The sequence below is a fragment of the Chaetodon auriga genome, chromosome 21 (genome assembly GCF_051107435.1).
Source record: "Chaetodon auriga isolate fChaAug3 chromosome 21, fChaAug3.hap1, whole genome shotgun sequence".
Lineage (NCBI taxonomy): Eukaryota > Metazoa > Chordata > Actinopteri > Chaetodontiformes > Chaetodontidae > Chaetodon > Chaetodon auriga.
This window is the reverse complement of record NC_135094.1, coordinates 8546075-8611278: the sequence shown is the minus strand read 5'-3', so window position 1 is coordinate 8611278 and position 65204 is coordinate 8546075. Positions and strand designations below refer to the sequence as shown.

The following is a 65204-nucleotide window of genomic DNA, read 5'->3' as shown; positions in this document are numbered from 1 at the left end:
TGTTGTTTTGACAAGCATCACCAGCTTTTCTAAAGAAGTCTGTTCATCTTGTACTTGGATGTTTTAAATCTATGAAACTTTTTTCCTCGTTGTTCTCAAATAAGTTGCATTCATAGACCTGTTTCATAACAGCAGACATTTTGACTTGTGATAGCAGGAAAAACACAGGTGGAACTAATAACATTAAGGATTTATACTTCCAGCAATCATTGCAATGAAACGCAGCAATCAATAATGTTGTTAGATACAACTGTGGCTGGTTGAACTTCACCTTTTAAGGCAGTCCCAGTGGTGGAGAAAGAATTCAGATCCTTTACTCAAGTAAAAGTCCAAAGCACCATGCTGTGAAAATATTCTGTTACAAGTAAAAGTCATGCATTGAAAATGTCGCATAAGTAAAAGTATGCAAGTACAATCAGAAAAATGTGCTTAAAGTATTAAAAATACTCGATGCTTAAAAAATGGCTGGGAACAGGCTGTGATTGTAATATTACTTGATATCATTAGATTATTTCTATGTACTGATTGAATTATTGAATTGAACTGAATTATTTCTCCATTAATCCATTGATTGGGTACCCAGAGCCCATAGTGACACCTTCACAATGTTTGTTTTGTAAAGCTAGCAGCCACGACTTCAAAAATATTCAAAATCAATTAAAATTATTAAAGTAATTACAAGGAAAAGCAGCAAAGTGCAACTGGAACCATGAAACGACCCATGAGCTTGACACTATTCCATAGAGCATAAGGACTTCAATATGATACAGAATTGAGTATTTATAGTGAAATGTGGTGGAGTAGAAGTAGAAAACACAACTTAAATTAGTACTTAAGTACAGTACTCTGTAAATTACTTAGTTATATTCCACTAATGGGGATTTATCTTCCAGAAAAACCCCCCCAAAAAACTCTGCGACATGAATGTGAAGATAATACATGAGAGGCACAACCTTGGGTTAAGTGAGCAATAACGCCTAATAAGTTGATACATGGATGGAAAATAATGCAGTGAAGTTAATTTAGCCTGACAACTGGCATTATTACGTCAGTCACTTTATTTTCTCCGACATACTTTGAACGCATCATTTTACGTTAAGGCGGCCTGTTCAAACTGGCGGCTGTTGCTGCGGCAACAACGTGAAAATGCTAACTGCCACAAACCTTTGGCGCTAGCTAGCCACCTGTTGCGCTTGCTGATGTAGCATTTCCTGAGCTAACTCAACGGCATCCTTCGTGTCACCGCTGTTTCAGGACGTCTTTTCTGTGGAAATATTCACCTGCAGCTTCAGGCCCATTAAGTAAATCCAGGCCTCATCGTTTCTCGGTCGGCCTCAACCCTGAACTTCAAACCGGAAGTGCAGATTTCTGTCCTCTGCTGTGAAGGTTTGGTGCTACTGCGACTCTTCAACAAAGTAAGAACCTGCTGCTTGTTCTTATTTAACGCTTGCATTGTGTTTTGGCTCGGCTGGTGTTTGTGTTTTTGGCTGACAGTCTGTTTGTGGTTTATGTTTTGGCTTTTTGCTGCTGCTGCCATGCTGTGCTTGCTTTGATGTTAAATGTGATTTTTTTTGTTGTTTTTCGTTGAATTTGGCTGTCCTTTTTGCTCGTGAATTTGTGTTGCTTTCCCCATGAATAGTCTTGTGAGAGTTATTTGTTGAATTGGTGTTGCATCATCCTTCCTTGTCAGTTTTTTTTCTGTTGTTTTTGCATGGTTTCCTGTCTCAGTGCTAGCTTGAGTGTCTGAGATGCTGCTGTGTATTGTACTGGGGATGTATTGTTGTCTTGCAAACAGCCTTTTCACACAGGTCTTCTGGTTTCATTGGGAACTAAACATGTTGATGTAAGAGCTAGAGAAATATTTCAAGTCTATCATGTGACAGCTTGCTTTATTCTTATCTTTTTGCTCAATTGGTCTACCCGCTGTTTTGTACTGCTGTGCTGCTTGTCTGCAAATCGGCTTTGAAACGCCTCCAAAAAATGGCCTGTATTGCTTCCATTGCTGCTCATGTACATGTTGCATTTCACACGCTCCACCTCCACCACAGCATCCACATGCAGAGCCTGTGAGTTCTCCTGTGAGGAGGAGAGTTTATTATCATTGCTCCCCAATTCCTGCTGTGTTGAACTTGGTGAATGCTTGCAGGGAGTGATGAGGTCGGAGGCCAGATGCCAAATATCAACTCTGCATTCACATAATAAATTCCTTTCATGTCAGTCGGCTGACTGAACCACCCATATCAGTCATTTTGCGGTGATTGTAGTATTATGATAAATAGAACATATGAGCCTTGTGTTTAAGACCGATGTTCATTGAGGGAAGCTTAGTGGTTCAATGGCAAATACTATACTGATTTACATCTGGTCTGGGATGTTAAAGGCTATAAAATCTCTCACAGAGGTGTTTTTCCATGTAGTGTAGATGATATGGCAGGAAGGCTGGACTCCAGTAAGCCACCAGAAAGTCTTGTAACATGTATTTTATCTAATGGACACTCAACGCTCTCAGGCTTTATATAGACATAACAAACATCCATCTGTACAGAACTAATTTCTGGGCTCCTGACAGTCCTAAACATCCAGGACTACATACATCACCCTCAGATGGCCCACAAGGGACCTGTCCAATGTGACTTTAACAAGGCTTTTATTTTCTTGGTGTGCTGCGTAGGTGTCAAGGACAGCTATAGCACCATCCCTCTGGTGCAGTCAAGGCTCAGAAAATATTTACTGCATCTCTCACACTGAATGGACCTGCCTTGTTAGCGCCGTCGCCCATGTGAGCCTGACTCAAAAAACTGTGTTTGTGTGGGAGGACGAGAGGGACGTGCACAAAGAGCAACAGAACAGACAGTGCTTTTTTCACAAACTATGTTTGTTTGTTTGTTTGTTTGTTTGTTTATTTGTTAGAAGTCAGGAATACGTGTACAACCTGTAAGCACACTGGTTTCAAATTGACCTTTGACCCCTGGCTTCGATTCCTGCTTAACGTCACGGAAATGACTGACCCAGAGGCTGACCCTGGAGATGTAAAATTATGTGGCCGCCACACTCCTCTTGATTGGAGCAAAGACCAGATATGTCAAAGACAACAAATCTTTTACACAAACAGGAAGCGTCCAAGAGATTGGGAGGAAAGTGGTGGGAAGGCTTGTAATGGGCCTCTAAGAGATCACATTGTTTAGGTCTGGGCTCCCCAAGGTTGCCTTTTTACATCTGCACACAGGGAGGGATGGGAAAATTTTGAGGGGGGATGCTGAGGGAGGCTTGCTTCTTCTCCTTTAGTCTAACCTCTCCCATGAATATTTTAAGCTCCTTATTAGATCTATGGCGGATTAAAAAAAAAAACGAAATATGTACTTCCTTCCAGTCTTGTGAGGTTTATCATTACAGGATGACATTTAACACAGAGAGCTGTCATACAGACCTGTGTTGCTTCCTTAAGGTACTATCTGCTCAGCCAAAGGAGCATTATAGACTAAAGTAATGGAGGAAGAGGTTATGTTGCCCTCAAGCAAGGAAGTGAGTATGTTGCTCTGATGGCTTGGTTCTGTTTATTAAAGAGATTTGTCATTTCATTCAGACATCTCAGACACAGGCTGCAAGAGTGTAAACAAATAAATTAGAATTTCATCCTAATAGTTTCTTTTCTAAAGTTTTTATGTGGTAGCAGGGTGCTGTCAGCGTGTGTGTGTTGAGCCAAATGCTCATTGCTGCTCTTAAACTGTCACTTAACTTTAAAGTAAATAAAGTTTCTTTGTGTGCGTCTGCACTCGTGTCCGCATGTGAACTTGTGAGCATAAGACAGAAAAGTTTCACGCACACACTGGCGTATGAAGGATCTGGAACCTGTTCTTATCCCCGGCCAGGCTTTCCTTACATAAACAGCATGTGAACGCCATTGAGTTTTCTTTCTCACCCATGACCCCCTCTCACAGAAGAGACCCATTACCAGGCAGGGAAACATTACCATGGAGTTTTGAAGTACTGTCAACCAAAATGAAATGCAAAAATAAAACAAATATTAATAATAAACATCCACTAAATCACATCTGGACACTGAGTTGTGCTTTTCAGATACCTCTTTGTGTGAGTTTCTACTCACAGAGGCTATGTACAGTATCTCAGCTTGCACCCATGTCCCTATTAAAAACCCCTCCAGCCATGTTGTTACTCTCTCGGGTTGCTGGGGAGTTTGGGCTCAGCTGAGTCAATAGCCCTGAGGCCCTCCATCCATAAACACCCCCGTCCTCCGGGAAGAGGGTGACTCGCGCCACATTGGCGATGTTTTGTCATGTCCTCATCTCTGTAGTAACAAACAGATTAGTCTTTGACAGATGTGTTTGGAGGGAAATGGTTCAGTCTTTGAAGGCCGTGTCATATCACAAATAAACAGGCTTTCTTTTGTTATAACATGATTTTTAATTGGAGCCGTATATAATGCATTTGAAACAAATCATGGTTAGCTAGAGTAGACCGTTTTACCATTTAGAATCCACTTCTCTGTTCTCCACCCTTATGCTCAATGTGGTCCAAACATATTTCCTCCAAAGTGTTGCGAAATGCATATCTTCTGTCTTCACTTTGAAATACGACTATTGTGCATGTTAAAGCGTCTTCTGCTGTTCCACTGGTCAGGAGGGATTCTTACTCTGTCAGACTCTGAATCCACCACGATAATAGATTCATAAAAGAAATCATGTAACAATATTTTGTTAAAAACTATCCTACACAATTTAAACTTAGTGTGGTTAGGACTTTGTGAGGAATCTTCCTTTTGAGAAATGTTCATCTTCATTGTCATGCAGCTGTAATTCAGTAATGAAGTCTAGATGTTTAATCCAAAACTTGGGTAACTCAAATTATTCTAGAAATTTAACAATCAGTTGAGGCATTAATAACATGTTCGGGCGTCATAATCAGAACACATGATTCTTCCAACAAAATGTCATAAAGCAGCCATGTGCAAGTTAAACATCTCCTGAATTCAGTTGATGTAATAACCAGTTGAAATACTTTGAAAATCTGGATGGAGAGATGATGGGAAGCTATGAAAATCATGCACAAGTGAGAAGCCATGTAATTATTGCCTTTGAGATTACAATTCCTCTGTGCTCTGCTTTAATCCTCTGTACCGTAATAAACTCCATAGAGGTGCTACTGATATATTTTCCTGTAACTCCTCTTTAGATCTTTGTCCTCTGTTTGTTATAGGCCATGACTCAGTAAATGGAGGCATTAACCTTTTATGAGGGCATGCTGTATTCCTCTAACATAATTCTTAGTTGAGCTTTCCTGGTGATGTTGAGTACAAACAACAGTTTGTAATCTGGAAACCAGACTCTAAATGGCCTTAACTTGCATGTTTCAGTCATCTCTCTCTTCGTCATCAGGTTCCTGCATGTTTGCTGCGTACTCTGGGACGCTGAGTTCACTTGACCTAAAGTAAGAAAAAGGTCAAGAACTTTGTTCCAGCCAGCTCGAGCAGTCTTCTGTCCATTCCCCCCGTCCTGTTTTGTACACTGAGATGCAGATAACAGGCACGTTAGAAAACCCAGTACTTGTTTTTAGTCATGTATCTACTAAGTGAATCTGAATTCCTTTGAGTCCCTGATGTGTCTGCCTATGTTTTCTACTGCAGTTTTGAACTATCTGTAAACTTTTCCTGCCCATTCCCAGCATTTCTGCTAAGGTGGCCTTGCTTAGGGAGTTTGCCTTGGCCTTGTTGTAGAGGAGTGCCAGTTAGTGGATGGCATACAGTTCTTGTAATCAGCACATAGTCCCTGGGAAGGAGGAGCTCATACTGGTTTCTAATTTTATTTTCTGTTTGTATTTGGATACTTTGAGACAGAGAAATGACAGTTGGAGTATCAATGTGATGTATTTCTAAGTGGAATATTTTGACATGGGATAATTTCAGGAGGAATGTATGTTTATCATTTAGGGATTTCATGATCTGGCTGGTTCTCCAGAGAACCTGAATCTTGGGAGAACCAGAGGGATTCAGGTGGATGCTAATCTTCCACCCACGCCTCTTTAATCTGCATTGTTGGAGGCAAAAATGGATAAAGTCCAGTCACTCAGACCACACTATGTTTGGCAATGCACTGTAAACAAGTTCTTTTTTCTATTTGACTTGACATCAACACATTATGGCTGAAAAAATCTCTCAGTAACTAACTAACTAGCTAGTTAACAAACTGACTGACTGGATCGACCAGCGACTGTCTGTATATTTGCACAGTTGTGTGTGTTTTTGTGTGCGGCACTCCCAAACCCGTGTAGTTTCACCTGAGAGATGTGTGCGGGTGGTGGGTGGTGAGTTTGGGATGTTTATTTATTAGTCTAATGAACAAACAAAACCAAAACCACTACATCTAAATAAAATGGCAAAAATTACTCCCCCAAAAAACAGCGGGCCAAGGACTCAGCCAATTCCTGTCAGCCAATAAACTGTATGCATCCAACTGCCCAACCCAACTGACGACCTTACTCGCTAACTAGCTAATAAAAATAAATAGACATGGGAAAAAAAGAATGAAAAATAAGTGAATAGTTGCGTTATTACAACATGATTAACCTACTGTTTTCCACTATTGTCATTTATGCTAACATATGCTCATATCCATCACATCTTGTGCAATATTACACATTTTTGTACTGTGATGTGTATTTTTTGTACAGTTCAATAGTACAAACACTGTATTTATTATCTTGTGTGCAATTCAATATGGCAGTGGAAGAATAAATGAATAGACATATTTCACACATACATGCATTGTTTGGAAAGGGTAAGTGAGGCCCCTTGGTTGCTGAGCATATTGGATTATAACTCCTCCATTAAATGAACAACTTGGTCAAAGATTTGGAAACTAAGCCAAAGAATTCCACAGCTGGAGCCAAAATGGCCCAGCATGTTTTCAGTGGGAAGGTCCATTTTGACAAATGTCTGATACATCTCGGCAACAGACTTAACAGAACTAATATAAGCACAGAGAAACATGGAAAGTATTTGTCATTTTTTAATGCATTTAATAGAGATTTGGCAGCAAATGGATTAATCATAGTTGTCCTTGTACATCCACGTGATCAGTGTTTCGATTTGTCGTAAATCATGAATGGTTTGTTGGCTGGATTTACTGAACATCAACTCATCAAACAATTGCACAATCCGTGTGAATCATTTGTCTCCAAGGTCGCTAATGCTAGCACAGCAGTTCAAAAAGAAACGTATTTGCGCCCATTTTTTCCAAGGCTCCTAAATTGCTCATAAGATGCATGTACTTTGTTAGTCCCCTGATAATCACTGAGGCATTCAGCTGCCCCATGGGTGCTCTTACTGTGTGTTTGTGAGGTCAGTTAACCCCTGCTGAGCGAGCTGGAGTGGATGGGAGGAGGAGTACAGCTAGAGGAAATAACACAGCAGCGGGGTATCTCATACCAATCAACATACAGCAAAGTGAGAAACAAATGCCAAAAGACTGATGTGTACCGATTTCCCAAGACTATGCGGGTTGATGTTTTTACCCTTGAGAGGAGAGAGTGGTTAATGTGCTCACGATGGCTTGAATCGTGTTGTCTCTGTGGGATTACGCTTTCCTTGGATTTTAATGCTGTAAATTCAGCCTTTCGTGGTCTGAGGCGGTTTGATTCCCATTATTGTACATGCTTTGTTTGACTGGTCTGTAATTTGTGGGGGTTAAATCTAGGTAAATGAGCATCTTATTTTCTGCCTGATGTCTGTATTGTCACCACTATTGTGGCATTTCACTTGGTTACCACATGACTTGACATTAAGGGTTAAGAGCACTCCCAGTCTGTGCCGGCATGAAGAGAGAGGAGGCGACTCACCACGAGTCAACTCCTAATGAATTCCCTTCCTGGGAGCTCTGTAAATATTTTCGTCCTCTCCCTCGGCCTGCTGATAGACTAATTTCACTCGTTTTCCTAATTAATGACTGAGGAGTGGAGTGAGGGAGGAACTGGATAAGTGGTCAAACGACTGTTGTTGGAAACTGTCCACATCAACACCCTGTATGAAACCCCATCCTGTCCTCTAATCATAAACACACCTAAACACATGTGCACAGGCAGGTAAAAATAGCCCTTCATATGTGTCCAACAATACTGGTGGCAAGCTTACATTTCAGCTGCCAAGTTTTCCTGCAGTTCAGTGCCATTCATTTCAGCTTCCAGCTTTGACAGTGTTACTGTTTAGCTTCAAGCTTTTCTAGTAATGTATTACAGCTCTTAGCTTTTATAGGTTAAAGCAGTTCAGCTTCTATTTCTGCCAGCTGTGCTGTCCAGCTTCAGCAGTGCATTGCAGTGCGTTTGGGCTTGAAGGGTTGATCAATCCATTAATCAGCAGAAAATTAATTGGCAATGATCGTGATAATGTTTTAGAATATTTAAGCCATTTTTCAAGCAAGATGTTACCTCACTCCAGCTTCCCAGCTGTGAGCATTTGCTGCTGTTCTTTGTCTTGTGTGAGTGAAAAAACATATTTTGGTTTTCTACTGTTGGACAGGACATAACTTGGGGGTTTTGATAGTTCTGTTGGGCATTTTGCAGTATTTCCTGACATTTCATAGAACAAATAATTCATCAAGAAATAACCAGTAGATAGACTGAAACGAAATCAACAGTGTTTAATTCTGTTTTCTGTCATATTGTGATCAGAGCTTTCCTAAAAAGAAAACCATTGCAATCTGTACCAGTTCCCTAAACTGATTAAATACAAAAGTAATGTGTTCATCATTTTTTATTGGATTACATCTTCAGTAATGTTGTAATTGAAAACACTTGGGATCAATATGGCTTAATCATCGGTTTGATTTTAAAATGCTGCTAATGGTCCAGAACTGAAATGTAGACCTGCACACACACACACACACAGACACACACGCATATATACACACACACACACACACACACACACACACACACACACACTTTATATATTACATACACTATATACTTTTCTATGTTGAATAACGAATGTGTGTTTTTGGTTAATCCAGGGGATTTAAAACTGAAAAGTCAATATCATTATCACATAAACAAAACAAAAAAACCCCTGTAAATCCAGGATTTTCAACAGCCCTGTTGATTGATTTACATAATTGACTGTGACTTCATTTAACTGTAGGTATAACTATTGATCATTGTTTAATGTATAATTATTCATAATCCTTGTCTATTTCACACCCAGTCACACTGTTACATGTCTTGTATTGACTGTTTATTAAAGACATGCTGCTTGGAGATTCAAAATCTTGTTTGGGTTTCTTTCCCAAACAGGCATTTAGATATTTAATTGTCTCAACAGCCACAATTATCACAGCAATAAGCTGCTGATAGCCTCACATAGGGGAAACAGTACTCCCCTTCATAAGACGGTGCTGTTGTCTTTAATAAAGATTAATCTGCAGCAGGGGATATGGTAGAATTAAGAAAAATATTACAAAACTGCACACTGGAACACAGTATTTGCCGATTTTTTTCATGGCAAAAGATGAATCATTGCATTCCTGACTGAAATAATACACCGACTTTGTTACGGATACTTGGACTCGTCTGTGCACAGCGCCTGAATACACACACTTGCACGCGTAATCCATCTTTGACAGGTGAGATGCACCAGCCGTGCTGAGGGAACCGCTGAATCCGTGTTCCTTCCAAACTTTTGAGAGCTTAAACCCCCTTCAGTCATCCTGTTAATTTGAAAATTATTACTTACTGATGCCAGTGAGACTGATTGATGAAGTCGAGTTTCCACATGGAGCCTCATGTCAGTTACTTGGAGCCAGACCACAGATGGATAGCATGTGGGTCTCCATCATACCTGATGCAAACCACTCATCTTATTTTTATAGTTTCCCATCTCTTTTATATTCTTTATATTGGTATCAAATGCACTGTCTGTCTGTTTCTCTTTATCTGAAATGGTATAGCTCATGAACAGTGTCTATTTAATATTTTAAGACTAAGTAAGTAAGCCATGGGAAGGTGGAATCGAGGGTCACACCTTCGCAGTGTAAAATGCCAAATTTGGCGGTAATAGGACACACTTGTAAAGACAAGCACATGCTAAACAGACGTCACAGTTAAGAGGTTCTCAGAAAACTGTCCATCATGTTTATTTAATCACTCTTGATGGGCTTTGGGTGATGCAGGCAGATATTGGTCTCAGAGCTAGCGCAGTGCAAATCAGGTTAGCTCTTACACTGAGCGTGGAGGAGGCCTGCAAACCTGGCCCCTGTTCCATTTCCCCTGGCTGCATTACCCACTTCTAACAAAGTTACAGCACACTTCTCATTTTTCATTGGATTAAAAGGGCCGTATAGATTTGAACATGAGACACTGTGGTACATCAATCCCCAAGTGCATCTGCCCTACTGTTCAGATTGTCGCACGCACGCACGCACACACACACACACACACACACACACACACACACACACACACACACACTTTCTCACTTTTTTCTCATATTGGGGCTCAGTTTGTCACTGACCTTCCACACAATGGACGATGGTCATTAGCCTTTAGTCTCTGTCGCCTGCTTAATTACATCACAGAAAGGACAACAGCGCTAACAATGATCATTTACAATGACTCACACCCATTAAAAGCTGTAAATAGGCAGACAAGGGAAGGTAATACCTCAGATAGCTGCATAAATAATTTTTTGTATCGTTTTCGTCTGGGGTTTGGCTCGGCTTTGTGCGTCGCCCTTTGACTGACGAAAGCGTCTTGATTTAACGTTGACTAAATAAAACAGAATGAACATGGAATGACTCACTGTTTTCCTGTATGATGTTTATAATGTCTGTAGTCCCAGCTCGAGGCACTTCTAGCCAACATTTTTTCTTTGGCGTGGATTTGCACGTTTCTTTGTGTAAACCAGTTCCAACAAGTTCGATTTTTTTACTCCCCGACCAGTGGGTTTCATAACAACATCTTCATCCAAAGCGTTTCAGTCACGTTTTCTAGAAATATATGTAGCCTGCAGCCATTTTTACACCATTATATAAGTCTTTCTTTGATGACTACTCCCTCATTGTCATTATTCATTATCTGCTTTGTTGAGAGGCAACCTGTTGGAGTTAATCAGTTAAAAAAATATGGGTGTTAACCATAGTTGGTGTTAAATAATGGGCTACGTATCAAACTCCATTAACGTCACGTTCACATTTTCCAGAACAGTAGAACTCAATAGATTCTCTGCGTTGAGACAAACTGTTATTCTTCCTCTCATGGGTCATTTCCTTTACTTTACATCTGTTTCATATTATGTGTAGCATAAGTTACACTCCCCAGGGAAAATTACTTTGAGGGAACCCTCAATAATTGTTTTCGAGTGACATTTGAGGGACATCTTCCCATATTCCTCTCAGCAACTGATGTTTAGGTTTTGTTGTCATGACCTCTGCTTTTAGTCGAGGCCATGTATTAAACAGTTTCCCTCCACGGTAGAGTTGGGCTCCCTGGCCATCGGTTTGTGAGGTTGAGTCTGTTTTGAAAGAGGCAGTTTCCCATGCCTGTTTCCCACCATACAGGTTGTGCAACACAGTTTGTGTAGAGGAAACGTGGACCTCTGGAGATGCATGTCTCATGCTTCCAACAGGTTGCATGAAATACTGTAATTCATATGTTTCAAGATGAAACATGAGTGGAGTGGAGTCCCACTCCATCCTGTAATTGCCTAAAGCACACGTATCAAGCAGTTTTAAGGCTGATGATCATGACTGCTTTACCTCATGGCTGGCTACTCTGCACTGGTCTGTGAACAATGAGGAGGGTCACCGTGGACAGTTGCACACATTATCTTGAAGTGTGTCAGAGTTGTCAGTTTTAAGACAATGTGAGTGTGCTATCTTCACAGAGACAAGAGATATTTGAAAAAACATATGTGTGATCCTGAATCTTGTGAGACAGTCAAGGATTGAGTCCTTTTATATGTCCAAGACTTGGACTAGATCTGGGAAAGATGGGGATTAAGGGAGGAAAGAAGGAAAAAAGGAAGCACGGCAGAAAGAAATTTAAGACAAGTGTAAAATAGTAAAGAAAATAATGTTGCCTTAAGAATTTTTTTGAGTTTGTTGGGGGTGACATGAAGGAATCGAGGAAGAAAATGAGGAAGGAATGAATTTAGAATGGGAAGGTGTAATGGAATGAAAAATGAAGGAATTAAGCAAGAAAGGAAGGAATTAAGAAAAGGAGGATTTGAGGAGTCAAGAGAGAAAGATATCTAGGAAAAAGGGAATTAAAGGAAGAAGGAATTAGGCGAGGAATTAAAGAAGGATTTAAAAAAATGGGTGCAACCCCCTCTTCCTTATTTATTCTTTATTTATTTGAAGGCCAAATCCCAATCAGCTGATATTATATTGTCATGGAAGGGTGTCACATGGTTATTAATGAAATGTTTCAGCACACTGAATTAGTCAAGGTTATTATTGTGCTATTTTGGAGTTATGTTGTCATAGCTTCGCTAAATATTTAAAAGGCAAAGTCAACAACTGTCAAACAATACCATACCTTAGCCATGATGTATACCATTATATAGCACCAGGGAGGCCATCTGCTCAGACCATGCACGCAACAATAAAGAGGACTCTGCTGTCGTCATCTGAGGGCCTTCAAAGCCCGGCACTTGAAAGGGTCTTACTGTACCGTTTTTCAGCTTTACATCCATTAAAGACACTCATCTGAAACGCAGAGAAACAAAGGCGTCACCAGACAGGTTGTTAACTGTGTGTAACCAGGCTGCACTGATGTCACTGCAGAGGATGTGTATTACAGCTCAGTGACGCAATAACACTGTTCCTAGAGAAATGAGGCTCTGTGCTGTGTGATAGATAGGCAGTGGGGCACTAGATCACTTCCAGTCACAGCTCGTAATCTGCTGGACTTGTTTCCACTGATGACATTTGTAATTTTCCATATACTCTCCGCTATGTGCCCAGTTTTACGCGTGCGTCTTTTGTGTTTTCAGCTACTACGAGCAACTTTTATGGCCTTTTCATGTGTGGAGTCTTTGAAACATAAAGCTTACACAGCTTACATACATTTTATTTAAACGATTTTTGGGGTGTTAAGTGATTTTGTTTTTGAGTGTTAAGTATTACTGTACTGACTTCTACTCTTGAAGTCTTTGCCGTGTCTCAACTCTGCCCCATGGTGGACGCATGAATTAACAGCTGAATGAGAGCCTCTCGTTGCTTAGTTGTCTGATTTTTGCAGTTCTTTCTCCTCACTAAGTGTAGCATCTAAGTTTGAAATGGTAATCCTCTATTTAAAGGCTTTTTTTTTGTTCATGTCCATAGAAAATGGATTAGAAGAACTCATTTGAAAACACCTGTTTCAGTGGTAAATTTTGCGTAGTCACTGAGGCATTATTTTTGATTAAATTATACAAAACAGAGTGTTAGTCACTTCAGGTTACTTAAAAAAGCATACTGGGACTTAGCATCAGTAATTGCAGCCATCTTTTTTTACTTTTTTTATTATTTTTTTTTTAGGTGGAGATCTGCCAGTCTGAAAATCAATGAAAAAACAAGAGGATCAATCTCTTTATCCAAAATGAAGACATCACTGCAGATTGTTATTCAGTGTGTGCAGCAAAGCAGATGTTGAACTTGAGATGTGAATTGGATGGCTGCCATCTTGTGGCTCGTCATCTCCATTACACAAAACACCGACAGTGGGTGAATGGAAGAAACAGTCTGTTTCACTTCAGTGGACATGTCGGTCTTTTGTCCCTAAATCCTGCGATAAAGCATGATCGCTCCCTGCTCACTGCTCAGTTAAAATGTTTGATATATTTGGTGTTCTGTTGTTGTGTATTAGAAAAGGTGGGAGACATGTAAGGTCCCACCCCAGAGGTCAACCCAGTGTTAAAGTTTGAACCACCATGACATCCTAAATGCTTTCCTGAAGGCTCTGGCATATTAACTAATTGCCATGAATAGTTCAGACAGTATCTGACCTTTACTTATATGAATTATTTCAGGTCTTTTACCTGCTATTGTTAAGAACTGTCATACAGTTTAACAGCAGTGACACACAAGCTGAGACAAGACTTGAGATTTTTTTCTCTCCCTCATGTTCTTCACATTGTGCCGAGCCCCCCCCCCCCCCCCCCACACACACACACATTAAACTCCTTCCTACTTTTCTGCTTCATGAAATTTCTCCACAACTGGGATTCTTGAAATTACAATGACACTTAAATGACCCCGTCCTTTATGCGTTCAGTTTTAAGGTGCTCAGCAATAAAATGGCATCTAAATCAGTGGAAGTGTACGCAGTGAGAACTATTACGTTTGACCACACCACTGGAGTTCAATTGATGCGTTGTAGCATGCAGTTAGCGGCTGAATGTTTGCAAGTCCCGTGGTGAGAAGTTAGGGATGCTAACTCTGAGCCTGCACACCAAGCACATCAACTAGCTAGCCTTGGGCAAAGGAAGCAAACATGCTGGAGTATTTGAGTCAGTTTGCATCCCTAATGTTAGAACAAAACGGTAGCCCCGGCGGTAACACTCAACGCTTTACTTGTTTATTTATTTCTGTATTTTTGCCCCCTTCTAATCTCCTGTTCCCGAATTAATTACTCAATTAGCATAGTAAATTAGCAAAACAATTATGATGCATGGAAAACTTCCAGCACACACCATCACAGCCAGTCTGGATACAGTTAGTGAAGTGAGGAGAAAAAAAAAATAAAAGGGGAACGAAAGCAGGCAGGGTGGCTCGGAAACTAAAGCCAGAGAATTAGAGAGTTTGTAGTGAAATAAAACATTTTAACAAACGGTCTTGCCAAATGAAATGTGATACCCTCTCCTCAGTATGAGATGTAATAAACATAGCAGTGCAAATTTATTAGCAACGTATAAAAGTAGCAATGAATTAATTCTTCATGCTTCTGAGAAGGTTGCATGGAGTGCACAAAGAATTAAATGCTTTCCTACTAATGCTCACACACACACACACACACACACACACACACACACACACACACACACACACACACAGAAATGCTGGAGGTGTCATTAGGATGAAGCTAACAGCAAAAGGCTGACTCCAGAGAGGTTTTCTCATAATTTTAATAATGCTGCCTTTTCTTTTCAGGTTTTTGAGTTGGCACACAATCACCTGCATCTACATGTACAGTAAACACGTTGTTTGTGAAATCAGTAATTTGTTCACCATGCAGCCGTCCTTATGTGTAAATTTCCCCATTTTAGCCTTCTTGGAATTCAAGAGCGGTGGGAAAATTGGCCCTTTGGCATCCATGTATCCCACAGCTGGATGACAGCGTAGCCACCCACTTTGTCTGTGCTCCACCAGCTGAGAGCAGGAAACCCGCCTAGACAAGGAAATGGCTGAATATTAAACACACTGTTGCTGGTAGCTCGGACTGTGACAGCTTGCAACAACATGGACCTGTGCGATATGTCCCTGTGCACTGTGACGTAAACAACAACGCCGCTTAAGCCAAAACGATTCATCTTCCAGATATTTTGACAGGTTAATCACGTAGCTCGGGGAGGGTCAAGGATTTGGCGGCAGAATAATCACCAGTCTTAGGTTTTTGGAGGAACCACAGTGGTTCTCGCATCCGGAATAATGGAGAGTCCATCAAAAAGTGATGCCTCCCCTGGTATAGAAGACTGCTTGAAATCAGTCATCGTCATGCTGCTTCATCATCCCAAGCACAGGACCCTCACTCTGCCTCTATGACCTATACCTCTGAGACAGCACTGGACCAGAACCAGCCTGCTGTGGAGGTGGCGGGAGGGACTGACCCTGTATGCGTGTGTCATCGCTTGGCTCCTCCTGAACGCAGGAAGTTGAAACCTCACACTATCTAGTATGGCAGTGGTGATGAAGCACAATGCTTGTCTGTCTATTACTCCTCTATCTAGACCCTCCTCTAAGTTTTACCAGGAGTGGCAGCATTGCTGAGGGTCTGATTTGCTTGTGTGCCCATTTGCTGTGCTTGAACAAGGAACTTTTTTGTCCAGGTTTAACAGTGTTGAGTCAACTCTCCAACAATGTGAGAGAATTATGGAATACTTTCTTGTGAAAATAATAACGTGGAAAAAATAATAAAATGGGCAGATTGCCTGACCTCTGGTATTGCTGCTTGCAGCTTTCATGTGAACCGCTCGTGCAAACAACTTCACACTCGACTCTGTCCAAAAAATAATCCCTCTGGCGTTTCTTTTGACCTCTGATCAGGACATCAACAATGCTTTATAGCCAACTGTGACTGTGACTTGGACACAGGAAGGGCAGGCCTATACACTTAGACTAAATTTAGATTAGATTAACAACAAAGCTGATTCTCTATTTTTTTATGTTCTGCTCACAGAAAGTTCAGTTACAGTAAATGTGTAAAGCAGCGACTAACAGCTTTGAATCAAGAGAAAGAAAGCATCGTCCCACAAGCAGAAGCTGCATTGTTCATTACACTCACATGCATATTATTGTATTGCTGCTCTAAGAGACTTTAAAACTGTTATTTTTATGTTGAGACATGAGAAATCTTTAAAGTTCGACATTTGAGGTCATAGGTTTTCTTGCAGAGAGTTAGATGAGGCTACGGCTGGGAGATAGTTAGCTTAGCCTGGCATCAGGCGGAAACAGCTAGCTGGGCCCTGTACAAGGTAAAAAAATCAACTTAACAGTTGCAATATAATATATGAATTACTGAGCTTTAGAGTTGCTGGTGTGCAGATTTTCTTCACCTTTGGACAGAGCCACGCTAGCTGTTTCCAGTCTTTATGCTAGGCTAAGCTAACATCTTATATTGAGCGTACGGTATGAGAGTGGTATCCATCTTCTCCTTTCTCTCAAAATGTCCCCAGTGGTTGAAGTTTTCCTTTAAAATCAAAAGGGTTGTAGATGAAGTGTTCATATGAATGAATTTATACACGGAAAATCCAGAAGGTTTTGGATTCGGAGTGATTCAGCCTCCAGCAGCCCAGATAGCCCAAATTAAACAAATTACTAACTCAAATAGTTCTGAAAAAGCATTATGTTTTCACTCTATGTGTGGTTTCAGGCAGGTGTTGAATGGTGGCATCACAAATTTCCACTGGCGTGCTCCCAGTGGCATAAGTTCCTTGTGAATATCACATACCTCATTACGCTCCACTCAGTTTAGGTTCAATGTGTAATTAGTTTAATGAGTGTTGTCCACTGAGGGTACTGTGGAGGGACCCATCTCCTAAGCTAATGTATTTGCATGACAGTATGAGAGGCGAGCAGATTGCACATCATAGTCGAACAGTAGGCTACTCTCCTATGTGTAATAAAGGATCAAAAAGTCACTGATGGTTGAAGTGAAAAGACTAACATCACGTACTCGACAGCTCTCTCTTTCCCTTTTAATTGCATTACGTTATTTGGCAAATATCTGCTTTAATTTGTCCAAGTTTGTTTTTTTTCCCCTCTTCTTTCATTTATCTTCTCCAAGGCCGACGCAATCTGTTCAGTCTTGTCATGTAAATAAAAGCTGCATCGTGAATAGAGGAAATTAAATTCAAAGCATCCCACTGGCTGCCTGGCAGCCACATCAAATGGCTGAAATAAGAACCTCTGTTATACTTTCTTTGTTTGTTGTGTTTTGCTTAAGAGCTTAAAGCCACTCCAGGGATTAAAGAGAGAAGAAGTCAGTGGCGGAAGTGAAGGAAGATGAAGCAAATGATGTTGATAAAGCAAGTTGATTAACGTACCAAGCGCGCTACATTCTGCACATTTTGGCACAAATGGCCAGTCAGATGAAATGTTTCAAATGCTTTAATGCACTAATATGATGTGACTGAGAGCAGGAAATACAGGATATATTATATAGGACTTACTACTTATGTCTCCTTGTACCTACCTGATCAACTGAGAATGCAAACCTTTATCTGTTCTCCAGTATTAAAGGTGGGCATTGTGCATTTCTGCATTGTATGTTAAATCTGCATGTTTCATATGCATCATATCAGCATTTCTACAATATCAGTGTCATCTCGTTCAGATTAGCAGTACATGTACATGAGCTGATTTTCTCATCAGGGATGGTGGTGGCATGGCAGTGAGGTGACTGCCAAGAGGCAGACCACTGTTTGAACCGTGTTTGTGAACCAAGTATTTTAAGCCAAACATGAACTTGTCCTAACCCTAACCAACTGGTTTTTGTGCCTTGGCCTAACCAGACCTTAATGCTGGCAGTATCACAACATGAAAGTGAAAACTGTGAATTAAAGAAATGTTAAATATGTAGTATATAGAAACACACAATGCCAACATTTATTCTGGCAATTGGGTTTCACACAGACAGCCGAAGTCCAAAACATTATGACAACTTGTGTATATTTAAGAACTAAAAAAAAAAAACTCAATTAAAAATCCCTACAAACAGCCTTCTAGCTGGAAAGAGACAAGCTGTTACACTTTAATTCAAAACCCATCTATCTCGCTAAACTGCTCGAGATTGCAAATTCAATGGTCTCCTCTCTCTCGCTCTCTCTCTTTTATTTTTCGGGAAGGAAAGTCAGCAGTCGGAACGTCACCAGTCTTCGCCTGTCAAGGCTGTCACAGCTGGACTCCGCTTGTGAGTTGATTAAAATAGGAGAGTCCATAGCTAATTAAAAAGCTCTTCCCTTTTAATGCGAGAGTGTTAAATAAAGGAGCGGGCGAGGGGATATAAACAGCCTCCTGACAGATCGTTCATTTGCAGAAACTCCGGGCTCCCTGTTGGCTTGAGCGGAGTGTGTGAGCAGAGTGTTGATTTGGAGTGGAAATGCAGTGTCAAAGGTCGCCTTTATGGAGACACCACGCCATCCTTTAATTGAGTGTCCGTCCTGGGTATCTCCAGTGCGTAAAAGTTTTATTTTGTGATTTTTATTTCAGGTTTTGACATTATAATATTCTTTTTATGTTATTGGTTCTCCTACCCACAGTGAAGATGGGGAAAAGAGGTAAAATGCAGCCTTCCTGTCTGCATTTCCTCTCGCGGCTCAAAGGGCAGGTAAAGTCTTCAGCCCGAATTTTGTGTTTATTTTACGAGCGACCCCTGCTGCTGCTGCTGCTGCTGCTGCTGGTTGGAGCTACCCCTGGAGGTGGAGATGATGGGGTGGGCAGGGAGTGTTTTCTAGTTTAGAGTTACAGTATTCTTGGACTCTGGTCTTAGTTTTCCTCCCTCCTGCACAGTCAGAGATATCGCGAAGTGACACCCTTACGACAACCAGATCCCCTTGAAAAAGTTATAAGATTTAGATAAAGGGCTTTTCTTTGTATAACACGTCTTCAACCACATTTTGTGATGCTGCAACTGCTGTGTAAAAATGAATAAAACAGAATGTGAGAACTTGCTAATCCTGTTTGACATATACTGAATTGAAAACATTACAGATATGATATATTTAATGTTTGACCTCATCAGGTTCATTCATGATTGGGTATGAAAGGGGCATCCTCAAAAGGCTCAGTTGTTCACAAGCAAGGATGGAGCAAGGTGAACATACAATTGAGTAAAGGATATTACTACATGGGCTCGGGAAGACTCGTCAGCAAACAGTTTGTTTTGAAACGATTGCATTCTGTTTTTATTTATGTTTTACATTCTCCACATGCACAACTCCTGCATGAGTGACACACAGGAATGCATGCTCATGCACAAATAGAAATATACTGCAGCGTGTTTCAATTTCCAAGCTCCCCTTTCCCTCGAAAAACTGAATGTGATATATGATTTAGTTGGTCGTGAACTTTGTCATTTTCAACACCTAAGTGCCACAAGTCACCCAAGAGGCTGAGCAGTAACTGATGGTGGGATCATTAGTCAGTACAGGGGTCATTTTTTCCATAGCTCACTTACAGTAGAGGTTGACCTTCGGTTTTACATTTACCAGGATTCATTTTTGCTATCATGCTTACACAAAAACTCTAGTTATTTTTGCTCAAATAGAAATAAAGAGTCTGACATGAGTCTAAAGGAGAGCAGGCAAATGTTTAGGTGTGTTTTTCAGATTTTCATTGTGTCCTTCAGGCATGATGGTCTGCAGGAGATATGCTACGTTGCACACGCTTGCTGTGTCGCGTTGTGTGGCTGGATTCCCACCAGTGGTCCAAAAAGTAAACAATACACTGCAGGAAAAATAGGTAAAACAAAACACGCACATTACTCGGTGATGATGGTCGCAGCAAAGAAATATTTTCAAGTCATAAATCTTATGCAGTCATTTCAGCTAGAAAGGTGGGCAAGAAAGGAAATATTGTTTTGAACGTAAGAAGAGGCCGATAACTTGACTTCAGCTTAGTTGCATAAATAAAGGCGGCCGCACAAAGCAGCAGTCCTTAAGAGCTTTTGTGTGGCCGTAGAGTTTTACGATCCTAATTCTTTCGCATATATTGCCAACATAAATATGGCACTTCACCATGGGATGCTCCACGGAGGGTCGTTAAGACCATCGGCTTGGCAGCAACAGGTTCGGATACACAACTTTTACTGCAGGCCCTATGAATTTCTCCCATCAATGCCTTCTCGGCATGTTTGGGTGTGAGCAGAGGCTGCATACTGTGTATCCTTTAAAAAGAAAATCTGAATTTCTGAAGCTGATGGGAGATGATTTGTATCTTAAACACAAGGGAGAATATGTAGTCTTACTCCTCTTCCATATTTAATTTTTTTGTGTAATTCACACCATTAGAACAGATGCGCACAAAGACACTGCAGTGAGAGATATTTCTTGATTCACCCTGGAAAAGCTGAAGCTCATTTTTCCACTCAGATCTCAACAACATGCTGTACATACACACAACACATGATGAAGAAGACTTTTCTCTTCAACTGAAGCCTGAAGCTCTTTAAAAAAAAATCCTGTAACCAGGAAGACAGGAGACAGGAAGGAATTTCTGTTCTGTGCAATATACTGTATGAAGACTGTCGCTCAGTGCACGCTATAAACAAGAAATATTGTGCCATGAAAGTATAAAAACGCACCACTTTTGCAAAAAAGATTAACATTCCACTCTATCCAAATTATTTAAGATCTTAGGCTTCGAGAAAGCAAAATATGAGAACCTCAAAGGCTATGATGCACAACAGGAAAAAAGCGGTTGACTATATCATCATAACCCTTTGGCAACAACACTGTGGTGGGTGATTCAGAAACATGTGCTGCCATTTTATCATGCCGAGGGCCAAGTTTTGGAGCCTTAAACACCCCGCCAAGGCTTGATAAATCTGGCCTGAAAAATCTCATTTGCAGAGAGTTAGGCATCTGCAACAATATTTATCTTCTTCCCTGTCCAAGGGTAATGGGTTAGGCAGGATGGATGAGGGCACAGTCCTCTTGCCTTCAGGTGCAGCGATCTCACAGAGGACCCGTAGACAGGCTGCTTATGACGAAGCAAAAGGAAACACATCAACTCCCTCAGTAAACATATCACCATGGCTGAACAATTGGCTATTAGCATAATTAGCCAGCCTGATCTTAGACTTTTTATGTATGAGTGTGTTCATGTGTGCGTGTTTGGAGTGGGGGGTGTGTGGGTGTTTTGCTGTTGTTCCACAGCAATTAAACCCATCTAATTTCAAGAAGAACAAACATTCTTTGGTGGCTGGGGGAAAGCTTCAGGGCGCAGAAACTTCAGGAAAAATAAAGTCCTTGGTGGCACCAAGTCTTGTCTGATGATGTTTGCTAATTATGCAGCCAGGCACTTCCTGGGAAAACACAAAAAAGTAATAGGCAAGGGTCTGCGCCTGAAGCTTATCAAGAAATAAGCAGGCAACTCTATCTGGATATGGCCTTTTGTATCTTGTACAGAAAAGAGGAAAGAGGACGGGAAAAGAAAAAGAGCAAGAAACAGAAAATCTAAAGGTCAATTTCCAGTGAAGGACTCTGTCTCAGATGTAATTAACCTTTTGATTTAGGACACTCTGTCTCGTAAATAAGCTGGCAATTAGTTTATTTGGCTATCATGTGATAGTAATGACTCTCATTAGCATGATGTGACCTCCTCTAATCTGTTGCCTCCCAGACTCTTTACTGGATTCCTTGTCTTGCCTGGTGAACAGACCTCTGATGGCTGCTGATGTGTTCCCTCTGATAGAGCACACAAGTCTAATGTAAAAGGACGAGTTGCTGTGAAGTCGGCACTTCTGTCATCTTTTTTATTTTTGCCACATTCAATCACAGTCCCTCTCCGTGACTCTCAGAGGTCAGAATTCACCATTTGGCACGTTCTTTTATAGTAAACACTTGACAGCCAACACATGCATGAGCGATCAAATGCTTAACAATTGCTTTCCAAATCAGCTCGGAGATTACTGGTCATTCCTTTTTGTTCTCATGGAAGATGTGTGTCCAGATATCGGCTTGTAAGCGCAACTTGTGTTCTCTAACTTCTTTTTGCTTTCTGCATGAAAAAAAAAAGGAAATTAGGAAACAAAGTTGGCCAGATAGCAATCAAGACCAACAAAGCAAAATGTCTTTTCACACTGTCAGGTCTGAGTAAGAGTTAACGAGGCAGAGCATACAGGAAAATGTGGAGAACATGGACTCTGAGACTGTAAGCCAGGAAACCACGGGGTAGTAAGATGTGTGAAATGGTCTTCCCTGTGCAGCCTCACTCAGCAAGGGCCACAGATGTAAAAATATGGCCTCTTTTTACGGCACACTGACTTTATTGGTGAATTTTTTGATGTAAACGGCGGCGGCGATTGCCTTACTTGGAACTTGTGCACTTTTCTCAAGGAAGAAAAGCTTTGATTCTTCTGCAATACAATAACACTGGGCATGATTTGGTGTCTGTGATGCTGAATGATGTAAACCTACCTATTAAACTCCCAGTGATTAATATGATTATACATATTTAAACTGTTGAACAGACAATAGTGACACTGTGTATACATTTTGAAAACACTGTGCAAAGCATAAACGTCATATAGAAGTCATGCACTGAAAACACAAAATCTTTGCTTGGTGTGTGCGCAATATATCACTGAATGCTTTAGGGTGACAAGCTGAAATTAACCGTGCAGTGAGAAGACATTTATAAGCATTTCATATCTCATTAAATACATTTATTTATCTTAGAAGAAAGGGTGTTGTTGTTTTCAAAGTTTATTTCTCAGAAACCTACGGATTGACAACTCAAATGTCGCACTTGCTTTTTGGTGTCGTGTTCAAAGTTGTGGAAGATTAGTCAGTGGGTTTTTTTTTTTTAAAGGCAAGAAACGTGAATAAATATATAAATGTGAACAATTTATGTCTGTTCATGCTTGAAAGGGCAGATGAGGATGGAGGATTTTCCTTAGAGATACCTTTTATTCCCTCGAGGAAGTGAAAGATCAGTATAAAATGCTTCTTTGGGGAATTTAAAATTCACAGATTTCCTCTGAGACAAGCAATGGACTGATGAAAGAATTCCCTATAGACACTACTTCTATCTAGACCCTTTATTATAGCCCTGTCTTTCCCACTTTTGCCTTTCCCTATCACTGTGAGATCCGGTATTATCTCTGAAATACTCGTTTATACAGAATTAAGAAAGCAGCTGTGGCTGGACGAGGAGCAGAAGGCGGTGGCACATAAAACCGTTGCTCCAGTAAATGTCAGCGCTACTAAACGGCCGGATTACTGCAGCCCCAACCCCCCCAAAACAATATTGAAATAACAATGATCATAAAACCTGAAGAGGTTACCAGTCTCTGCTGGAGGACTTCGATGATCAAATCATAACCTCACTGACAAGTCCCGAAAGACAGATTGATGGACAAATAATTCCTTCTACTCAGAAACGTCCACCTCCTCAGTAGACGACACTGACAGACACTCTTGGTACAGATAATAAACGGCTAATAAATACCTGCATATATTCTACTAATTATATCCCACTTGATTGCTGCTTTGATTCAGAGAAGGCTAGCAGAGGGGAATATTATTTGTTTGTGTCCCTGAGAAAGCCTCAAGCTGACACGCGCTGTCAAAGAGGCCCAATCACAGCCACTATAAGGAGATGATTTTGCACAGAGATGACGATGTGGACTGTTATGTATGCAGGGGATGCACAAACAAAGTCTGTGTCTGAGAAACCATGAAACACACAGCAAGAAAGATCACAATGTTCCACCTTATACCACTTAGCAAAAACCGGCTCTGTAATAAAAGGACGAATAAAGAGCTGATTGGAAGTTGATCCAAAGAAAAAAGGTGTCCTGTGCGTTACTTCTAAATATCCAGCCTGGCGTGTTTGCATTGGCTCCAGCTCGGTGTCCAGATCATCATCGTCAAACATCAAAGCCGTCCAGCTCCAGCTGAGATGTTTATCTGCTTCCAAGTCTTGAAAGCCACCCAGCCAAAAAGAACAATAATGTTTTCTCACCATCTCTGTGTCCCATGCTCGCTCACTGTACTGTTCAAATGGTCAATATCCCAGAGTTCATAGCTGGTGCGGCCATTAAACGTCCCTGCTCTGAGAAAGCCATGTACTGTGTTGCAGAAAAACTTAAAAGCTTCGCTTCCATAATCGCTTTGAGCAAAGAGAAAAGAAAACTTCCCCATGTTTGAGTCCAACTATGTTTCCAGATGTGCCGGGGGTCAGGGGTTAAAGATAAAAGTACCAGGATGTGGCGTACCCCAACTAGAAACCGGTCTGCAGTGTGTGCATTCCTCACTGGAGGGGGGCGATGAGCAGAGTGCCTTGTGTTTCTTCTTTCCACCGCTCCCAGTGAGTGGCCTCATTTTGCGGTGGTGAGTTATGACACCACAAGTTTCGTGCTTGCTACTTTGGCAATGTTTACCAATGGCACCGCGGCAAAATGTCAGGCGTGTTAAACATAGCGGGTGAAAAACAAGTGGGGAAGTTGTTTTCGGTCTTAGCTGTAAAGTAGAGGTCTCAGACTTGCTTCTGACCTCCTCGGCAGGGAGCTGCTGGAAGTGTTAAAATATTCCTTCTTTCTTTCCAGAGCAAATGAAATCATTTAGCACCACATCTTTGATTAGAAATGCTCAAATAGGAACTTAAAGTGCAGTGTATCTAGCAGGCCAAGCAGAGAGAAGGGTTTGACTGATAGCTAGAGTAAGGACCGGCCTTTCCACCCCCTGCCTGGTGCTGAGCGGCAATAGAGACATCACAAGTTATGCATAAGAGTCTATTACGTCGATTCAAGAATGTCTCCCAGAAATTGGGCTAATTTCACAAAAAAACGCTAATACGATTATTTCAAGTGTGTCAGAGGCTTAATAAGTGTGGAAATTGGCCTGTCATATAAGACCTGAGAGTGGTGGTAAATTGCGTGATTACAGTTGCAAAGCCTTGGCCTCCGTTATTGTTTCTTTACATATCGTAATCTGCTAAATGAAAACGGACCGGACAACTTCATTAGAATTCTTAAAAAAAAGTGGGTAACATTAATATGACAGAGACAACTTTATTGTGGTATTATGGTAATAATGAGCTTTAGAGGATGTACAAAGATTACATGTCCCTTGAGATGGCTTCTTTTATTATTAGGCTCTGAGTGTTGGCTCCGAAAAATTGTTTTATTACCCCCAGCCTCTGGCAGACTGGTCCTAGAAAAGCACGACCTCAGTGGCTAATGCTGTTGAAAGAAAGAACAGAAATGCTAAACATTTTATTCATTTTATTGCACACATATGGACTTGTCCTGTAAGGTTAAGTCTATTTTTGAAACCATTTAGAGGCTAGTGTGTGTGCACACTGCTATAGGTTGAATCTGGTTTGGGGTGTTGTGCATGCTGAAGAGAGCCCGCTGGGCCACTAGATGGAGTTAGATCCTACAGAAGAGCTTTGGGACCTTGGCAGAAACAAGACAATAACAGCAGAAGTGAAGCAGAGGACACGTAGCCCCCTTCATGTGCTCAGACCTTGGGAAGCGAGAATGCATAGTTTCCTGCACAGAGACCACAGCACAATCTCGCAGTGGCGTGGTCTTATTTAGTATCCGAGGAGCAGACATGATTCATAAATAGACTGTACACATACATACCATGGGAGCAGCTACCTTTTATTAAAATGAAAATGATAATCACCTTGAGTGCATCCCCCAGCTTTCAACCTCTCTCATACAGTGAGCTAATTACCTATGCTACTGTTTGGACTATCCATACAGCTATATGTAAGTAGGCTCTGTGAGACTACAATGGGATTTTGGGTTTTTAGTGAGGGCCTGTGTTTTTACACCAGCATACTCTCTTTTTAAGTGTCAAACTGCTGAAAAACTCTGCACAAGTTTGTTAGTTTAGCAGAAAAGATGTAAAATCCACACCTTCTTAGAGCTTGTAATTTGTAACAATTTTCTATTTTTAAAGGGATTTCTGTGAGATTAATCTCAAGGTCCATCAATATCATGATTTGGGTGATTTTTTTTTTTTTTTTGAGGAGGGACAGATAGAGCAAAGAAGAGGAAAAAAAGGAATCAAATGCATCATGAAATGGGCTGACGGCATGCCTTACTGTGTGATATGATAATGTTGATACAGAAGCATGTCCCAGTCTCTAATGGAGAGAAAATTATATAGTTAGATACATCGATAAGGGGAAAGTGACATGCTATTCTTTTTTTTTTTTTTTTTTAAATCCTCTCTCTCTGTGTTGTGCCAAGAGTAGCATTTACTGTTAATGGTGGATAAAAGCAGAAAAATGATTGTAATTGGAGAGAATTACCAGTCCAGTTTTTACACAGATATAAATAGTACAGTACAGTCTGTTCCTAAAGAATAATACAATAAATTGAAATATATATATTTTTTATTGGTTTAGGTGCAAAGATCACATCTTTAAGCGCCACTGCATTTATGTAAATATTGTGTACATTATATCTGAAGCTCCATATGTGCGCCTCAGACACCGGCTCAGCATCTTGACACAGTGTAATGTAAGATTGAAGGAAAACAAATTTAAGTGCTAGTCCCGCAGGACTAAATGTGAACTCTGTCAACAGATGTTTAATGCTGTGAAAAGGAGGAAAAAAAAAAAAAATCACCATTTCTCTTGATCTCTCACGTGAATTGCACCATTTAGCATGTAGCAGTTGTGACAGGTAATTGACTTCAGAATCCAACGCGGAGTATGTGTGTCATGGTAAATAATGCATTGTTCCGCAGCCTTTATGAATATTCATAGTTTATGCTGATTGAGAGACATTAAACAAATGCTTTTATATATGTTTAAGTTTGTTTTTCTACCGGTTATCAGGTAAATCCAGTTGGAAAAAAGGGTATTTTTAAGCACAAAAACAAAATTTCAGCGTCCCTCTTCTGTTCAGCTGGCGTTTCTCTGCAAACGAAAGTCAGCAGCTGATACATTTCAAACACTGCAATGAATTAACCATTGTTGTTGGATGATCTCATTTACGCCCTGCTTTGAGCTCAAACTTCTAATTCTCTTTATATACTGAAATATTAAAAGCCTAATATGTCACCTGTCATGACTGTCATTTATCATCTTAGCTGCAGCATGTCCTGTGGGCCTGTGAAGATTTCCTTCAAATCGCTCTTTATTAAATTGCCAGCATTTGTCCCTGTTTATTTGCCTGTCTTTGCATTTCCTTTTGAACTTGGCTCCATTAGCAGCTGCCTATCTGCATCTTGAGGTTTGCCCCTTCCATGCCTACATTTACCAAATGACCCAACATCCCCGTTTCTGTCAGGCTTAGACAGCTGAGCTGATTAAGAAGTTGCCTTTTGAACGCTAATTTATTCCACTCCACCATTCTGTTATATGGCCATTGTTTCATTTAAAGTTTACCCTGCTTCTCCTTAGATGGAAGTCACGGTAATTCTGATTTCCTTTTGGAAAAGCTATTTGGTTTTACAATGTATGATGGATCTGATTAGTCATTCAGGCCGGCCTCTGCTTTTATGCTTACATTAAGTAACACAAAGAGCCCCCCTACAGGTTAAAGTTTAAATGTGGATTAGCAGATAAAGCAACTCCTGATTAGGTTACTGCAGGGCTTAGAGGAGGGGAAAAAAATGGATTTTCCCTGCACATTATTTCACAAACATCTTCACTCTGCCTTCTTTCTCTCCCTCTCTTTTCTTCTCCGGCTTCATCCTCTCACACTCACTCCCAGCATGGATATCTATTTTGGCGCAAAATCTTTGAACAATTATGCAAATGCATGTAAGGCAATGCACAATACAGTATGGAAATGGCTTGGAGAGAAAATGGACTCATTAAGGACAGATGGCATGAGCGCTGAAAGCCATTTGTTATGGATGCAGGAAGACATTTCAGACAATGTCAGAACCTGAGAGACATCAGATATGTTTTTCACACCAAGCACTATTTGTTGTGGTGGTGTAGTTCTTGATTATTTCAGCATGTTGATGATTCGAAATGAGCAGAGACTTCTCGACTGTGGCATATAGATATGCATTTGTTGGGAATATACATTTTCTTTTTTGTTTAACTGATGACAGACTTGTAATGTTTCATCATCCCGCCACATTTCCTTGTACTGCCACGTTAAATGATATCATTGATCACTACAAGACCTTTTAACAAAATTATGTTTGTTTGATCAAAGGATAAACATGCTCCCATATGTTAAATATGGAAGGATGTATTGTGATAAGATCACTGAGACAGAAATGTGATGTGAGCTTGTGAAATTACATGCACCATATGCATGACTTCTGCTGATGTTACATACATTGTCACTTCATACAACATGAATATCAAGGAGAGCCTAAATGCTCGCAAGAGATTACAGTTTCTGTATCAAGAAACGTCCTTTGAGATGGCAACGCATGCAAGACACACATAGTGAACAGTGGGGTTTTTCACAATTAAGAAAATTAAGTCTTTCCTATTGTCTGTTATGGATAAGATGGTGCATTATCACTGGGGCCAGTGTTATCCCCGGGTGGGAGAAAATTATTTGCAGCAAAGATTAAGCTTTACAATCTATTGCAGATGGCAGTGGAAACAGAGCAGCATGGACGCAGAAGACCTGCACCAGTAACACGTCTGAAGGGGGAGTTCGAGGTGGAGATATGTGGGCTTTGACATAGCCACTGTTTATTTTGTCTTAGGCCCTCTGTGGGCTTCCCCAGTACCACTGTCTGGGCCTTTGATGTCACTGAGGTTATTGTTGACTATTCTCTGCTGTCTGCCTCAATATTCATCTGAGCTTCACATGGGACACAGAGGAGCGAGAGCAAAGACTGCCATTTATTTCTACACTAATTTTCCTTTGTGATGGATGGCTTTCTTATTGTGTCATTTGCGCCTTTGAAAAATGCTCCTTGGAGCAGAAGAAATTACCAGCTCCCAAATCATACAATCAAGCACAGTTCTGTGGATGTGCATAGGACACAGAGGAGTATCCAAAAAGGTCTGAATTACAGAAGAATTGTCGCTGATGTGGTGGATTCAAAATGCTTTTGTTGCTCTAAATAAGATAAATTTAGAAATAAAAGTAGGTAAAAATCACTAACTTTAGAGCATGGGTACATCAGTGTGTTCTTAAAAAACATTTAAAGAGCAATTTTATCACACAAAATGATTTATTTTCTAGTGATTTTAACATATCCATCAATGACACAAAAGGATTTTGGTGGCTCTGATACAGTTAAACAGCTCAGTCACAAAATAATGCAGAAATCATCTCCCAAAATCTGCATAATGTCGCATATACTTTAAGTGCACTATAGAGTAGCATATGTGATAAAATAATAAATGTACATAAATATATAGATAGTACAGTGTGTACAGAAAATATGAAGAATATAACTTTTCTGTGAACATTTTGGCACTTTTTTCTTTATCTAAACTAAATTTAAAACGGGGAAATCACATCTTTTTACTTATTTACTGTTGACACTCGCATAACCAAGTGCTAAGCTGCAAATCCAAATATTTTCCCATCAAAATCTGTCATGAAATACAAATCCTACAAAAAGTCACAGAACAAATAAATGGAGGGTATCAAAGGCTTTCACATTCAGGACTTTGTCTTTGTTGTATTCAGGTTGTCTTTTGTCCCTCCTGTGACTATTGTGACACGACACAGAGACTTCTAAAGGCCAAAGTTTCTTATTAAATTATTTCTGGGTGAGATGAACGGAGGCTGAATAGAATCATTAAACTTCACCAGTTATAAGAATGCATGCGCCGCGCTGCCGTCTGCTGCGAGATGAAAAGCTGTGCATTTTCATGCTCCTTCAAAACCTTTAACTTGCCATGAAAAGATATGACATCAATCCTGGCAAAAACACAAGGGAGAAATGAATGATACCATTGTGGTCGCTAAACATCAATCATGCTCAATACTTTGGAAAAACAATGCATTTTTGTTTGCATTTCAGAGGTGACAAACAACACTTGTGACTGGCTTAACATTGTCAATTCCCATTACTCAAAACCTGAAGCAAATCAGAATTAAACTGTGGCCCTGTTGCTAGGCAGCTGAGTTCTCTTGACATGGTGGTTAGTTTTTCTTTCATTGCTTGACAAGAGCGAAGTGAAAGGAGTTTAGAAAAACTTGCTTAAGGCGCTCAGAGGAAGGGGATAATTGGAGTCTGTGGATTGTGTAGTGGCCCTTGTGTGGAAACTTCCAGAGCTGGAGACAGAGAGAGTCGGACGCAACAAAATTTAAACTCTTGTATACAAACTTGACCCCGGGACTACTGCGGGCTTTTCCACAGAGTGTTTGCCCCAGCGTGGCCCGGGGCCCAGTGTCAACACCGCAGTGTGTGGAGAAACAGGTGAGGGCAGCAAGTCGAGACAACAATGACAGTGCTTTGGTTTTATCTACATTTTGAAGTGTGGAGAAAGTGTTAAAATAGAAGGTTCAGGGGAGGTGTGTGTGGGGGGGGGGGGGCGAGGGTGAGGAGACCAACATAGCTCAGTTTTTACACTCTCTCTCTCAGACAAAACACAATCAAGCGAGGTCATCTTGATACTGTAGCCATGGTCAATTTTATTAGTCTGTCTCTTGAAATATAGAAGAAGCTAGTTAAGTAAACAATGAGAAGGGGTCTTTGCCTTTAATGACCCGCGGAGGAGCCCAGCCTGTGAGAGTGCACACCCAGTTTAAGAGGGAACCAATTAATGCTGGATTAACATTCATGGTTATTTACAGTTGCTTTTGTGCTTGTTTCTGCACTCCCGACTTCCACACAGCAGAGAGAGAGGGAGAGGGAGAGACCGGGAGAGGGAGGAAGGGAGGGAGGCCGAGGGAGAGAGCGCTGAGGGGCTCGGAGGTTGTTTGGACGCAAGAGGTGCAGCGAGGTGGCTGGGTCCATTGTGAGGACACCACCTCTCTCATTATGCCCTCTCAATCAACACTCCTGCTCACAGGAAGCCCCTGTAAAGCCCATCTGCCATAGCTAATCTACAGGCAGCCCCGCGCTTGCGTCTGGGCCTGCTACCCTCAGCCGCATTATTCTCAGATCCAAGGCTTCGCCAGGGATCAGCCAAAGCCCATTAAAGTAAATAATAGCCAGAAATGACAGGCTTAGCGAGGATTGGGGAGGAAGTTGAAGACCAGTTTGAGCTGTGAGCTCTGATTAATAGAGAAAAGCATTTTGGGGGAGAGAGGGGGTTAGGTGGAGAGAGAAAGTGAGGGAGAGAAGGGGGGAGAGAATGAGGAGGGGGGGAATTGACCTTAGTCTGGCGCAAAGAATTCCTCAACCTCAGGGTTGTTAGGACTAGTTCTACCATCTGAAGCATTAGCAATCCTTGAGCTACTTTTGCTTTGATGAAGCTCAAACAGGATGGGGTTAAGGGGGAGGGGGAGAGGATGGGCAATGAGACAGGGGGTCGGATGCATGCCACGGTTTTCAGAGGGCCCCAAGACCAAGAAGCGTCAAGAGTCAGTCTCAGCAGTGAAAAAACAAAGTTTGTGGGTACACACAGCATCATAACACAAACCCAGGTTCAGGAGTTTGAAATTCTTTTTTGCACTTACCCTTTAAGGGTTTGGGTTAGCTCTAGTAGGGTCTCTTGTTTATTAGGGTCTTTCTCAGTTATACTTCATATTAAATTTTTAATAATTTAAATCAGTTATCAAGCCAGAATGGTGAATATTGTCTCTCGAATGTGAGGATTTGCTGCTTTTTGCTTTGTTACATCAGTTTAATGTGGGTTATACTGTTGGTTAAGACAAGTAATCAAAAATATTATTAAAAATGTGTTTTTTTTAAGTGGAAATGAAATGCAAAAATGACCATTTCAGCTAAAAAAAATCATGACTCGTGTCACAAAATGACTGCAATATGTTTTTGTTTTGTTTTTTCTCTTGGCTTTTTTTGCATATTGTTCAGCCCTACTCTTGGTTGGACAAAACAAGCAATTTGAAGACGTCCCAGGGGACTGTGGGAAATGGTGATGGCCTTTCTCTTGCTATTTTCTGATGAAACGATTAGCAGATTAATTGAAAAAATAATGGGCAGATGAGTCGATAATGACTGGATTAGATTCAGCTGAATTGTTATTGCACTGCGTAAGCACTAGTACAAGAAAATGCAGTTCAGCATTTAGCCAAAATGTGCAAATAGATGAGATGACTGAAAGGTATAATGAGATGTAAAAGAAGAAAAATAAACCAGAAATTCTACACAAATCAAAAAGATACATATGTATGTATGGAATTAAAAGCTCTCCACTGCATGTGTAAAAGTCCTATTATGTGATGTTGTCACTGCCGTGTTATGTTTATGTGAGTGTAATTGTGTGTGTTTTCCGGGCTTGAATGCCTTTCTCGCCACAACATTGTTATTTGTAGTGGAAGTAAGCCTGTTGGCTAGTTTGAATGGACTACTTTGTCATGGTCAGCTTAAGGTTAAGCAATTGAGGCAGCTCCCTAGAGTCAAGTTAGTGTCAAGTTAGGCATGGAAACCAGTGGTTAGATGTTAGTAAAAGAGGAGGAAAAAAAGGTAAACAACCCATCTTGGTTAATGGTTAACTGACCTGCTGACACCCTCAAGCCATCACACCAAACATGACCACTAATAGCTCGAGACCACAACCTAATGTCAGTGATCAAATAAAGCAGAATATGCTGTAAATGCTGTCAGGACTTGCTGTTTTAGCTCTGAATTATGGTTTGGTTCCATTTGGTGAAAGGCACAGTAAGGCCTGGGAAAACAGGCTCAAATTAAACATCCATTACCACAAGCTGCCACTTGCTGGGTGGAGGATGTTTTGGTGCGTTTAAAGGATGGATAACACTGATCACAGGAGTGTTTTCGCTGTCCGTGCTCGGATGTTTATAGTCACAAAAAAGAAAGCTTATTCCACTTTGTGCTTGAGCTCAGCCTAGGATTTAACACGATTTGTCACTGGGCCGACAGTGGAGACGGTCTAAGCGAGATTATGTGAAGCAGTTCCACCTCTGCTTAACTACTGTAAAAATTGCTTATACGCCTGTGAAGGAATTGGAATGCATTCAGGAAGCGAATGATCAGGCTTGTGGTCGGCCGGGCCGCTTCTTATGGGATCCCCTGATTGGACGGATGCTCCAGACACCTGGGGCGCAGGAAGAAACAAGTTAGCGCTGCATGAAAGGTACGTTCGCTCCTCTAAGAATATGGTCTATTGATCTACGAGTTACCTGAATCTTCAAAACGTTTGGCGAGTGGGAGAAAAAAAGACGTGTGGAGACCTCTGCCTCAGAGATGTAATGAAGAATTTAAGATCCTCCGAATGTTTTATTGACAAGAGACTGTAAAAAGATATGATACATAGAAACCGACAAGGCCTCTGGGGAAACACTTAAGGTTTCTTAAAGAAGTGTTTAATGGTATCGATTTTTATTGTTCGCCGAGCAGTGTGAAGACTTTGACTGGTTTATTGAACGGATTTAGACACATGCTCTTAAACACAGAGAGGAGGAAGACTTTTTCGGTTCTTAATCCGTCAAACAAAGTGTGCATTGAATTTTAATAAGCTTCTCAACTATAAGTCACTCTGTACTCAGCTGCGCTTGCATTTCAGGCGTTGCTGTTGTGCTTATTGTACAGTAGCTACTTCCTCCAAATGCCTCTTATGTCATAGTCCTGTGCAGGATGTGGTTTGTTTCCCACTCATGCGACAGATGTTAGGACCTCAGCAGCCAGTAGAGGCCTCTCATGTCTTATGCAACCCTTGATAGAAGTTAGGGAACTGCATGAGAAAAGCTAAATAGACATATTTGAATGGTTTAAGTTGCAAATATCACAAGTGCAGCAAAATATTGAGAAAACGGAAGTAAAACATCAGACTTTTGAGGGGGTCTTCAAAGACCCTCAGACAAGCCTCAGCTCTTGACAGGCTTGTTGGCTATTTTAGGAATAAATGAGTCAGTCACCTTTCTCTTTCCGGCTGGTGAATTCAATGGTTGGAGCCGCATCACAGCTCTTTGACCAAGGCCTCCCCCCCCTCCCTCTTGTTTCTGTCCAGCCTGATCTTTCCTCTTCAGAGGGCTGAATACTCATCCTTGACCGGCTCGCCTAAATGAACCCTGCTCTCCTCATGTACCACAAAAGTGCCACTGTGTGGTGTCACCCAGGCTTTCTTCCCAGGAGACAGTGTGATTTCTATATCCGTTGTCATGGTGATGTGACGGGGAGGGAGGAAAATGGGAGCGCTAACCTCTGGCTTCAGCTGGCTCCCAGGCCAGACGGTTCATTCGGGGAGAGCAGGAAACAGTGCTCTGCCTGTTTGTTTGCGTGCTAATGGCAACACTTGAGAAAGGTGAAACAGGGATATTGTGGCACTATCTGTGAAACATTAGTTCAATGCAAAAAAAAACAAAAAAAAACATTAACCTTATATAAACAAAGGAGAGATGTAAGGTAAAGGGTTTAATTGCTATTTTCCACAGTAATCCCTGTGCTGGCAGGTAGAATAATAGATCAGGGTGAGAATTAGACATTAAGAGAACACAAAATACTAAGTTAAGCACATCCCAGAAACTAAAATACAGCCTCACGGTTTCAAATTTCAGCATGTTACCCCGATTTTTAATATGCCTTTTAAAGCCAAGGGTTGGATCAAGGGTAACACCCACACACACCCCACACGCAGGGGAATCTGTGTTACAATAAACACCAATGAGGACAGTGTAGAATTATTAAGTAGATCTTATTTAAAAGCAATCTTAAAACCAAAACACTGAAGCACCTTTATCATAACAAAGAGATAAGACATCATCAGAAGGCAGAGGGAGGTTCGCTCTGTTTCAACACCCCTCAGTGAAAGCAAACTCTATTTCATGGAAGCTAATACAATTCCTCAATTTCAGAGGATTGCCCTCAAACACTCCTGCCAGACACACCTGATACTCCTCGAGCGAGGAATCAAAAGAACTGAGAGGTGTTTTTATCTAAGTTCCTAAATGTGTGGGGGGAGGGTGAGGGGGGTGTATTGCATTTACCCAAAACCCACAATTTAAAGAGGCTGGGAGGCAGAATGAAGACACTGGCATTATTAAAATCAAATCTGGAATGGCTCACATGCACTCCCCTCCTAATGACGAGGGAGTGCCATGGCCAGTCGAGAGGAAGAGAACACCATTTTCTATTCATTTGGCAGCGAGCCCAGATCTCATTCAACCAAAAAGTCTTCTCAATCCAAACTTAATCCCAGCCAATTAAAAGATGGTGTTGCTTTTCCTCCTCCGCCGTTATGCTGATGAGGCTGCAGTTCATCACCGGGAAGGTAGAGCTTTGTTTTTGTGCGTGGGTGGAGGGACACATGGGTTTATGTATTAACTATTTGTGTCAAAAACCATCATCACCCTGGTCTGATAAACCATAATGTGTTGCAATGTAATGACAAACTTGAAAAGGGATTGATCTGAGGGGAAAAATGAATATTTATTGATGCAGGAAAGTATGCTTTGTGTTTTTCCCCGGCTCCTAGGGGGAAGGTGTGAAATCTAATAAAGCCATTCTCAGGAGGGGTGGCTTTGATCAGAGATTCTCTAAACAAGCAGCAAGTCCCATGTGAAAATAAGATCTATATGCTCCAACATGTGCTATCTTTACATCTCGACTTCTGTTTTTGCTAAAAGAGGGCTGTTGTATTGGAAACAGCTGAACCATTTCAGTTTGAGCCCAAGGCAACGTTCTCCTCTCAAAGAAGTGTCTCCATGCACCGCACAATGTGTCAGAAATATTTTCCATGAAGTCTATGTGAACCGCTTCTTTTTCGGTACAGCTTCCCAAGGTGCAAACATGCAATTTATCAGAAAACATGTTTTTTATGCTAATGAGCTCAGTCTGTTTATTTGAATTGTATTCTATGTAAAAACTACCAAATCTGTATATTTTAAGTATGTACTTTTAAAATGGTGTCAAACAAGGTGTCTAAGTGGAGGTTATTATAGAAGTATATGGTATGTTTTTCACACACAACAACACATGGTACACATACTAATTACTGAAAGTCTGTATTTGTAGAAAAACAATAATAAAGGTGAAAATGATAAAGTGATGCTCTGGGTTTTATCACTATTCTGAGCACTAAAATTAAAGCGCTTTCATATCTGCCTGGTGACAAATCGTGGTGGCACTGATCATTTACAGGATTTAGGACGCCACAGCTATTAGCGAGGCAGAAGCAGCAGTAGAAGGGCATGTCAGGGTTAAAATGGCATGCAGAAATAGCCAAATAATGTGGCGAGGGGTGATGTGTGATGCAGCAGAACTGGAGCGATATGCTGATCTGACGATGCAGAGTGGGCAGTGCTAGCTGCTGCTCCATGCAGAGTCGGTGTGTGTCTCACTGTGGCTCCTCTCACACTCCAGAAGGTCACACAGGAAGTGGCTTACACACACACACACACACACACACACACACACACACACACACACGCACGGTTTGGCCAACCTCTTAAAATAGCAGGAGAGGTTTTAGGCTCAGGCTACTTGCATTGGAAATGGATATTTGCTCCTCTGTAAACTAGCTCTGATTGTTGTTGGTTTATAATGAGGATTCTTTTCACAATTAACATAAATACTATAAGATGCCTTATGCATCATTTTATGCACATTTCCCCCAAATTCCGCCAGTTTGAAGCTTTAGAAACTTTTGGATATCACTAGAACATAAAATAAGTTTTTATTTTGAAAAATATTTAGGTTAAGTTTGTTATGAATGTCCACGACTTGCTGTGCTGATTATTTTTCAGATAAATTGACTGTTGAGGGTGATATTAATAGAGATATTTGGGAATAAAAAACGTTATAATGCGAATAATGTTTTTTTTTTTTTTTTTTTTCCCCACATTTTGGCTTGATAAATGACTAATCAGTTGCCCAAATTTTTGTCAATTAACTGACTGATTAACAGACGAATGCTTTCAGTGGCCATTGTTTATAACAATAAAATTACACTTGTGGTTGACATTCCTTGTGAAATGTCACAGCATTAAAAAAAATAACCCCTGAAATACCACTAGCATAGAGAAAGAGAAAAAGCGGCCACAGAACATGTTCCAGTGGGATGGCCATGCAGCCGTGTGAACACACTTAACTAACAACTTCCTTCACATTGGATGCACTTTGACAAACGGCCCTGCTCCTCAGCGCTTACGCCATGTGCCTCAGCATTAACGCTAACGCCCCGCGGTATGGTCGGCTGGACAGGCACTTGACTGATGGCTCTATTAGAGCCCCCCACCACGGCACCTAGTCCTATCCCGGGCCATTCTCCGGACTGGACAGGCTGCTGACAACGCACTGATGGGCTAAGGGGAAGACTAAATGGAGGGTCTAAACATACCAACAGCCACATTCAGAGAAGCGCCAATAGACCAACACACATAAAAACAGACACTGGCACATGCGTGTTAAGGGAAACGTGAGGACGCGGCTGTGCGCACACACACACAAGAACTGCACAAGGAAGCAGAAAGGATTTAGCCATGCTTCACCTTTTGTATGTGGTTGGAACAATGGCTTACACAAATACAACACACAGCTGATCTGCACCCCTCCGATTCCGCCTCTTTGGTGGCTTGTTCCTGAGACCACCATGAAACATGGAGGCCACTGAAAGGCTGGCTCTCGATAATCAGCTCTGAAGGGGGTGGAAAATACAATTCATATCTCCACTCTTCTTGGGAAAGCAACCACTGGAGCAGGAAATGACAGTGGATGTTTTAATCTTCAAACGGTGAGCACCACGCTCCCTCAGGCTAGATGGAAGAATCTGCTCGAATGTGACGGAGCTGCCTACCCGTTTGAGCAGCCCGCTCACTAGAACAGCTCAGACCTCTTTTTATTTTAAACGCTAAGAAAATTAGATGTCTTCCAAAATAAATGTATATTCAACTGCAAACAGAAAAAAAAAAAATCAAAGAATTTGCACAGAGCTCTTTCCGCAAGCCTCCCTGACATTCACAAGCCTTGTAGCTCAGATTGTGAAGCTGTTATGCAGAGCTCCTTGGGTAAGACAGGCAGACGGCGCTGTCTCTCGAGGCCCAGTCCGACACCACTCTCCTGGGCGACACTATAAACACCTCGGCCCCCTGGCACCTGTCATCCACGGCTGCCTGCTCCCTTCCAACAGGACTCGAAGGGGATTTGCAAGGTGGAGAAATGACACGACAAACAATTACGTCCCAACACCCCTCGATGTTGCTCCTTTCAAGGCTTCCCTAATCCTAAAATGAATCTGATGTCGATGATTTCAGTTGTAGCCTGAAGAAAACAAAGAAAGAAGCGAGTGGAGACAAAGTATAACAGGTGACATTCAGCCAAATGGAGTGTCTCTGGTCCAAATTCAGATCGAAATGAGCTCAATTTATCAATGTCAATAACGGCGGCAATCCCAGGATAGAGAGACATGCATATTAATTGAAAATAATCAGATTAAGCCCCACTACAATCTGACATTCTGAGATGGGCACTTTATCTTCAGGGCTAGAGAGATACAAGATTGCCTACGTACGAATCAGAGAACACTGCTTAATTGCATGTTATCACCCTATGATTGCCTTGGCATTATATAAAACAGTATGGTAATTACTCCACAGATAGCGATGTAAATAGCCTCAGGCTGCTGTTCCCACAAAAGGGAGTGGATAGAGGGCACGGGGATGAACATCTGGCCAAAGACGTAGCACAATTTGAAGTGTATAGTCAGGTGATTAGCTACATCACACAGGCGTTAGCAGAAACATATATTTGACACCAGCATTCACACTTTACTGTGAACACTTGACTCTGAGCCTAAACAGTCAGCTCCTCTAACATGAACTGGAGTAAAAAACTGGAATCTATATTGGAGGATGTGTAAGAGCTCGATGGAGAAGAATGTAAGTGGCCCTCATGGTGTCACTGCCGCTCAGCCCAGTGAGAACAGATGCACTATGGGCCAGCTGGAGGTCCCCTCCCTCAGCAGAGCCCCCCCAGCCCTGGAGGAAACACAGCTCTGAGGGCTGCCGTCATATGTTTTCAACGTTTGTACAACGCCTGATAAATGTAATGTAAAAGGGGCTTTGTGTGCGGGGGGCAGTGGGGGTTGACTGTGATTGCTGGTAATAACTGACTAATAGAATAAAGCAATAACGCACAGCCTCAGGGCGAGGGGGCTCTGTACCGACAATTTCATACTGCAGATTTATCATCGTGTGGAAATTAGCATTTCAGTCTGTTCACTTTCCCATCTGAAGGAGCTCCGTCATGAGACCGTGTGCCCTGAAAAGATGTCTGTCAACTTCAGGTCTCCTTCGTCACGACTCTCCATAACTCTCTCAACTCCCCACAGAGAGCGACATCTCTAAGTTGACAGAGAACAATAATGATGGACATTTGCGGCATGGCTTTTCTAGGCACTCCATAAACAATAGTTCGAACACTGGGAACCAGTACAGAGATGATATTTAAATGTGGTTGATTTGTTCCTTAAAACAGCGATCCATGTATCACATAACAGGCACTTCTTAAAGAATGAGAACATGAAATGATTCACTCATCCTTGACTTTCAGCTAAAAAAAAGTGAGCTTTCCTGCATGTTGTGTGTATGTGAGACACTTAAAAACTGCATTAAATGAGATATAGTAAAGTTATAGCTGCTTGTAGCTCCTTATCGAGACTGATTAATCTAAATACGCACACTCAAATACGATTCAGTAGTCACAGATAACGACAGCTTTGCCTGTCATTGTTCCGTTGAGCTTGATTAAGTTGGACAAATGACTAAATAAAGAGAGAGGTAGCTAATGAGAGTTCAAACTTCCGTTATGCCATATTGGTATACACTTAACTAATACTATAGAATTCCTATTTCAAGCCAAAAATCCTCCACATTTGTTTCCTTGAACTCTAATTTTGTGTACTTTTTATACGCTCATGTCAAAAACACAGCAGAGACGAAAAGAGAAGTTTCGCCTGTGAAGTTTGTGCTTGTCTTTAAGTTCGCTTTTACTTGGTGTTAATTTTCTCCAGAGTGCTTGTTTCTCACTAACAGAGTCAACGAGCAACTGAATAAGCAAATGGTACTTAGTGGATAATTTTGTTTACAATGTTCCAGAGGCCTATGATTAGAATATTAATTAGGCCCATCTATGACGGTCAGATAATAACAATGTCAGTGGGCTGAATGGATTCTGTGACCTGTAAAAGGCCTATTCACAATCTCCAGTCTGCCATAGTTCATTCTTTTGGCCACAGGCAGCAGACTTTTTCACACCCTTTTCTAAACGTTCCGATTGTCCCTTGCCAAGACACTGTGGAAGAAACTATGTCAAGAAATACAAATATGTTAGAGTGCATGTTTTATGTCAAACAAAGTTGAAATGCACAGCTCATTTGGAACTTTTTCTGACTTGACATCAATTTCCTGAAAAGATGTCACTTAATGTGCAAAAGGGTTGACTTGATATGTTTGGGCTTTAATTACATGACACGGATCACAAACACCAAAGCAGAGGAAACATCAGGCCGCGCCCATGGTCGATGTTCACTTATCCTGCTAATAAATTAATGCTGCCTCGTCTGATCGTACCCAACCACTAGCACTGAAAGTTTGACCATGAAAAAAGATTAGGAATTAAAGTCATCTTGTATTATCTGCTGTAACTGATATCGTAACCATGTCTGGAAAATTACATCACATGAGATCCATCATGATGTGCAGCCAGAACACCGCAGGATCTTGAATTAATAGTCCAGATGTAAAGAGTATCCCTTGTTTGCCCTGTTAATGTGAGAACATTACTCAAGTTGTGTCTCCTGGGATGTCAGTGGGACGCCTCTGTTCAGTGACAGGATGCCTCAGTTAGGGAGGCCAAAGACATTTGCTGTACAGGCTTCTTACAGCAATTGGAGCACTTAAGAAACACAGCCAATAAAAATACGACATCCTCACGCTGACTAAAAAGAAGGGTTTCAAGGGTCAGTAGGTTCATTGTGTGCATTATTGGTTAGTCTCTTGAGAAAAGGCAGGATAAGCTTTTTTTTTTTTTTTTTTTTTTTTTTTTTTTTTGCTCCTTGAGCTCACCGACAACATCCCGTGGAACGAGATAGATAATCCACATGCAATTAGGAGGGGAGTTTTCCAACAGCAGAAATACTTGATTTACTTCAGGAAAAGTTTGATTTTTACAATGTTTGCAGGAAGTGAAGTCCAAATACACATTTTTGTGCCTGGTTTTCATTTCTAGATATTCAAATTCAAATGACCTGTATGATTACTTACATTTTCAGACACTTAACTGATGACACAGCCCAGTATCAGGGCAGTTTTTGAGTCACAAATTGAATCTCTGGATTTGTGTACGAATTTTCTTTCATGACGATTAGCCCAACCTCAAGACAAACACAGTACAAAGAGGGGGAATGTCTGCATTGGGAGCTGGTTGGGGTGGATGGGTTAAACACAGGACTTTCACTCAGGAGGCCGGGGTTCAATTCTCATTTCTAACCAAGGGTTAACATAACCAAATGGTTTCGGTGCCTAAAGCTAACTGGCACCTGAAATGTTTCTCAACAAGCTTTATTTTGAAAGCCCAGTCGGACGTTGTGCATTTTTTATTGCTAACTTGACTACAGAATGAGAACAATGGTGGATGTATTGCAGGCATGAAAGATACTTCCAACTGTTTGAAAGTTGTGCAGAGTGTCACAAAGAAATGGAAAATTCTTGTCTGTATATGTTCGAATCCTTTACATTAAAGTTTGTGATACAAACTGTCATGAGACTGTGTTGGAAAGATTTAATCCAGTCACTCGGACTGAAATTATGCAAGTTGCTAAAGCTAGCTGATGACAATATCCAGGAGTATAGTGTATGTTGTAATAAGTAACCGTGACTCTTCGTGCTCCTATGACGTAACTCTTTTCCAGAAGAAATGAAATTACCATCTACGAGAACTGACAACCAGTAGTTAATTCAACATAAGAAATTGCAGTGGTTGCTGTCATTGTTGTCTGTGCCAGCAGCTATTGTGCAGTTAAATTCTGCATTTTATCACGTGAGTACTGCTTACGTGTGCATGAGGCAAAGGGCAGACACTAACTTCTGCATGCCCAGTGTACGTGAATGGTCAGGTGATATGAGTTTTCAGGTGTTCTGATATGGTGCGAAAAGGCTCGTCTGAATGGAGATTGTTTTCATTTTAAAATTGAAACGTTTTAGTGTGGACTTAGCTGTAAAAAAGCACTGCAAATGTATTCAAAGCCAAACCTCATTTGAAGGAAAGCAAACAAGACACAAAGTGTAAGATACACATTTACAGTAGATACAAACAAGACCTCAAAGTGCTCCAGGCTGAATTTCTTCAGGATTAACTCCCTGGAGAGCGTTAGGCGTAAATCAACCCATCATCCCCCCCTCCAAAAAAAAAATTCAATCTTTGTGAATCGAGTCAAAGAGGCATTTTGTCTCCTCATTTCAGGAACACTTAGTGTTGTGTTGGAATTACTGGGCTGGCAGGCATGTGGCTAGTGGCAGTGGACTGCGGTGAATGAGTTAAATCAGCGCCTCGTGAACTCGACCCTGTGTCGTCACGAGAGGAAAGAGGCCAAAGACTCACGCAATGAGGGTAATCCAACAGTGAGCCGGTGTGGCAGCGCTGCTTCCCGCTGGTCCCAGAAAGGCTCAAATAACTCCCATGTGCACCCAAGGAGAGCAGAGGACAGGCATACATCAGAGGGGGGCTGGAGGTTGAAGGAGTGTGGATTTATCCCGGAGTTTCAGAGAGATGTTCCAATTGCAGCCTGCACCTAGTTGCTTTAGTGTCATCAATTCTGCCAATAGCAGAGTCATTGACTGTGGTGATGGCTCTGTGGACTGTCTGCTGTCACAGAGATTGGTTACCGTAAAGCTAGGTCTAGCTGACACTGTGTTACACAATTTCAAACTAAATTCTGTTTCTAACTGTGTTTGTAGTGTGTTCACCCCTAGAAACATGGCAACATATTTGACTGACTATAATGACAGCAATAGTCTTTGGTAAGACATATTCGAATTTAAAGAATATGATAACAGTTTATCTGTAGATACTCAATTGTTTTATACAAATACAAAATATATCTAAACCTTTCTATCAAGGATCCTTGTCAGTGTTCTGTGGAGGGCAAACTTTATGATGGCACTCTTTCCAAGTTTGGTGTTTGGCCTCTCAGCACTGCAGTTTCTTGTTATTTATCGGCTCTCATATACACTCATACAGAGCTCTCTGCAATAAAACGATGGCTGATATGTCGCCCCAGCTGATATATTGGTCAGACTCTAATCATTTCACTCCCAAAATGTTACACAATAAAGATAAGCACCTTTTATAATTTATAGTATTAGTATGATGAGACGAATCATGTTGGCTAAAGTATCTGTATCTACTAATTGCTCCAAATGTTATATTCCAATCATTTATCCTCTGCAGCCAAGTGTCTGCAGTGTGTTGGCTTAGCAGACTAATTAATTTGAACTGAAGATTTCCCCAAGCTGCTTTTCCTTCCTCTAATGAGAGACAAGTGCCAGTCAAAGTGGGAGCCATACTGCTGTCCAACATTAAAATAGAAGCCTTCAGCAGTCTGTCTGGGGCGTGACGGGGGTTGGAGGGGTGATTGCTCCGACCGGCAGCCACCACCTGCTTTGCTTGTTCACGCTGTCATTGGTGCCCTTTTTTGGTGCATGCGGAGTCTTTAAGAGTTTAGCTATGCCTTTGATGCCTTCTTTGATTTTTAGAATATGCACAGGATCAATAAGGAGCACAGACTTCAAAGCTCAGACACCCCTTCACCTGCTGTTGGTCACCCTTTCTGAAGTGTTTCCAATCACATACAGAGACTAAACAAACAGTCAGGAGGGGCAGGGTGGAAGCTGACTTCATGATCAATAAAAACTAAAACCATGCGTGGAGAAATTTGGCAGCTTGATCAGACTAAACAAAATGTTTAGGCCTCTCGGGGTTCCTTTTAATTTGAACATGATATTCCTTTGCATATAAGTCAGAGTCAAGGAAAGGACCAGCAGTAAGTCTCAAAGTGAGAACATGCAAGACTCTTTCTTAAATATGATTTACACCGACGGCCTTATTTTACGAGCCAAAATGTATGCTAATATTTCCACTGCAGAAACACACACACTTCAAAGTGCTAAGATTAATGCACAATAATCTCCAAGAGCCATGACGGTTTAATAACTCACTCAGATGTCTCTAATATGTCACTCAAGTCTCAAACACTAAACATTTGATAATAATGCTTTTCTTTCTTTTTCCTCTGACAAGTCTAGTAACCTAAGTGGCAGCAAAGTTCAAAGAAACAGATTGTAATGCATGTTATGGAAATAAACCCAGGGCTGATTATCCTTTAAATCTCTGGCTGCCCCAACCCCCCTCGAAAAATGGCTGTCATGATGAAATGACTATCCTTTATTACATTCTTCTCCCTTAATCCTCCTCAATTTATTAGAGGGGGAGTGCCTCGGCACAACAATGCCAAAACTCATTTCCATGGGAGCCCACACTGCATGATGTCCATGGAGGGAGAGACAACTGATTTCCTATGCAAAGGGACCTTTTGAAAGGGGGGGAAAGGAGACAACTGATTCTTTTATTGCAAATGACTTCAGTGTTTTGTTTAGGGGGGCTGAGGGTAGTGAAGCCAGCATGACTTCTGCCTGCACACTTTTATTCAGCTGATGCAGGTGCATGGCTAATTGCAGGTGTGGCACTGGCCAGCCTCCACCTTTCTGTATATCCTCATGCACACACACATGCACACACACAGACATGCACTCAGACACTTGGCTTTCTGTATAGACATTAACCAGGTACTGAGAGAATAGATCAGCAAGCGCCTCATTTGCATTTTCGCCATTCAAACTCTGCTGTAAGTCTGCGAGAAACTGAAGGGCCCTATTCAGAAATCTTAATAGTCTAGTGGGTATCACAGTGTGGGAAAGCTAAGCACAAACTTTCTGTGTGAGGAAAATTTACAAAAGACTTACTGTGAACTGTTAGCTCATTGTCCCTGAAATAAATAATAGGAGGAAATTCAGTTTAGTTCCTGAAGGAGAGGCTGTAATATGGCAAACGCCAAATCCAGCAGCAAATGTGGAAGAACAAATCCGATAATGGAAAGCTTTAATTTCCATTTTGTCAGTTAAACAAGATTTTAACCACGGTCTCTTTTCGTCTTTACTCTTTTTAACGTTTAATTTTTGTACTATGCCATCATCCCCCCCCTCAAACCCTCTCCTCTCTTAAATGTGATGTGAGTAGTGGCGTAAAAATGAGCGCGGGAGGGAAAAAAAAAAAAAAAAAAAGAAACTTCTTAATGAAACCTCTCTCTCCAAATCCCAAATGAGAGGAAATTACTCATCAAGTGATTATGAAACTGTTGGCATTATAGAAATCAGAGTGAAAGAATAGAGTCAGGAGGAAAGGAGGGAGGGGGTTGGCAATTTGTTCTCAATGGACAGCGGATGAAGAGGTGGCAAGTTAAAGTCTCCAATCTGAAGGGTCTCCTTGTAAAGCTAATTCCAGTTAATGGCCAGGGAACAAGGCTCCGCTAACCCACTGTATCTGACATCCAGGCTCCAGGTAATCAGACTGACATTAATGCAGCCTCCAAAAGAGACACCTCGTCATCAGGAATTTTCCTCATTGGCACCGAAAATGCCAGGCTGCACACCTCTGACTGCGTGGCCCCCACATCTATTAACCTTATTGATTTGGAGCCCTGCTGAGCCCCTCCAGAGCTCCCGCCCCCCTGCTGCTGGACTGAAGTGGATCAATCCTACGCCGGGGGCCACAACTCGATAACAACCCAGTGTCAGAGACTACTGTTTACAACCTGAAATGAATACACTCATAGATGCTGCTCTGTATATTCACTGCTCATCTATGGACAGTTTTGCATCTGAAGGCTTTAAAAGTTTTAATAAATGTTAGTTATATCTAAATAATGGCTGGTTTGCAGGAAACTAACCACTAGTAGTTACCCATGTCCAGGTGTGTTATTTTAGATAAAGAGAGATATATTTAGATAGCAAAAATAAGAAATTAAGTACAGATACGTGTCAAAGGAGCACGTCACTGTACAGTAAGTTAACCTCCGCTGCTACGACCAGGGCAGCCAAAACTACTCTGCTCATTGATTTTTCACCGCAGTTAATTTACACTAACAAAGTGCCCTTCAGAGTAAATATTCTGCATCAAACACTTCAGGCAATCAGCATACTCTGCCCCACCATTGTACGCTTAAAGTTTAATCAATGCAAATTACATGTAACAAGCTTAATATTTTGCATCGCGCCATCGGGACAATAGTTGTCGAAGCTTATCACTCTTACTGTTTTGGGCAGCGGAGTGACCACAGAGAGAGTGTTTACTCTGTGCTGTTCAACATAAATTGCTAAATAAATATTGCACTGTTGTGTCCGTGACACAATTTTGCATATTTTCCTCTTCACAAGTAACCTAACACTACTGGACGAGAGAACATCTGTATGTCTCCATATTCAGTTTTTAAGTGATTCACATACATAAAAACCAAGCTTTGCTCTACAGTGAGTTCCATTCCTTTTTGAAGTGGGGTCTCAAGAAAAGAAAAGGCATCTGTGAAAACAACCCACTGTGTCTTTAAACTTTGAGCACATTCTTACGGACCAGCTGTAACAACTCCAGCAGTACAACAACACTACGAAGTCATTGATATCCATTGTAACACTATGGGACCTTTGGACGGAGCCTACTATCAACATCATGACTGCTGATTTTTAATTTTCTCAACATTTCGTCTTCCTATGCCAAGCAGTTCTGGCATGCAGCAAGTGCCAGCGTGGCAGAAGTGGCAGCAGCAGCGCTCACATTTTCCGCAAATGTAAATGGCTGGTAATACTGTACCGTTTACTGTGTGGCTGTGTAGTGCTGGATGCCTGGTAAGCCACTACGGGCTCTGCGTGATGGAAGCATAAGCATCAGTGTCGAGAACGGTCGGTCTCATCTGCGACTCATCATCAGCTAGTGGAGCCCAGCAGGGGGAAAAATGTACACCCAGGGCAAATCTGTAAACACCAATTTAATCTGCATGGAGAAAGTTACTGTCATCAGCTGTGACAGCAAAAGCCTCTGGGCCACGCCAATGCGCAAAGAGTCACTCTTCTTCCCCCAATATCTCTGTCAGATGCAGACATTAAGCCATTATGGACGTCAAAAATCTGCCATTGAGAAGTTCTTTTCTCTCTGCCAGTCAACGCTGCAGAATGTGTTGTGCAGGGCCACAGTATAAATGACGTGGATACCCTGCAGTTCCTCCTTTACATTAATTGCTGACAAATTGCTATTGACCTTTAGAATTAGAATTAGAAAATTTAGCATTTATCATATAATTATTCATGTTTCACAAAAGCTGATTTGGGATTTTTTTTGACAATTACAAGACAAGCAGTGGTGAGGAAAATGTGCAACCTTTAATGGTCAGATGTTGTTGTAATTAATTTGGGGTCATACTCAGACTTAAGAAGATTTTCCCCATATCTGTAGCTTTTAAAACGTGACTGCGGGTGTAGTAGTCATGTTGCTTCTTGGCAGCGGAGCCAGACTAAGGCAAAGTCAACACCAGGGACGATGAACATTTAACAATAATGAGAATTACTAGCGGTCCCTCCCCTGTTTTTCATACCCTAACATCCTGATTTCATGGGTGACACTTAGGGACCCCCCAGGCTCTCTAATGTGCGCTTGGGGACCCATGTGGTAGTCATAGCCAAGGCTTTTTACAGACACAAGGATAAGTGTTGCAGTACAGGGAAATGCAGCATGTTCTTTAGATTTGATACACTGTAAATCTCATGCAAACTGAGTTTAAAAGCATTTTCTTCAGCTAAACAGTTGTTTACACATAAGTAATTCCATCGTGGTCTGGATTTTCTTCATTACATTCCTGCGTTGGCATTTTCTAGCTGATAATCAATGCAAACCCCAAACTGTCAATGTGACCTCTTCATGCTCGCCCTTTTCTTACCACCAGTAGAGACTGATGTCAGTGGACTGGTGGCCTAGCATCCACGGTCTGCGATCTGTCAATCCCGTTTGGGGTCACCATGTTTGCAATGGCAGGGACTTACACGGTTCAGCTGGCTTGGGCCCAGAGAAGGGAAGGGGGCAGGCCGAGCGGGCTATCGCAATGCCCCCTGGGGCAGCTCCTGACAGACTAGGAACATCAGGACAGATTTGGGAAGGCAATGTCGACGGGGGAGCATGGGAGGGTCCGGCAGCGAGGGAGCAACCCTGCAGCAGGGCAGCTTCCCAGAATTCATTACTCACAGCTAATTTACAAACAAGGGGAAAACCTGGCTGCAGGACAGACTTCAGCTTGTGGCCTCCTGCTATTGCCCTGCACCTTTCACATGACTTCTCAGTCCTAGTTTTCCTTGGCCAGCTTGGGGTAAAGTAAAGCATTTGAAACTTCCATATGGGTGGATGAAGCCGGGACAGGGATCACTTATTTCTTTACCACAGCCCTGTGTACTTTGGCCCGCTCTCAAACGCAGTGGATGTGGGAGCACACTGAGTGAATCCTGTGCAGTATATGACCTTACAAGATACAGTCTACTCATAAACGTGCATATAAAGTGGTGATTTGATTTACTTTACACTGTGTATATTTTCTATCTAATCAAATTGCAGTCCTGCAGGTCCTTGATTCACTTTAAAGATGCTAGAGGTTGGGGAAAATCTCCAGGAGAGCCACATATTGCATCACCCCTGCTGCTTTAACCCATTTACTTCATATCTCCAAGCCAAGGCCTGGGATTCCAGCACGGGAGTGGTTTTGCGTAGCGCTGGGCTAAAATAATTAGATGACACCTTCAATTGTCTCGTCACCCCCTTTAACCAAGACATTCACAGCCGCTAATTGAATGAACTGAAAGGAAGGAAAGCCCAGACAATTCTGGCAACTCGTAAATCTTCCATAAACGTTATTTGTTGGGGAAAAAAATGGTGAATCCCATGCTGTTAAATTCCTTAGGCCTGCTGTTGTCGATTAAAAGGACAGTCAGCTGGACACTCCTGTCCTACTGTGTAATGGTCAGTGGCCAGGCCAGCGACCCCTGCTGCTTTGAGTAAATTAACAAGGGGCAGGACATTCTCTGTTGTTTTAAATCACTATACAAATACATGGGCCACAACCTCAGGAGGCCAAATGTCAACAAAGACAAAAAAAAAAATACTGTTTGGGATCACATCATGTATGTAAACACTTGCCATGAAGCTTTATTTATTCTACATATTTTCCTGAGTAGCTGTTGATTGGATGCTAACTGAGAGTATGTTGTCAGGGATCTTGGAGGATTAAAGTGGGGTCTAATTGAATATTTGCTGTTGCTGTAATGCGCAGTTGCATTACAAAGCTATAAAAAGCTATGTATTTAAAGGGATGGCACTCAGTACAACCCCAAAATTGGAGGAGATGACCTTTAAAATGTAAATAGATGGTCCCAGTATCCATGCTGTAACCTACAAAGAAATTGAATTACACAGGGATAAAGCATAATTAGATACCATTTAAAAAAGGAGATAGTCTAATTATTGGTGAAGCAGCTTAAGTTGCTTTGCTCCTTAATTGAAGTACATCATGAATGCAGTGCGAATCTGTCCTGGCATGTTCAAACCAAATCTAAATCTTAATTAAATTTTGTGCAAAAGAAAGTGTTAGAGAGGAGCCTTAATCCATTTAAGGGAGGATGGTGAAGGGCTATTAGAGGGTGTTAATTCGTTAATCAGAACTTTGTGTGGCTATCCTTTACTATATTGAAGTCTGCACTATATTTGAACCACACAGCGGGAGGTGTATACAAACAGCCTCTAGCCATTGTGGATGTAGGTGCTGGGCCAGGAAATTAGAAAAGGCATTGAGTGAAGTCATGAAAAAAAAGCTCTCATGATGGTGTAATATTCTCTTTTTCATGTGTTTTTCCCCCATTTTCCATCATGTTGTCCTATTATGCCACTCTGTTGATATTTCCTATTGAAATGGGATCATCCTCAAACAAGCACCTAAGACAGGTAAGCCGTGAGTGGCCGTGGTAACAAAGGCTCCACAGGGGTCAAGTTCCTGTGTAAAGCCTGTGTTAATGACATCATAATGGATGGAGGACTGTGGTCTAACTACAACTTCAAAGTAGGTGAGAGATGGAGGGAGAAAAGAAGCTTAGGAGATGAGGAGACCTTTCTATGACCACGTCCTCTAATAGAAACACCATCCATCCTCATGACGCAGCATGGCCTCCTGGTCTCAAAGCCCCTAACTGCAACACAAATATATGCACAGAAATGCACAACAAAGCCAATTGCTTTTAAGCCCGCAATTGAGTTTTCTAGTCCTAATACAGCTGCTGAAGAAGCAGTGTGCTATTCATGATGCTTTACTCCCTAAAAAGAAAAGTTGAGGACACATCCTTGACAAAATCCTCTTTTCAGACATAATCCACCTAGCACCATTTTACTTGAGGACTGGAGTGTGTAACATCTGATCTTATCCCAAAAGCCATTCAGCACTATGTAGTGCTGGCTTGATTATGTTCCTGGTACACACAGGACCCTTTCACTCCTTAGTGCCTTCCCATCACACCTGGGATAATAAAGAGGATTTAAACAGGTCTGAATAGGTTAACCAGGTGTTGAAACAAATAATGGTTTAAAATTGTAATTAACATGGCTTGAATAGAGCATTGCTCTTGGTAAAGGTCTCCTCTGTTGAATGACTTTGGTATGCAAGGGAACACAAGACTGAAAGGGCCCCGTCTTTGTCACTGGAGAGAATAAGGAACTAATGGGGAATTAAGATCTTTAGAGCCTGTGTGCTTCTGTTATATGGCTTTTCCCCTTTTCTTCAAGGATGTAATGCCACAGTTCATAGTCCTGCCCAGCGAATTAGTTGCACTTCCCCTAAATGTTTAACTGCTGCCAGTGTGCTATGCTAAAATGCAACCTAATTAAAAGAGCCTGAGCTCGCTTAAGACCACAGTTATTCCACAAAACCGCAAAAGACAAGAAAACAAAGCTTGTGCAGTCCATCCAACACAAACATAACATGTCATGTTATTTTTGGTTTTTATTAAAAGCAGCTTCGAAAATTTGGCATTTAACATTGTCATTATCTATAAATACAGGCATAGTATACAGTAGGACATGTTCAGCCCCAGCCCAACACTTATACATGGAAAGCATTAGCATTTAAATGGCCTTCTATTCTTTAATGTGGGCATTTCATTATAAGCCTCTGTGGTCAGAAACACATGCCGGCTCTGTAGCTGACATAGATGAAGAGCAGCGAGACCACAGAGGTTCAGAACAACAGGTTAGCATGCAGTCGTAATTTCTGAGAATTTATTTCATCAGAGCTTTTTGTGTGTGTGTCCTTCTGGCGTTTAATTGGAGCGGTGTATGTCCATGTCACTACAAAGTCAAGTTTTCAGTTCCTCTCTGCTGCGAGTAAGTCAAAGCCGAAGGGTCACATTCTGCAAAGTTTCCAAACATCAGCCGTAGAACTTCCACACGGTTCTTCATTTCCTCTGAGTGTTTTGAAGCCCCCCACAGAGAAGGTCCTAATCTTGACGCATCAAGCAATGAACAGAGAAAAAAGGCTGATTGCAAGTGATTGACAGGCCATGCGGTTACCACAGTAACTCCTTTTTGGCTTTCTATGGAAGTCCAATTCATCATCAGAATTAGATGACTCTGAAAGGGTCTATTATCATAAGGGTGCACATGTGAGTGGCGCAATCGACTACCTGTGAATCGATCGAACTGTCTGAGTCAAGCACTCAACATATGTGTTAAAAATAAGGCCAAAGTGTGAGGAGAATATGCCGGATTTTCAGATATTGTGCTGTATTTCACTTTGCTTTGTTGCTTTGTGTGAGATTGCTCTTTTGCAACCGCTGCTGAAAGTGGGTTCTTACTTTTTTTCTGTCATTTTATAGGATTATGGATCACTTGCTTGGAATAGTTTTTCAGCAGTAGTCCAGTGATGAATGGGCAGTTTCACATGCAGATGCAGATTGTTTCTATGGAGGAAAAAAAATGTAGATAAATACAATACGCTCATTCAAATATATATATATATATATATTTAAAGTGCAATGGCACTTCCACGGGAAAATCTGCTTTATTACCAAAGTGGAAGTTTTGATGACATAACAGGAAAAAACAGCCATTTCACCCCTGCAGTGGAATGAGTAATGAGGAAACGTACCCAGCTCTCTCTTTCTTCATCTCTCCCCCTTTCTCTCCCTCCCTTTCTCTCTCTCTCTCTCTCACTCTCACGCACACACACACAAATAAACAAAAATACCAAATGGTTTTATTGGCACAGTGCAGATCCTCTGTATAAAAAGGTCATCTACGCTATACTGAAGGAATGCTGTCTTCATCTGTTTCAGGATAGCTAAAGTATGACTTTATCAACCAGTGGTTGTTGTTTCGAAGTGCCTTTGCACAGGCTTTAGCATTGCATGTACAATTATGTATACATAAACACACACATTGAAGTGAGTGATGAAGACAAGCACATTTTATGAATTTGTCGATCTGCAAAGAAGCCTAGAAGCAGGAAATCTCTGAATGTTGTTTGGATACAGCTCCTTGGTATCTGTCTGTGTGTGTGTGTGTGTGTGTTTATGCGCCTGTGTTTGCATGGTCAGGAAGCAGGCCAAAGCAAGCGTCAGCATCGGCGTCAGTGCTGTGTAGCGTCAGTGTGTCAGAGGCAGCGGGGGCCGTGGCACCCATGCAGGCTTCCCATCAGCGCAGCGATGGAGCTGAGTTGGCCAGACAGCACCGCGGCACACTCCAAACTTACTTAGTGTAATTAAAGTTGAGAAAGGTTAAAGTTTGACACTGAGACGAGGCGAAGGGTTCTTTCTCCGAGGCAAGAGACAATATAGGGTACCTCGTCAAAGCGGCTAACCGGTGAAGCCCCTGACCCTCCTGGAAAGCAAAGGAGACACAGTGGAAATACAGACGCACATCCAGTATCATGATTAAGTGCTAGGCCTTGAGAGGAGGGGACAATTGTGTGTACATGTAATTAAATCGGCCAACCTTTTGTGGCACTCTTCCTATTCAGGAAGATACAGGAACATCCATCCGGAAGAAGGCGCGTTTAATAGTCTGTGATCCATGTCTGGAAGGAGTGTGTGGATACGCTCAGGGTTTAATCCTTAGAACAAACACAACAAGATGTAATGTCAACTCTGGCCATAGTGGGAATTTAATGGTTTGAGAATGCCACAGATTAGCTTGTCAGCAGTTCACAAGAGCTGAGGTTGGAGACTAGAGAGGAAAACAGCCCGATCCTGGCTTTTGGGTTACATGTTAGTGATGTGGCCTTTATTTTAATGAAGTTTCATGTTGGAAAGCATATTCTTCTTTGATGTGGCAGCCATAGGAAGTTAAATGAAGAGCAGTTTATGGTTTTAAATGATAGTTTTCATCTGAACCTCTTTTTAAAACAATGACTCTCTTTAGAGGCATGTATCACTGTTTAGTTTTGCTCTCCAAAAGAACAAAGACATGGCCACAGGAAAACAGACAAGAAATAAGCCTTAACATGAAGTAGTTTCTCTATTCTATCACAAAAAAATCATTTAAGGACATGAAAAGATGGATAGAAATGTTTTATATTACAAAGATCAACTGTAATCGTATGGATTGCTACCATGCACTTAACCTCACACTCATTCTTTTATAAACTGCTGCATCTGACATGTAAAAGCAGGCCTGTGCTGTAAGTGGCAGATTAAATCCAAGCAGCTTGATTGAAATATAAGTGAACCACAGTAACAGCTGGCAATTTACATTAATTTATGCATTTCTTCAAAGGACTTTTGCATTACATTACAGAATTTGTGATGTGTGCAATTAATAGATTAACCTTTTTTAGGAACTCTTAGCTTAACTGGTTTTCCTAGTTTTTCTTCTTATTAAGTATGTTCTTAAAGGCACATTATCTGATTTCTCTTAAAAGCATGAAAACAAAAGCTGTAGTATGGTAATGAAGTAGTGAATGAAATCTGTCTGGCGTGACTCAGGCAGAAATGTTCATGGATGAGGTAATGTATTAAAGTTTTACTCATGTTACGTTTAGTCACGTTCGCTGACTTCCTTCCTCACTCTGATATATCATCTGGTCTTTCCTGTGTCTGCGATCAAATAAAATGCACCGTTACCTTGAATACATTTACAGATATCTCTGCGTTTTAACATTGTAGGAAACATTTGGGATAAGTACACAGCTTCATATATAACAAAATATATAACAAAGGCAGAGTTGTTTTTAGACATTATAGGATGGAAATGCTACGTATTATAGCTTTAATTCTGAAAATACATAACTCATAAAAAGAGATTTTGTTATTTAGTAAGAATTACATGTATCTACCTCTATGTTGTGTATGCATGAGTGTGCACATAAACAGAAAGTCGCGCGCTTATGCACATATGCAACTTGTACTGATACACACATGCTTCCTCACACACAGGAGTATGAGCATATGCACGTGTTTGCTTGTTACATACATGCGCATGCACATTCAAACACACACATGGACCATTATTCAGTCATAATAATGACTCACATGCAGACGTAGGAGGAAACAATTGCCGCTTTGGGGCCGGGTCTCTGCTCTTTCAGCTTGAAGAGATGGAACACATGTCCCAGGCTTTGTGGATGTCAGGAGCCCATACAGGAAGCCCACCGTGTTTTGTTGATGTGTCACTTGCACCCTCTCCCCTCTTGGTGTGGTGAAACCCACTTTCTGTAAATGATAGACCCCTTTGTCTGCCATCAAAAGGACTCCTTTACTCTCCGCCATTCTTGAATGGGTCTTGGCAGCTGTCATGCAAAACCAGTGAATATCATTAGAAATTAATTCATCCAATCTATAAGTAATTACTTTTTTTTTTCTTAAATTCCCCCTCTGCTGACCCCCTCCACCTCACACCACAACCCATCATAATTATTGCTCCTAGCAACAACCTATAGCTCCCCGAAAAACAAATAAACAGCAGACGCCTCAAATCATTTGTAAAGTGAGCGGGGATGCTTAATAGAAACATCATTAAAATCATACATTTATTATGCAGACGCTGATGGAGTTAGTTATGTCTGTCCAAACGTCTGCATTACAAATGCCTCACTTGATTAACTGTCAAATTTGATTACAGATGGATTATATATTTAACAGCTGTAGGTAGACCACATCCTGGTGCTTTCCTTTTATGTTTTCTGGTCAGTAATTAGCATACAATTTGCAAGCATATGCATGGATTGTGTGTGTGTGTGTGTGTGTGTGCGCGTGTGTGCGTGTATTACATAGTTGAATTACTCTATGGACTGAAATAACTGTTTGTGAGAATGAGAATAGTGGGAAAATACTTTAAAATCTTAAAAATAGGTAATAGAATTAAAAAGAGATGCAGTATAAGAGCTCCAGTGAGCAAGAAAATGGTGAAAAAACTGAGATATTGAAAGCTGAATTTGGTTTTAAAGTTAAAGGTTCAGTCGATGTGCATTTGGGAAGAAAAAAAAGCCCAATCCTGCACGCACACTCTGAGCTCCAGCAGATATTAACATGTAATGTGCTAGCTCACACCTTTTAAAACCAGGAGGTAATGGACATTTCTTTTTGATGTCTTGTCCTTTAACTTTGTTAGTCTGGCATTTTTAATCCAGTTCAGATTAAAACACTCTCCTGTTCAGATACTCGAGCTCTGCAATATAAAGCCTCTAATCTCTGGTTCCCAACCGCAGAAAATCCTATTAAGATCACCTTCAGTTTAACACACGCATTGTTATGAAATGCAAAATATGCAGCTTCACTGGTACACTTTTAATTGAGGGTAAAGTGCCCCCGGTAGATACATACTGCACTGTATGCAAAAACCATTTGAGTAATTTTGAGAATGTCTGTCAAGGAGAACCTCCAAACCACAGATTCTCTCTTGGGGGCTCCCTCAGGGCTGAGCCATGGGTGGGGGGCACAGGGGTTCCTTGGGGCATCATCGGGTGTCTCACAAGAGGTGTCAGCTTGGGAGGATTTGACTGATTAGGTAATATTGCCGCATGTTCTCGTGTAAGCAACATTCTGAGAACTAATTTCCCGGCGCCTATCCCCCTGTAATTCTTGTCCTCGCCGTCACTCTTCCACAGCAACTTTCATCTCTTAACATGGTGACTCGGTGCTTAAAGAGCTGCCTGTGACAACAACCTTGATGGCGGTGGCAGGCGTCAGCTTTCTATCGCAAAAGCCACTTACCCAAGAGGGCACCCCCCTGGTGGATATGGTGACGCTTAAATTGCCCTCACGTCCAGCGTAGCAGCCACACGGCGACATGGGAAAAAGACTGTCTGGGCAGAGGTTTGCTACCATTCATCATCATAACCTCCTGTCCCACAGAAATGACCTCGTAAATGCAACCAACTCATCGACTAATGAGAGGTTGCTAACCTGTTGTCACAGACTGTGGTGCCAGTTTAGCTCACTGAGCTCTGACAAGTGAAGATGTCTAAAAATTAAATAAAACTGAACAGGAAATTGCTGAAATTCAACCAAAACAATGCTTTCAGCGGGCCTAAAGCCCAGCAATTGCAGCAGCTAACACAATAAATGACCACTTTATAGAAAATGAAAGAGCACGTCAGTTCACCTGAAAGCCTCTGAGGACATCTGACAGCCTTTTGATGTACAGCAGCCGCACAGCAAAGCATTCTTGACTCCTCAGATAAATATGGATTGAAAGATTAAACATGGCCGCTCATTTGAAATCCTCAGGCTGCACTTTGCTTTGCCACTTTATCAAGGCACAATTACATGCCACATCTTATATTCACTGCTAAATAAAGCACGTCACACCTTTCAGTACCTGCGACCCAGCGCAAATTACTGTAGGTGATTTCTGCTCCTGTGTATCCATAATTCTGCCTGGTTTATACAACAGTAATTGGACAGTAATCATATTAGTAGTGAAGACTATCTTAGACATGGCAAGTAAAGCACTTGGCTGTAGATGTGGATACAATGGGGGATGGGAGGTAGTTAAGCTTTCTTTAAAGCGTGTTGTGAGAATGGATGAGCCTTTTATTTCTCCGATTTGTGATTCATGGATTTCGAGAGATGCTAAACCCACTGTCTGGACCCCTCTTTCAAATAAGCATGTGTTGATATAAACAGGATGGTGGTCAGCCATCTGTTTTAAAGATAAACGTGTGATCAAAGGGCATAACAAAACGTGTAAGGGCCTTTTTTTTCCCCTCCTCCTCTTCTTCTTCTTTTTTTTTTTTCTTGAAGGAGAGTTTAAAGAATGTGGAGCGGTTTCCAGGGGATACGAATGAAAAGCTTTCGGAAATGTGGGGAGGAATTGAGCTGAAGGGGCAGCTTCTGAGAGAAATTCCCCTGTAGCTTTTGGAGCCGTGTGAGGAATCACCAGGGTTCTTCTTATCACACAAAGGAAGGGAGAGATGTGGTAATATTCAGTTACGGTGCTCCCCAGTCCTCTTTTAATGAATGTTGTTTATTAATAAAAGAGACAGCAACACACTGGCGCCCCTAGTCGACCTTTAACCCCTACTGTGTCCCTGAAAATTGCTATTATTGTTGCCAGTATTCTGAGGCCTTAACTTTTGGCTCATGTGGCCAGTGCTTAAAAAACAACTGTACATTACACATAAATGAACAGAATATAAACTAAGCTGTTTGTACTGTACAGAAGTCACTCCCTTACCAATGTTGGCTAATATTTAACTTATATTTTTGCACCTTTTGAACATAAATTTCCTATAATTAAAAAGAATAACATCACAACTGGGCAATAAAGAGCTGAAGCTGGAACAATTAGTTTATTAATTGATTAGCTGATTGACAGGAGCAACTATTTGGATAAAAGATGAATAGTTTGTCATTTTTCAAGCAAAAATGCCAAAAATTATTCCTTTCCTGTGTCTTCACTCTACTGTAAGCTGAAAATATTACTTTATTTGGTTGGACAAAACAAACTCGTGGACTCATTGTTAAACAGATTAGTTATAATACGTCTTTGTAACAAATCTTCCAATAAAATGTCCTCTCTTTCCCAACTGTGCAGAAACTTACATCACAAATTCAGCATACATTTAAAGGTTTGCATATTTGCACGTTCACAGTTAATAAATGCATTAATAAAGCACCAAAAATGGGAGATTCTCCGTTAGTTTTGACAATTAATACCTTCCTCTCAAAGCCAAGTTTGGCGTCAGCTAACAGTGGCGAGCTGGAGAGTCTTTCGCCTTCAGCATTTCACCCAACCACTACAGTCGAAGCCTGCCTGCCTCTTGACCCTCTTACACACAAAGGATTAAAGAGGGGAGAGACATCTGACAGAACACACGCCAGCCACACTCAGCCTTGGCTTGAATTTCTTTACATATACACACACAGAGGTGCCTGCACACACACTCACCCACAGAGGATAAACTTTGTATTAAGATGTCCACAACAGGGACAAAACCTACACCTCATTTCAACCTGCAGGTTCTAAAATTGACAAATCAGTGCTGCAGATGCTGATGTCTTAAACATGTTTGCTTGATTTGCGGGAAAGCTGAGCCCACTGCAGTTTGTATTGGCAAGGTTGACGTAAAGGGCCGTGATTACATAAGATGGTCCGAGTGTTAGCTGTCACCTTAGCAACCAGTCAGTCTGAGGGAAACATGCTGCATTGTTGTTAACGGGAAAAAACGTACTTTCTTACATTTCTGGCTTCAAACCACGTCGGATTTATATATTTAAAACAGGAAGTCGTCCTCAGCCTGTGATGTTCTCATTATTGGTATGTTGATCATTCTTACCCGACTGCCCTCATTAAGTCTGACAAGTCACGCAGTGATTAAAAATTGGAATGCTGCAACAACAGTGTAAGCATTAGGATCAGTGACTGCCTTAACTCCCAGTGACAAGGAAAGCCTGGCCAACGACTCCTCTCCAGTCAGTGGGAAATCTTCAGCCTGGCTGCCTTCTGCCGATTCAAAGCGACAGCTCCTGAAAGTGTAAGCGAGACCGTAAGTCCAGCAAGGGCTTCTGGGGTGGGGGTTGGTTTTTCCACTTCTTGCCTCTATTATTATCTGGGTTTAATCAGCTACAACACAAAGGTGAAAAGGTTTTGCACAAGCAAGCACTGCAGCAAAGCTACCACTCTAAAGCACTGCTACCACCTTGAACGGAAAATACTCTATGAATGCCTACACCATATGCTGTTTTTGCAGTCTGCGCCATAACAAATATTCAGGTCGACAGTTGCGAAGACACCAAGCCAGCTTTGGTGTATCGTTGCTTCCTCACTGCAAGCGTAAGTGAGAAAACATGGCATTGAGAGAACGGAAAGATCTGTTTGCATGATCATCGTCCAAGTTCAAGGACTCTAATTAATCATTTCTGAAGGCGACTTCACAAGTCAGACAACGTGCTGAAGTTTCAGCACAACACAAATACACAGTGCAACTTTACCGAAAGCCAAAAAAGTCACCAAGTTTTAAAATAATAATCTTTACAGACATGAAACAAACAAGCATCATATCTCAAGTATTTTAGTGCATCAGTGCTTGTTCATAGCAATAGTTTCACTCAAACAAAACACTCATATAGGGATTTAGTTTCCAGTCCAGTGTGGTCTTGCTCAGTTTGTGGGCAAAGGTGATAGATTGTTGGTAAAGAGCCAATGGATAGCAATGTCTCCACCCATATGCTCGCAATGGCAGGAAGCGACTGGGTGAAGGCACAACACGTGCCAGCCAGGCTTTGGCCTGCCACCAGACCCTGTCATCACCCTCACCTGCTGGGAGCAGAAGGCTGCATGCAACTATTAAAATGCAGGAGCTTGAGTCCTGAACCAGAAAACAGATTTCTGGGGGGGAAGAAATGCTTTAGATATTTTGACAGAAACCAAATAAACAGTTTTAAAGGATATACCGTGATGATGTCTGAGAAAAACAAGGTTAGAGAGCATATTAGCTGCGTTCTTTTTAAAGCCTCAGTTTTAGCACGACAGCCATAACAGTCTGTCAAATGTGTAAAGTAAATGACTGGATGGTGTTTGAAGCCATGCTGCTGTCAAGGTAATGTGCATTTATACGTCATTCTACTGTATGTAGGTCAGAAGATCAATCCATAATCTTTGCTTGACCATGTCAGTGTGAGCTGACTTTGTCTTATTGATGGAAATCAACAGTTCGTGTGTTTGTCATCTGGTCCTAATTGAAAATAAAGGCTCCTATCACTGCTATTTGCAAACATTACGCATTTAAACTTTAAAACTTTAAAGTGTTAACAGCATCAAGAGGCATTCTGTAGCAAGTTTTAATAACTAATATCTACTTTTAATTTTTTTTTTTTAATATTTGTCTTGTGTTCTTGTCTTAAAACAGCTCATTTTGTTCAATGTCGGGGTGACTTTTTAGTTTAAAGGTACCTTGTGGAGTTTGTCACCACTAGTAGCGCTATGGAGCAACGTTTTTATGAGTGGGTCCCCATTTTGTTTATATCACGAATCAACAAACGTGGAATTCTGTCTTTAAAATGGACAAACCACACAAATGGTAATTCAGTGCACTGTTGTTGTACGTTCTGGTCAGGATAGTGGATTGTGTGGTTCTAAGACCACAGGACCAGATTTAAGGGGCTGTTTACAATAATTGTCTCGTGTGACTTTGAAAATCTCATTCACTCTTGGACTGGCCTGAGGAAGGGAAACCTCAGAAGCTATAAGAAATATTTCCGTGCTAGTACTCTCCTTGGCTAGACGAAATAAAAAACGACTGCTATCCTGTATCTGATGTGTCAGTCAGTTGCTGCCCTTCAAAATAAGGGCCTTTATACAGTGATAGACTGCCAATTAATGATTAAATAACAGCACAGGGATCCATCAACAACTTTCTTCTTATGATAATAGAACAGAAATAAACACATCTCCAAACAGTTGCGAGATAGCAGTGAATAACAGATAGCCTCACACTACACTTCCACTTCTTATGTGCTCAATGAATAGTACTTGCTAAGCATAGTGGCTTGAAGTTCACTGCGCAGTTTCTGGGAGACGTTTTTGCATTCTTATTTCTCTGTGTCAACGTTTTTAATTATATGTTGGCAGGGCTTAGGATCTCATTAAATTTGAGAGTATCATTTGGATGCTTGAAAGACAGCTTAGTGTCACTCAGTGCTATGGTGATGGATATAATAAATCCTATGCTTTCTAATCCCGTGATGTTAAATTCATTTTCCAAACCTGCAAATAAATCGCCAAAGACAACCCTCTGAAATGCGTAATAGCAGATGTCACAGCATTCACAGACAAGTTGGAATACCCTTATTTCACAAGTGTCAGATAAAGACTGAGAGAAGTCAAAAAGGGAGTAAGGAGGAAACAGATCTCCCTGTGCCCTCCAAAGTAAGATGCACTCACTCGTACATCGCCACTGCCGCCATGTCTTGTAAATTTAGCTGCAATTTGGTTTGCTTGGTGATATGTAGTCATATTGACACTCTTGTCCTGCCTGTGGTCAGTTGGCAACAGTGCTCATCTCATTTCTGGCTCATTTTTAACACAAACCTAACCACACTTTGGATACCGCTGCTACTTATAGCCTGAAAGTCAATCGAGATTTAAATGTATATTTTTAACATCTATCTTCAGTCCCATCTGAACTGGTTTTACACCTCTCCTCTCTGCTCTGCTCTACTTTGCCATCCTCTGTGTTAGACCCAGAAACTGACAAACCAGACCCAGGTGATCTAGTTTCCTTTTTAGAAAGACTTTCCTGTGGGAACATGCCAAATGTAGTAGATTTAGAGGTGGGGGCTGGGGTAGGATTCTCAGTATGAACAGACTTTATGTTGATCAATGCTTATTAATGTTTTGATTGGTATATTATAACACTGGACTATTGAGAGGCTCAGTAAGCACAGGAAGCTAGGTTTTCTACATTGCTAAGAGGGGACGTATGGCTAGCAGGACAGGGCGTAAACTAGGAAAACTAGTCATGTGTATGTACTGCACATGGAAAAAAAAGTTGCATAAAGCCTTTGTGGCTCCAGAGGAAGCTGCAAGAGATCTGATAAATAGCCTCAAGTGATGTCACTTGAGGCAACATTGGTTGCAGCTGAAAAAATCTTGAGCTAGAAAGTTAGAAAGTCCTTTGCAGTCTGCTCCTCGTCTCTGCTCAAGGCTACATTAACGACTAGCATGACATACCTGAATCTCTCAACTAACTGTTGAATTATGGGTGATGTAAGTGCCAGATTTTAATAAGGAAGAAGAATAAATGGAATTTTTTAAAAAAAAAAAGAAAATATCTTTGCTTTGCAGCATCAGTTTAGATCCTTTTTTTAACTGTCCATCGTGGACATGTAATAAGACATATTAAAATGACTCTGCTTGGAATAATAATTTGTGTCTGACATGGTTTTTCTACAGAAAGTTCAATCACCTTGTTAAAAATGAAAATCTTCACTTGCGATTGCCTTCCAAACTTTAATCATAGTGGCTCAGTGATGAGGACTGTCACCTCACAGCAGGAAGGTCTGGGGTTCAAATCCCAGCTGGTGCTCAGTCTTTCTATGTGGAGTTTGCATGTTCTCCCCATGTTTGTAAGGGTTTCCCCCATCATCAAAAGCATGTATGTTAGGTCAGCTCTCCTGCCAGCGCCCTTGACCAAAGCACTGACTTACAGCTGGAGTTTGTCCCCAGGCAGCCACACAGTGACTGCCCTCTGCTCCGGGTGCTTAGAATGGGTTAAATACTGAGATTAGATATCACTATCCATTATACTGTGTGTGACTGTGTATGTGTGCATGCTACAGCCCTGCAGTGTCAAACTCTGCACATACATCATTCTGCATGGCGATGGTCAAACATCCAAGTGAAGTTACTATAATCAAAACACATTTTTGATTGGAGGGGGACATTAAGTCTTCTTTTCCCACTTTTAACCAGACCTGCACTGTAAATGTACAGCGCAACTCCACTGCTTTAAAAATAAAAACACTCAGACTGCTAAATAGATGCCTTTTGTGCCTGATTGCTGCTTGGTCAACCTCACACCAATGCTCCTCAGTTGTTGCTATTTTTCTAGAAAAACATTGAACTGCACCGCTGTTTGCCAGAACCCTTGAACGGACACTTCAGCATTGTGCATTTGTTAAATGGATTGAAAGAGGGAACTGTGCCTGAGAGTACAAAGCAATTAAAAAAATTCAAACCTGATTCCCAACATCTGTCCAGTCACATTTGACTGTTTCCGGGTTTTCCTAATCAGCGAACGGAATAAGATTAAGGGATTGTACTCATTGAGCCAAGCTCAGTGTTCACTTTGAAATGAATGAAGACTCAACAGGTAATTACTCCACCTGGTATTGACACTGGACATTGATTTTTTTTTTCCCCCACTTGCCAGACTGGAGTAAGATAACTGAATTGTCTCTGATTTGTTTGGGAACATTGATCAGTGGGGACAGCATTTTAGTATACAAAACAAGGTACTCATCCTGAGGCTGCTATCAATATCCAAAAGGAATATAAATATGAAAATAGACTCCTGAAAAATTATGCATTTTGTGTGGAATTGATGTTCCTCCAGCAGGTCCAGAGGTAGAAGGAGGCGGTAGAGGGATTACATAACGACCCTCACATGCTGATCAAAATGTGGTGTAATTAATGTAGTTATGCATTGACCTCTTAATGACTACATTGTATTGCAAGTTACTACCCCTAAAAAGCAGATTAGAAGTCAAAAAGTGGTGGGGTAAAGTGGGTTTGCAAACTCCCAGTATTGTTATGTGTGCAATTGTTGTGACATGGGTAAGGCTTAGGTTTTAGTTTTAGGTCAAGGTCCAGTAAGTGTGCCACATCTGTATTGTGTTGCTGCACTCAAGGATTTGAGTGGAAATGTGACCTGCCACAGTGGCAGGGGAGGAAACATCTGAATTTCAGACCCTTGGTGTTCCTCCTATTGACTAAATTTCTGAGACGAGCAAAGCAATTACTGATGACAGACAAGATACCATTGTTTTGTCAATAAAGCAATATAATACACAGATCACCAGAGTGGTGAATGGTTCATGTTAAGTGTTTTTTATTTTTTTTATTCCAGGATTTTAGGTTTGCTTGATCGTTCCTTTATAATAATAGGAAGCTACCACATTAAATTTAGAGCCATGTAGGCTAAGAAATTATGAGAGCGGCACCTTGTTATACCCAATTGATGCCCATGTGACACTAAATATACTAGAATTAGAATAGTTAAAGTGTTAGTTCAGTAACAATCGTAAACCACACATCCCTCTTCTCAATGAGACTTTGGTGTAGAATCCATTTCAAAACAGATAACGATCCCCTGCTGTTTGTTTGTATTTTCGAGCAGTCCTATATACCTAAGAGAGTGTTTTCTCTCAAACTCCAAAATTAGATCAAAACAATATAAAACACACAATCCCAGAGCCAGTGGTCCAGAAATGCAATAACATGTTTTTTCTCATTCCAGCATTAATGAAGTTCATTCGTAACAGTTTAGTCTAATTCGTACAAATTGAAAGATGGCCTCTGCATTAGCAGCAGTGAACAAGTACAATGACAACTTCATTACCATAAGTAGAACTGTGCATCATAAAAATCATATTAAAAATTGCTCCCCAAATTGCCATATTAGTTTCTTTATGGGGTAATTTCTACACTACATGCAGTAATAGAATATTTTCTT

At 41.2% G+C, this 65204-nt stretch overlaps 1 long non-coding RNA gene across 1 annotated transcript; it reads right to left on the bottom strand.

The window, feature by feature from the left end:
• Positions 1 to 51516: 51516 nt before the first annotated feature.
• LOC143339641 (uncharacterized) lies at positions 51517 to 62712 on the bottom strand. The gene is made up of 3 exons (XR_013079342.1): positions 55060 to 62712; positions 53525 to 53642; positions 51517 to 53410 (listed from the first exon to the last, which is right to left on the bottom strand). It is a non-coding gene; the product is annotated as an uncharacterized LOC143339641 (long non-coding RNA).
• Positions 62713 to 65204: the final 2492 nt, after the last annotated feature.